The 65,187-nt window shown below is 39.0% G+C and overlaps 1 protein-coding gene across 1 annotated transcript; it reads right to left on the bottom strand.

Moving 5' to 3' along the window:
* Positions 1 to 5,564: 5,564 nt before the first annotated feature.
* RAB27B (RAB27B, member RAS oncogene family) lies at positions 5,565 to 50,004 on the bottom strand. The gene is made up of 6 exons (XM_040984738.1): positions 49,891 to 50,004; positions 16,327 to 16,498; positions 14,635 to 14,720; positions 9,461 to 9,564; positions 7,121 to 7,244; positions 5,565 to 6,026 (listed from the first exon to the last, which is right to left on the bottom strand). The coding sequence occupies exons 2-6, from the start codon at positions 16,477 to 16,479 to the stop codon at positions 5,837 to 5,839; spliced, it is 657 nt and encodes a 218-aa protein (XP_040840672.1). The 5' UTR covers positions 16,480 to 16,498; positions 49,891 to 50,004; the 3' UTR covers positions 5,565 to 5,836.
* Positions 50,005 to 65,187: the final 15,183 nt, after the last annotated feature.

Genomic DNA, 65,187 nt, shown 5'->3' with positions numbered 1-65,187 from the left:
GAGCAGGATGATGTATTTTTCTTAAATAATTTCAGGTGTAATCAATGTGTTTCATAAGCTGTGGACACAAGGCCCTATTTGCACAAGGAGGGTCTTACCACAATGTAATATGCTGTGCAGAATGAAATGGCTTTCATTGAAAAAATACAAGTCGAAGTAGAAGTCATACTTTTTTTCAACAAGATATATTAAATATTTTATGTCAAATACAATGACATCAAGGTGATTGCTGAACTGTAGTTTCCAACACTTCTACTAAAGCAAGTGTTTTGTCCCTGTGGCGTTTTTATTCATTCTCAACTGTGACAATAGCCTTTATAAAATGGAGCACAATTTACAAATCTCTTACTCATATTTTCCTTTGAGTTGGACATGAACCCAATGAACACACAGCATTTATAAATTCCATGACAATGCACTAGTAGATATAATTTCATACGTATGGGTCCCATGGATCCTGAATTGTAGTCTTTCTACAATGGCAGGCTTTCTTTCAAAGCACATTTGAGAATAAAAGATCACCTAGAAACAGAGTAAGGATAGGTACACTTCTAAGTCAGATACTATTTTGACATGCCAACAGACATTGGAACAGCAAGAGATCCATTAGATTAAGGTGAGATGTGCCAGCTTCTATAGAATTTGTTAGGAATCATTAAAAACTGGATCAGCTCAGGAATGTTAGCCACATTTCCATGACATCTTGGGAAGGAAAGGAATCAGCAAGCCAAATTTAAACCACTAAATCCAAAGATGATCCTTTAGTGTATCTTTCCCTCAAAATGACTCCCCTAAATATTGACTCACTACTTTGATGCTAAGAGTTTTGCTTACTTTTAGTTAGTTCTCCTCTCTCCCTAAATAGAGTTGGAAAATATCTCAACCATAGATGGTTGATAGAAAGGACATTACAGAAAGGCATCTTTGTCCTTATTGAAAAATTAATCAAAATGAACTTTATGAGAGAATTGGACTAACTGTAATTAATGTTTCCAAGTTTCCCAGATTTTTATACTCACAATGAAATACTTAATGTTTAAGTACTTTTATTAGCTTAGTTCTAAGGGCATAAGCCTCTATGAATAAAAATAATGAATAAACATTTGTGACAGATCTAGTTACATAATTGTTTCTGCTACCAACCTTTACAAAAATCTACCTGAAAATCAACCTTTTAGGTATGGCCTTCTAAATATCTCTCTGGATTTAAGAGCAAAACTTATACAATTTTTAACTATAATGTGTATTTCTTGGCCAACATCATTGTGATTTGAACCTGTAACCAGGAATGCTGAGGCAATGAGTTATATAAAATTGCTTATTTATCCAAAAAATTTTTTATCCATTCTACTTTAAGAAGCTTCATGATTTTAGAAAGCATTGAGATAATACTCAGATAATATTCTATACTTATTATCATGTTCAAGGACTCTCACTGTACCCAGAGGGGGAAAACAAAGGTTGTTTGATCTTGGTCAAAGATCAAGAAAAAGTATATACATTATGGTAAGTTTTTCAAATATAGACAGAATTTTGTATCATTAAAAATGATAAAAGTTTTCTCTACAATATTCAGCTACATTCATTTTATTTTAATGTCATCATGTTTGGTAATTAGAGTGGCAAAGACAGCTCTGCTGTAACTTTGGCTAGCATCACCTCTCAGATTTTTCTTTCAAGGAGCTATTTCACATCCTACGAGACCAGAGATTTGTAACATCATTTCTTTATTCATTGAATGTCTACTAAACTTCCAAACTCTTTCATAGAGGAGGATTTTTCCTTAAACTTATGGCATGATATGTAACTGGCAAATTATGTGTGTCATTTAAACATTCTTATTTGAGAGGCCAATAAATATATATGTATGTATTCCCATCTGCTGGTTCCCACCCCAGGTGCCTGCAACAGCTAGGGAGCTGGGTCAAGAGCAGAGACAGGTATAGAACGCAGTTATTCCAAAGTGGGAAACAGGCATCTTAACTACCAAGCTAAACACCTGTCCCATGAATCCTAAGTGATGGAGAGCTTATTTCATAGTCACACGTTTCCAGTGACACAAAGTGCCTAGTTTTTCTCTAACTGCTCTCCTTACTCCATTGGTGAGAAGAATGATGGGCTTCCTCTAATTTATTCATCTCCTGTGGATGCAATGTATAGCTGAAAGAACATTGTATTGTGATGGCTGTTAAATTAATTTTTAATGTACTCATGTCTTTCTGATCAAGCTTCCCTCTCTTATAGATAGAGCAAGGGAGGCTTGGTTAAAACTGTTTCCCAGTTCAACCTGCTTGCACAGATTGGCAAAGGACAATTTACAGCAGAAGCAAAATAAAGACATCCATTGATAAGTAGACTGGTCCATCTGGTTAAAAAATATCCAGTAAAATATTTACTCTAGAAAGTGCTGGTTTTGAGTTTTTAGCAATGATAAAATGGCAATGAGAGCAAATTGGCTAGAGTGTAACTTACTCACGTTTTTAAATTCTTATGGACAGACAAGCTCAACTCCTTAGCATCCAGCATTTTCTCTAATTCATGCCTTGTTGCCATCATCAAAGACAAACATTTTCTTTGGACTACTTTAGACACATTTTAAAAGGGTCCTTCATTGACCTGAGCGCTAGTCACATGTAAGAGTCTGGAGTAAAGCCAGCTCCATCAGTTAGGGGAACAAGGAAAAACATGACGAGAATCTCCAGATTGCAATGAAGTCCTTGCATCCTTTTCTGAAGATTCTATAAGACCTTTAGCCGTGTTAATGTCTCTGTGAATCTTGGGAGGATTCCTATAATCATACAATCATCTTTCTGTAGCACACAATTAGGGGAGATGAGATATGGGGTTAGAGACAGATTTGGTCACAGGGATTTCTGAGGCACCGAGTTAGAGAAATGTAAACATCAAACCTACAGAAACACTACAGAAACAGTTCACATAACGGAAAGGAGTTTCGCATCTCTTAAAGAGAATTTACTAAAATATTCAGGAGATATTCAGTAACAGGGCACATCTTGGCTAAAGATCCATGCAGTTTAGAGACAAGGAATATGGAACTTAACGCAGCCAGTATACTCATGGCAACAGATCCATTTGAATTGTAAAATGAATTACATAGAACTAGAAAACCTGGAATACAATCAAAGAAGGAAATTCTAGTAATTCTAGTAATGGTTTTATGTAGTTTGGGGTCAGATGTCAGATTTTATAGGAAAATATTTTTAGATCAAGTATTTATAATAGTATTTTAATATCTGCTTTCAGTTTAAATTCCATTCTTGATATTGTTACTTATTATTTTACAGGAAAAATTTCATAATTATGTGCATCACCACCCTCTGTTTCACACTGCAGTCATCAACAGTCTTAAAATAAATCCTGAAAAAATATTCATTAAATAACTGACAGTGACAGAATCCTGGCATTGGTAAATCAGTCCCATAGTTCGGAACTAAATGCAAGCAAAGACATGTCAAAACAGAATACCTCTAGGGCTTTACAAAGCCTCAGCATTCACTATTATGGAAATTCTGAGGATATCACAATTTGAGTCTGAAGAAGAGCTTGATAGAATGTCCACCTAAGTTTACCAAAGTTCACCCCAGAAATGGACATATTTGTTTTCACTTTCCTTTAAGAATCATCATCATACATATTAGTCAATAATATTGTGTCTTCATGGCACAGGCATTGAGGTCAAAGGGGGCAACCCAAAGAAAACACGCCTGGGTGGTATGGCTGGAACACCTGCTACCACCGACTGGAGGAGCTGGACGGTGAACACTGATCAATTCACCGGGGGCTAATTTTATCAAAACTTCCAAACTGCTTTGACGCTTGGCACATTTCTGAATTTACTCCATGCTAAGAACTGTAAACAGATATTCCTTAGGATCTCTCTGTGTTTCTGAAATTGATTCAACAGTAAAAGAAGATTGTATGGGAAGGTTGAAGAGGAGATTGGGATTTTAGAGTTTCTCATGTTTACAACATAAAATGTATGCAGAGAACAGAATATTAACTTGGGAAAGGTTTATGAGAAAAGCAGACATTGTATCAAAAACAATATATTTATTGAAAAAAGAAACTAAAATGCATGTGTTATTGATAAAACTGACTGATGCATTTAAACATTTTGATAGGAATGACTTGTATGTATCAGAAACTAAGATTTTAAAAATGCCATACTAGTTTAAACACAACAGTAAGATAAGGTCAATGGAAAATATATGTGTGATAATGTTTAGAAGAAAAGGTAGCTTTGTGTGAAAAATCAAGTCATTGGCCAAAATTTTGGTGAGATATTTTGTCTTCCCATTTAACTTCCAAATACAATTTAACTGTAAGTATTTGCTTGCAGTTGGCCTTGGAAAGAAAGCAAATGGAACCAGCAAGTTATAAACAAGCAATGTCAAATGACTGCTCTTACTCCTGACTGCTAATCTGACTGTTCATCTTCAGCTTGGTGGCTTACTACTTACATTAGCCTCCTCTTACTTACTACTTACACTCACTCCTCTTGGGCCCGGCTTCCTCATCTGTAAGATGTCTGATAGTACTTATGAACCCCTGTATCAATACTGATTCTTGCCCTTTTCACCTTGGGGAAATGCCCTTCAGGTAGGCATATTACAGTATAGAATGAGGTATTATCAATTTTGTATTATTGATGATATCAAAATCCAAAACGAGGGTGGAACTGATAAATTGTTTTTGTGAAGTTGTTCATCTACAAAATGAAACACACTGATTCAAAGCTAGATGTGAGTGTAGGTTGGAGAAAAGAAATGTGTTAGGGTTTCTAAGTACTTTTGTAAACAAAAATAAAACTCTTAATAGTTTGTTTCATATCAACTGCATTTTCAGCTTAAAACTCATTGTGCTAAATAATTTTTCTTGACTGTATTTTCAAAAGAGTTCTTCTTGTGACTGCTTCTCAAAATTTGGTTTAAAAAAAAAAATGAAATGCAAAGCTGGACAGCACCCAAGCCGATTCCTTAAATTTTGTTTGAAATGTAAACCCCTGGAGAGTCTCTTAATCTCAACTGATAATGTCAATTTCTAATTGGTTGGGATGAAATTCGGCTCACCAACTCTTCTAGACATATGTAATAGAGATATCTAGTTTCAGCTGTCCAAATGCCATGTTCCTATTCTTTCAATTTTTTCTCCTCTAGAGCATTTGTCTTGTATTTTGTCATTCACAGCCCTGTTCTTGTCTAAATGCCATGTATTAAGAGTATAAAAATGGCATTAATACACAATTTGATACATTTTGGCAGAAGTGACATTCACCCACTCATAACAAATCAGCAATCCAGTCATTCCAGTGCAGTTATTGGGTGCATCCACGTACGCTATTCTTAACAACCCTCACGAAACTCTTCATTTATTCTTTTCCAAATCTGCTAACGTGTTTTTGCTCAATGCAAATCTAAAACATAATAATCCGATTCTAGAAAAGAAATAAAGCCTATCTCAAAAAAAAATTATATTCTCCCTTCTCCAATGTGACAAGGTCACTTTTGTTCTAATTTAAGCAAAACTCATTGATATTTCTCTCTTATATGCTTATCTTCTTTATAAGAAAAACAGATGGCGTTTCCATGATGGTGAGGTCACCTTAGCAAATGTTTTGTTTTGAGGGGCCTCAAGGATAACTAGTCAATTCTTCTGAGCACTGCTGACTATTCTGACCTCTTAAAATAGATTTTGTAGCAGAGAAAGAAAGAAATGGCGTTGTTGATGATCTACTCAACAACGATTTTGTGGTCTGCTGTTGTATTTGGAAGTGATATTTGGGTAGGGCTCATGACCATCAGTTCCTCCTCAGAGTCTAGCAGGCACATTTCTTCTCTGTCGGCTTTTCCCGATCAAGCTTTCCAGAATTTCCGCCATTAACAGTGTCAGAAATTTGTGTCTTCTCCACACACTGCTCCATTCGCTTCATGATCAAGTCCAGAAGGGTTTCTACAGCTTTCTCCACATTCTGTCCAGTTGCTGCACTTGTTTCAAAATATGGTATGCTAGCATAGAAAAAAAAAAAAACAGACAATACTGATGAGAGGAAGAAACCAGAGACGATCCAACAAGATGTACAAAGGAATCACACGTGCTGACTGAAGAGACTGTGAAATACTCTTGCTTTTGCTGCCTCAGTGGAAACATAGCCTCTCTTTTTCTCAGCAAGTAGAAAATGGTGAGCTGCCCTTTAGTGGATTTACAAGCACTTCTCCCCATAAAATACTGTGGGAAACAGGAAGTAGAAATTTGGACAACATAAAACTGTTACTTGAAATTTGAACTATACATATATGTTTTAAAAAGTTAAAAATGCCTAGAAGTAATTCTGCAAATAAAATACTACTTTCCTTAGAATCATCTAGAAATCTCATTCAGCATTGAGAGAGTGCATGAAATGGGATATTCACATGAATGGTTTACACCTATTTTAGAATTAAAAGTTCTAGGGAGAGATGTGAAACCCAAAGCTTTCAAGCAGGATGAGTCAGTGAAACACTGGCAGATATAAAACTGCTCTAACCTAAAAAAAATAATGACAGATTGTTCTGTGGAAACCAAATCGTAATTACATGGGCTTTTGTGGCTTGGTGTGGGTTTCCTTCAGCTGTTGCTGAAGCTCAGCTGGATAAGGATTGCATTATTACATCCATGTGAGGAACTATTTCTCAGAGTTTTGAATTGAGTATAGTGTTTAATGGCCTGGGTGCTGATCTTAGATTGAATTGAATTGAATTGGATTGAATTTAAGTTCTGCTGTTCACACATTGAGGCCTTCCATCACTTACTTAATGTCTTTGTAAATCAATTCTTCATATATAAAATCCTTCATGGTTGCTTCCTCCCACCCCAGACAGTTATAAGAGGTTAAATGAGCTCAATTCTACGAACAGTTGGTAACATACAAGTGTTCTGTAAATGTTAGGTAAAAACAAAAAAGTGTTTTCTGAAAGCACCATATATATTCCTATTTAAGATCTTGTTAATTCATACGCAGTTCTTGGTTCAAGGGGATTCCTCCTGAAATCAGTCTGTGTTTGGCTCTATTGCTTGAGTATCATTGCCCAAAGTCACATGGTTCTCAGTGCAGTTGACTTACCCGTATTTCTCAGCCAAGTCCCGGGCTTGCCGTTCATTAACTTCCCTCTGGTCTGGCAGGTCTGCCTTGTTGCCAATTAATACTATATCTGGGTTCTCACAGTAAGCATTTGCTTGCAGTTGGCCTTGGAAGGAAAGCAGATGGAGCCAGCAAGTTAGTTATAAACAAGCAATGTCAAATGACTGCTCATCTTCAGCCTGGTGACTTACTAGTTACATTAGCCAATTCACTTACTCTTCTTGGGCCCAGCTTCCTCATCTGTAAGATGACTGATAGTACTTACGAACTCCTGTATCAATACCTCATGCCAATTCTTCCTCAAATGTGAGTGAAAGCAGTAAGTTTGAAGTTTGTCAATTTGCTTTTTCCTTGAAGAAGCTGCTGCATTTTCCTGCTCTGATGTCTAAAGGCTACATCATTGGAGAACAACTGCAAATTCACATCAAAATTCAAGACTGAGAATCTGTTTTTACTCTTTTCTCAGGATGGAGGTAGAAGAAAGCAGGGTAAAGTAAGGTAGATTAGGTAAGACAGAGTAAAGTAAGGGGAGTGCAGAGGTGGGGAGGGTAGCAGAGAAGAGAGGAGGATGGGGAGGCAGGACAGAAAGACAGACGTCCCATCTGAAGCCAGGCTGTGCACTGCCTTGCTAGACTACAGAAAACAGCAAAGGCTTATCCAACTGCTTGGGTGCCGGAAATCAAAGTGTTACTAGTCACAACAATTAATTATTTTTAATCTCTATAATGTCCTTCAGGAGACTTATTTAAAAGCACTGGGTAGAGTCTCTCTAATCTGCCTCGAAAAAGGATAAACAAGCAAATTATCAAAAGAATCTGACAATCTTATTATCTCCATGTTTTCTCAGAATCTATTAATACCATCAACATTTGGATAAGGATACACAATATAAAAAGAAATAAAGACAAATCCAAGGATAAACATTGACTAGGAGAAGCAAGTTTCAAACACCCAGAATTTGTGATATTTTCCCCATTGGTTGCTACTGTGTTATTGAACTGACATTGAAAGCAGTCTTATAAATTACTTGCTTACTAGTCATATATAATTGCTAATAAGAAATTTATACAAAAACCATTTTAAAAGTGAATGTGTACATTTTGACAAAACTATGCATGGATGACAAGATTTTTTTGTACCAAATAAACTTACCTTTTAATTTAATTTTTCATGGACTTTTTGATGTAACCTTCCCCTATATTTTAGGAAGTGATTCAGTGTTAGGTATCTAGTTTATCAGAATGGGACAAAATATAACCAGAACTTTCAAAGAGCCAACATTCTGGTGGTGGAATAAAAACACACACACACACACAAGTAAATATGTATCTATACACCTAATGTGTCAGGTGGTGGCAGTGACAGAAGGGAAGAATTATTTTAATATGATCAATCAGGGAAGACCTTTTCCAGGAGATCAATGAGGCACGGGGGAACTTTAAAGTCCTAAAGAATCTAGCAAATGGCACTAAATGGGAGAACAATCAGGGAACAGAAATGGAGGACCAATGTCTGGAGCAGAGATGTTGGTTTTCATCAGGGAAACAGCATGAGAGCCAGCTTGGTTGGAGGCAGTGAGCTGGAGGCCTCAAGGGAAGGAATTGAACAAGAAGCCAAGTATGTGTCCGGTAGCCTTGGAGAAAGTTGAGAGGTTGTATTCCAGATGAGATGGGAAGTCTCAGAACAAGTTTGAGCAGAAACATAACATGATGCAATTTTGAGAAAAATTAGTTATCATTCTAACACTTCCATTGACATATACCAATCTGACTTCAGTAATTGATGAGACAATGTTTAAATCCCATGTTATAGCTAAAATGTCATGGAAGCTACAGCTTTTTATATGTAAGCTTCCTCACATCTGAACTTTTTAAAGTAAAGTACCCATGTGAGCTGACAGGTGCCTGCTTTATCCTCACCTAACATGCCCACTCTGGAGTACTTTATTGTCTAGTGAATACATTAGTCCTTGTGCCAATCTTAAGTGCACTTACATCTTACATCTTAAGTGCCAATGTTCCATCTCCAAAATCACTCGTGATTTTCACTGTGCCCCCTCCAGGTTTGAGGTAACAGATATGGGATTCAGTTTTAAGTCCTTTAAGATGAACTAACACGGGAGATGAATGGCCTTTGAAGAATAACAGTAACGACCTTAACAACAGGAGATGATAAAGTCATACCAACTGCCTCTGAGAAGAGTGTCAAAGAAATATACCTCCCAGCCACTGACACAAAGGCAATCGTGAACAGAAAACCTCATTTTCTAAAGGTAATCTGGTTTCCAATGTTACATTTGCCATATTACTCAATCTCACTTACTCATCCAGTTCCTGACGTTCAAGAAGCTCTGCTGACTGGTGAGGTCAAACATCAACAAGAAGCCCATGGCATCTCTAAAAAATGCAGTGGTGAGGCTCCGGAACCTGCCAGGAAAGCACAGCGGGAGGTTCTGAAGGTTAGTTCTGACACTTATGGCTAGGCAGACAGCACTGCTTCCTTTCCAAGACGAAGGCTGCATGGCAGGTCCTAACCAATTATCATGCAGGAATGGAGGATTGATCATGAAAATAATTAAAGCATCAGGGAAGATTCAGATATGAATTGGTGTGTTACTCAGCTTTTCATCATGGTAGAGGCTTCCTGTAAAGATGAGTTTTTTTGTTTGTTTGTTTTTAGCTCATTATATTGGCAGCTAAAGGGCATGGACCAGCATCAGCTCACCATCTCTGGGAGGTTCACACCAGCTGTGTCATTTCACAGCTTAGGACTTGGGGGAACACAGTGGGTTGTTCATTTCTGTTGAGGAATCTGGAGGATCTGTTCCATCATGCACAATGTACATAAAGATGTTCTGTGCCCTTTCCTATTTATGTCCACTAACATCATTTATGAAACATGCGCTGAGATCCACTTTAACATCAGCATTGGGCAAAAACAGACTACGTACAGGATCAAAGGTGGAATGTGGTCATGGATTCTTAGAAATGCATTTAGCTAAAATAAGCCAATCCCCAAAAGACAAATATCCTAAGTTCTCTCTGATATAAGGCAACATTCATGCAAAACAAATAGATACAAAACAACATTCATACAAAACAAATAGATACACTACTGTCAGATGAACTGTGTAACAGAGACTAGCATACCGGGAAGTGATGATATGTGGCAGGCATCTCTACTCCTGAATAAAAGGAGGACTCTGCATGAAACAGCTAGCTCTGCCTTGACAATATGATCCTACATTTTCTATACCTACAATTATGTAATGTGCTTAAATAGCAGAATGTTAAACTTGTAACTGTTACTCAAGGACTACTGGAATACGTGAGGGAAACTGGCAGAAAGGCAAAAGTCGGAGCAAAAAGGGGAAAACTAAGGGGGAATTCCTACACTTACAAAAACGTATCATGGAAAATAATAAAAATAATTTTAAAATGAAAAAGAAAGGCACTAGTTTTGAAAAAGGGCAGATGATTATTTCCTCTCTTAGCTGTGCTTCTAAATTCTCAGTCTCCTGTTTTAGCTTGTTTGTAGAAACTTTGTGTTGCTTTCCTCAAGGTTCTGTTCTTGGCCCTTCTCACTTTACACATATCGCTGGTTGCTCTCACCCACTGTCCTGGCTCAACTCTATCGCCCATGCGATACTGAGGAATATGGTATGTGTAGATCTGTCCTGTTTACACACTGTATGTCTAAATACTTGTTGGGTATTTTTGCTTGCAGAAAACTTGGGCACCTTCAACTCTTCATACAATAAAGACCGAATTTGTTCCCTCTTCTTGGTTTCTTTTTCTGATAATCACATACCTTTCCTCCTCGTTGCCACATTCTTTTTTCCTTCATCTGCTGTACCCATGCAACACTGAGCTCTGGACCTTATTTCTGCCCATTTACTCTTGCCTCCACTCTGACATTAAGCTCATCATCTCTGCTAAATAATGTCAACACACTTGTCATTAGGCTTCCGGTCTAATTTTTGGGAACTCTAGACAACCATTGATTAGTTATTAATCCTCTATTAAAACATTTTAATTTTACATTATCCTTAAGATGAAACTTGCACTCTTTAGTAAGTAGTCAAGGGCTCTGCAGGAACTGACCCTTGCTGATTTATCCAGCTTCACATCGTGACTACCCATAAGCATACTGATCTTTCAGTTCCTGGAAATTTTACTTCGCTACCCTGGGATTTGACACCTGCTGTTCTTTCTGTGTGTAAACTTACCTTAATTCTTCTCTACTTTTCTTTAGTCTTGATAATGCTTACTCCTACATTGTATATGAGTTATAAGGAATCCTCCCAATAGACACATGTGGGACACAGGCCCTTCCTATTGAACCTATCTGTAACTTTTTGTCTTCTGTTTAGTGCTCCGAGACTGTCTTGCAATTATTTGTCCAAACTGCATCTTCAACTATGAGTGATAAGGGGATAAGAGTTGTGTTTCTAATATATTATTGTTATGTCTCAGAACTTTGTGTTTGCTTACTAAATATTTGTGAGATGAAGGTTCTTGATTTTCATTTCTTCAGCTACACGTTAGTCATTTAATAGCATGTTATTTAACTTCTTGGCGTTGTTAATTTCTTTTTTCTCCCTGTTGCTGACTTTGTTTTGTCGCTTTACATTTAAGGGGATGTATAGTAGCTGTGTAATGGAGACTGTTATATTTAGTAACATGTCATTTAACTTTACGGCATTGTAAATTTCTATTTTTCTTTCTATTGTTGATTTTGTATTGTGGCTTTTCATTTGGGGGGATGTACAGAAGTTGTGAAATGGAGACTAACATCCAGATGTGAGGATACAATGTAGTATGCATCTCTACTTCCAAAGATGGACTTTCAATGAAACAGTTTACTATATCTTGACAATAGGATTCTGGACTCCCTGCCATTGTCCATGCGCGTAATGATGGACATATGACTGTGTATGAAGAAGTGTGCATTAGTGATGATATAGAGGAACTGGGTAGTAAAAAATACAAAATAGCTAAAAACATAAAATGACTTCAACAAAGAATTATTTGAATATCAAAGAGGGAGAAGAAATACTAACTACTATTTATATTGAAGTAGAATTTCGACTGCAGGGCACTATAATAATCTAAAAATATACAGTGAGAAATAAGAAAAATGACTCATCTGTGGTTTCTTGTGGATTGGTTTCTATCTTGGAAACTCAGAGAGATCATAGCACTTATATTGAATGGCTCAATTTGGAGATGATCTGTGCCCACAAAATTGTCTCCTACTCAACCACAATGTGCCATAACTCAGAAAACTGCTTTGGACTCTCTGGGGTGTGTGTGTGTGTGTGTGTGTGTGTGTGTGTGTGTGTGTGTGTGTGTATCTTGAGGGTCAAATAGGTGTTATCTCCCCTCCTGTTGCCACAGCACATGGCAGACCTGCAAAAATGTTTCTTTGCAGGGATCTATTGGGATAGATTTTCCATTCACAGCAGTAGATAGGGTCCTCCTGCTGCATAGTAGGCTACACATTGTACCATTCTTCCCACCATCCTTGTTATCATCTTATGCTCTTTTGGGGGAGGGAAGGAAATCATGAACTTCCAGGTCCATCTCCCTATGTCATTCTGACACACAGGTGCATAGGGTAGGGAAAAGCTGGGACCATTCTAAGAAACAGATCCCAGAGTCACCTAATCAGTCTGTCTCCCTCACCAAGAGCTAAGGCAGTGTTCTGTATTCTGTAGGTCCTTCCTAGGATGTGGTTTTCATCTGTAACCATGACTTTATATGGATCCTTCTGTCAGATGTCCTCAGGCCAAGGACTGAGGTGTGAGGTGCTGTTTCTCTTGTTGCCTAGCTACATCTTAACACACAGAATGCACAATTCTCAAGGGGTGAATAATCTAAGTCTGACGAAGACTGTCCCTAGGATTTCCCATTTCCCTCATGGCACAGCTGTCGTAAGAGGACAGATGAGAGAAGCCTGCCATCACACTAGGTTGACATATCATGTGTGAGCACATATGGGGCTCACATTTTCTCAGATTACTTCTTCAAAAATAGATTAAATTGGTCTGTAAAACATACATCTTTGTGACAACAAAACTGACATATGAACAGAGATTCTTGCGAGGAATGAGTGCAGTGGGACCGGCAGTTTTGAAGGGTGTGTGTAAATGGATTCACAGACAGTAAAGCTAACAGAGAGGGCCCAGCACCTCTCCTGGCACTTACACTTAGTCAAAGTGAGAACATTTTGGATGCATTTCAAAAAGGCAAGTGTTTACAAGCATAAGCATCCTAAGACATACGATGCAGAACTTCGAGGTGCTTCCAAATAGCTGCTCTGCCAATCCATTGCCATATTTAATGTCATCTACTACTGAAAAGCTTTATTTTATGGAGCCTTTAGCAGGGTGCAACCTTGTGGCCTGAGAAAACCTATTTTCATTGAATAATGGCTTGGTACCTCCAGCTCTAAGTCATTAACATTACTGTCTACTGTACAGTTGTCATCTTGGACATTGTAGGAAAAAGAATGGCTAAAAAAAATCAGGCTGTCTGCTCATACAAAGCTGAAATGAGAAGGACAGGTAAGTCCTAACTAGTAGTTAGAAAACAGAACATTCTCTTACTATTAGGTAATATGTAATCTATTCATTTAAATTTTTTCACTTTAATAGATTTGATAGAATTAAGATATAGTTTTAAGAATTATTATATTTCCTTTCTCCCTCTTCTTGCTTCCATTTAACCTTTATTCCTTCTCCCATTCATTTTTTGAGATAATACGCATTTATTTTGCACAGTTAAGGGCTTAATGCTCCAGTAAATAGAGTTTAATGGGCAAAACGCAAAAATACTCCAGCTCAGCAAAAATGTAGCCTAGGGTTATAAATAACATTAAAATGGAAAGCGATGATTTCAATGTAGCAATCTAAGGAGGATAAGAGTTGTCACAGGAATTCAGAAGAAAATGTAAGTTTGCTTTACTTAGGGTAAATCTTCCTAGACAGGGTGGAATTCGAAGTAAAGTTTGTGGAATGAGAGGGTCAGGGCCGGTGTGTCGGAGGGAAGTACGAGTCTAGCTGGAAGACAATAATGTGCTCGAACCCTGAGAGGACAAAGCCGGTCACATGACAATGGTCAAGTGGCTATGCAGAACTGAAGCAAGGAAAGATTTCAGTGCCATCCCTTTGACTCTCTCTTTCAGTAGTACATCACCAGTGCTCATTTCCTGTATTCAATTGGTTGTACTCTGGAGAATTTCCTTATTCCTGAAAACTACAGACAAGGCATAACAAGAGTCTTCACAGACAGCTTTGAAAATCTGATTTTTTAAATCTGTACCAAATACATAGTGTTAGTAATGGTTAGGCATCTATGGATGATTTAATTTAAATGTGTATCTTGAAATCAAAGAGTTCCATCTCATGTCCTTTTAAGTCTGCATCTGTTATTCACTTTACCATAGGTTGTTCTAAACTCAATGGGGTTAGAAACTCAGCGATTGATTCTTACCGTTCTTGTCCTGCAGTGTCCCAAAGCTGAAGATGTACCTTGAATGCCTTCCCTGAAGATCCATTTGGTCCTTGTGTATTATAAACCTGAAAGACACCATTTCTATCTGTTAATGTTGCTTTGGATTTTGTCCACATTCAAATTTTTTAGGTTCCTTCAACATGTTTTTCTTGATTACTATAATCAAAGTTTATAGTACAGAATAAATATTTGCTCTATTTCTTTCAGGAAGTATCACATACACTCTCACTTCTAAATGTCAAGTACAAGTATGATTTTCAACAAAATTTAAGCTTGCCCAAACTTGGATTAGACACCTCACCTCCTGTCATTTTCTCACAGAGGAGCCAACATCACCATTAGGACCCAAATTCTGAGTTTAAATACAACTTTTCATTTATATTCTTTGAATCTTACTTTTAAACCTACACATTGAGATCCATAGAATCTTCCTATTTTATGGAGTATTATATACTTCAAACTCAAAAGCAATAACAGATGGGAGAGAATTTTTAAAACAGCAAGCTGCTCTACAAATAACTGAATGGCTTTTACTGTAAAATGGACGTTTGAAATGACTTAGTCATGAATTATGCACAGAATTTCTGAAAAAGTTGACACAGGACATTTCAAGATTTCCTTTACTAGCTATTTCTTTAAAGTTTCTTTTTTAGATGAGTGTACTTTTTCTTTTAGAAAAAAGTACCATTTTTTTTACATTTTGAGCAAAATATGAGAATTTAAATATTCAATTAGCTGCCCAAGTATGGCTAAGTAAAAATATTTTACAGGGAAAATTTTGCAGGTACGTATATCCAGATCCATATGGACACTGTGGGGGAAAGAGGAGCAACTTGAGACAGACCAAGTCTGCTAAGACTATACTGCCACGTATCTGCTTTCACGTAGGCACGGGCTATTATGGAAGCCACGACTCAACTTCTTATGTAGCGTTTTTCCAACAAGCCTTTCCTTTGTTTCCAGCTCTCAAGCAATGAGTAGATTCATGACATCCACTGGAAGCCAGAGCCAAGCTGGCAGTCAAGTGTACTGTGGGTGGCAATCGACCTGGCTGAGCCTGTGCGCCCGTGTCTATGTTACATGTCTTGCATGTCACAATACCCTTGTCACTGTCATTAGCGTCTAGCGCAGAAGGAAGTGGCTGCGATTCTCACTTAAACGCCATTATCTTGGAAAATAGCTTGGCTGGTCTCACATTCTGTTCATAATAAGCCAGTGATTGACAGCTGAATCTACACAAAAATAAAAACGCAGTAAGAGCTGATAAAGCTCATGTTCCAGCTATTTGTCAATCATATGTTTAACCTTTTTGTTAAGAGGAAGCAAAGGAATACTTGGTGTTCTTGAAGAATTTAACTCAGGTCAGAAAGTTAATCCTTAAATCCTGAAAAATGAAAACTTTGAAATGTTCCTTAAGACTCATGGAACACACGCTACCCAAATCTCACAATTATTGATCTTAGTTGTTGAGTATGCGTTTGGAGGCAAGAGCTGGTGTCACTCAATATTTTTCTGGAGATATGCTATTTATCATTGAAAATAGTAAATAATACTCCAAGGAAAATTAAAATGACAAATGATATATTTCATGTGATATTAGCCTCTTTGCAAAACAAGAAACATACCATTTCATTCTTGTTTTATAGAGGATAGTAAATGAGGTTAACTCACCACACGTTTTTCCCGAAAGTCTATTCCTACTGTAGTGATGAATTTGGGATTGAATTTATTATCTGTGTATCTATAGAGAAACGTTGTCTTTCCGACCCCCGAATCTCCAAGGGCTAGGAGTTTGATCAGATAATCATAGTCCCCATCGGTCATAGTGATGGTCTTGCTGGGCCTGTGCAAGAAAATGAGTATGTTGTATTTTAATAGAAAAAATGATGGAAAAATCATAACAAAAATGTACTTCTCAAGGTTAAAATACCAAAAGCCTTGATTCTGTAGTTCTGATAACTGGAACAAAGCAGCTTCAGGAATGAGGGTGCCTCTATTATTTCACTCACTGCAAATCTTTTCACACCAGGTCCCTTAAAATGAAGCATGATGGTCATTGCCACAGCAGCAGAACTTGAAGAGCATTAGGCTCTAGACTTGATAAGCAGAATATAAAGAGCCTGTTGGGATTAGAAGGGTAATGCTGGCAGGGGATAGAAAACCCCCAAGTAGGTATACTGGAAAGAGGCTGCAACTGCAAGTAGCTGATGCAAGGAAAAAGCCTAGGAATGTATTATGAGTCTAATGCTGAGTGTGCTTCCTATCATGTGCATGCAAAATATACCTGCTTGTTCCAAAACATTTAACTATTGACATGACACCCTTCAAAAACCTTTGCTTTAGAATCATCACTTCACAAGCACTGTTCACAGTGGCACTGTTGTGGAACACCAAGACTTCTGCTGCCCCGTGGCAGCTCTGCTGTGCTTGTCTGCACAGTACAATATATTTTTTTCCCACATCTTCAACAGGAATCATAATTTGGAGGTCAAGCTGGTGGTATTCTGCTAATATTTTTCCTGACTAAAGAAGTGCTGTCACTTGCTGTTTCTTCCAGTTCCCTGACCCCTCCTGCCTTGATATTTCTCTTCTATGTTACAGTGTCCACAGGTCAAGATGAGCCAAAAGTGAACATCAAGTTAGTGCACCTGCACAGGCAGCACCAAGAACACAAGCACACTCATGCAAACGCCACCACTGCCTCCTGGATGTTGGATGTTGTTAAACTCATTCCTGAGTTTAACAAAATGATTCACTGCCTGGGACAACTTTCTCATCACTGGCCTTACTGCAGCATCTCTAAAGGAAGTCTTGTGAGGATTTTCCTACAACGAAAAAGAATTTCTCCCATTATTGTGTGAGAAAGAATATTTTCCCAACGTGAAGATTCCGCAATATATCGTGATTCAAGAGCTCTGCAAGGATGAAAAGCAAATTCTAGCAACAGTCAATTCCACAGACATATCCTATCTAAAAGTAACTAGATCATTCCAACTTGCTACAGTAGGAGAGTAGGAAAATTAAGTATATGCATGTAAGCTTAGATAAAACTTTCTTTGCCACTTTCGTTGGTAGTCAAAATCGAAATATTTTAGGTCTGCATAAATAATTAAATGAATAACAAGGTAACAAGATACTCACCAGATAATTCAAAACTACTATGTTTGGAAAATGCACATTTTTTAAAGTTTATTTTTTATTTATTTGAAAAGCAGGGTTACAGAAACATACAGAAAGAGAGAGAGAGAAAATCTTCTATTTTCTGGTTCACTCCCCAAATTGCCACAAAGCTGAGGCTGTGCCTGGCCAAAGCCAGAAGCCTAGAGCTTCTTCCAGGTCTCCTGCATAGGCACAGGAGCCCATCCATTGATTCACTCTTCAAATGGTTGCAATAACCAGAGCTGGATGGATCTGAACCTGGGAGCCAAGAGCTTCTCCTGGGTCTCCCACATGGGTCATTGTCTACTGTTTTCCTAGGCTGTGAGCAGGGAACTGGATGTGACGGAGCAGCCAGGACTAGAATCTGCACCCTATGAGACGCCAGCCCCACAGGCACAGGATTAGCTTGCTATGCCTCTCTGTAGAGTCCTCACTGTTTCTTCCTGCCCTACTACTTTCCTCTGCTGTAATAAACTTCACCGAGTAGAATTCTCAAAGTGATTTTTTGTGGTGAAAATTCCCTTTGTTCTTTTTGAAGTAGCTAGACAGTGCCCAGTTGCTGCTCTAGAAAAACATCCACCTCCATAACTGACAGATGCCTGAACTATTGACAGGAAATACTTCTCGGGAGATGTGTGAACTGGCAGATGGCCTGAGAGCGACTGGTTCTCGGCTTGGCTGGTTTTAAATATCTTTCCAGGTTTTTTTTAGCCAAAAATGCTGCAACTGCTGGACTTTGGCTACCCAGGCCCATTAAAGACTCCATTAAGACCCTCGTTAGTGTGACAAAATTTAGCACTTCACTAACAAAAGGAATGGCTAATTCTCTCAGGAAAAGAAAGACTTTAAATTTATTCTAACTAGGGTGGAACTAAATCCAAATTCTTCAGGCACAAACCTTAATGATAGGGGATGAAATTGAAGCCACAAGTTGACTAAATAGGAGACAAAGTTAGAGAACACTGTGGTACCCTGGAAAACCGAAAATAGAGTCCCCAGGATACATCATGATACTTAAAATTTTGCCGAAACACAGCTCTTTATTATTTATTTATTTTGGTAACAGCCTTAAGAAAGGCAGTCTTGAACAATTTCAGAAAATAACTTAGTGCCAGTAATCCCGAAGATGAAGATCAACACAGGTACATCTAGCTTCTGACAAGGCGCGGACACACTTAGCAGATGCACATGTTACTCATGTCTCCATGTTTAGGGCAGCTACATTTACAGCAGCTAAAATACAGAATCGACTCAGATGTTCATCAGTTAATGACTGAATAAAGAAAATATGGTGTCTAAATACATGATGGAGTGAATGAAATCCTCTCTTTGGCAACAAAGTGAATGCAAGTAGAAAGTGTTATGCTCAGTGAAATAAACCAGCAACAAAAAGGCAGATGTAACATGTCTTCCGTGCTATGTAGTAGCCAATGCAATGTATATATATGAAGTATATATATGAAGAAAAAAAGTATGTCAGGGCAGAAGTTAAAGAAAATTTAAAACGGAAGGAAGGAAGAAGAGCAAGTAAAGGAATGTGGGAAGGGTAAGAAGTGTTAGTGGTCTTAATATCTGAAAATTTTCTCTTTATGAAATTAGAAAATTAAGTAAAAAAGAGATGTAACGATGAGTGCAACACATGCTAAACAGTTGACAGGAGTGGTGTCTGCCTGACCTCGGCTCCTGGCGTCTCCTTCCTTAGCTGTGAGGGTTTAGAATAAAGGACCACAATTTTGCTGTGCAGCTATGGCTAGCTAACTTTACTTTTTTTCTATTTTAATTTGCACAAGAGTAAAACAATCTCAGTACTGAATGCTTTCATCTTTACAAGAAGAGTTTTAAATAACCCACAAAAAGACAATGTGAGATTTGCGCTGGCAGAGAGCACATCGAGAGATTTTGTTCGAACAGTTCCAGGGTTCAGGGAACACAGCCCTTCTGTGGAAGCATCCACTTGTCCAAGTAACACTGTGTCTTTGATTTGCATGGTAGTTTCGGGATTCTGAGGATACCCTGATTGCTATAGTGGGAGCTTAACAAATGCTACAGTTATGTCATGACCAGCTATGATGCTGGTGGATATTTTAACCCTGAACTTTAATGCTCTTTTGCTAAGTTAAAAAGTAACAGTCTCAAAAATGCCATGCCAAGCATGAAGCTCATGACTTTAACTTATTCAATTAATAAAATCCAAGTTAATATTAAGATGTTAAAGAAAGCTTCAAGTAATTGTCAAGTAAAGAGAAAGAAATTAGGGATATTTTTGGCAAATGGGATATGTTGCTTCAGATAATAAACCTGTCCAGGCCAAGAAGGACAGAAGTTGAAGATGGTCTCATTGATCTTTGTTGGAGAGTTGTGTGTCGGTTTCCAGTGGGCATTCTTTGAGGTCTGAGGCCCGAGAACAAGCATTTTACTGTCTGAACGAGAACCTGAGGGTAGTTGCCACTAACTGACCTTGAAATATGTTTTCCCTTAACCACATTTATGTCCTGAAGTCTAGTCTTAAATTATGGATGGCTAAGTTACTTTGGGGAACCCATGGTCAATGTGTCAAAACAGAAGGCATGTTCCTGGGTGAGGGAGAGATTTTAAAGAAATATATTTATGGCAGTGTATTCTATGGTAGCCTTTCATGTTATAAAGATTAAATGCAGCTTATTTTTTATTTTACTTCTTCCAAAAGACTACTGAGAATTAATTGTTGAGAACACAGAAAGAGGGTTCAAGTAAAATTGTAAATATGAATTAATGCCAACTCAACTGCATGATTTTCACTTAAGCTTACAGCAGTCATTATGGCTGTTGGGGAAATCGAATCTATCTGATAAAACCAAAAAGCTGTCTAATCTTGTTTCATCCTGTCATCAAGGGATTCAACATAATAGAGACAAATTGGGAATTTATTGAGTGTCGAAGCTCACTCTACTCATTCTGGAAAGAAAGAGTAAAATTTTTTAATACAGCTCAGGTTTCAACTGATTTACCTCAATTGAAATGGTATCACTAATCTCACATATTAAACTCACCTGGGAGCCAAAGCATGTTTTTGTTCTTGAATGATTTAATGTTTAGAGTAATACATTTTTTAGTTTTTAAAAATGATTTATTTTACTTTATTTGAAAGGCAGAGTGCCCAAGAGAGAGACTTAGAGCAAGAGAGATCTGCGACCTCTTAGTGTATTCCACAGATCAATGATAATGGGCCAAACAGATGCCAGGATCCAGGACTCAACCCAGGGCTTCACAAAGCTGGTGGGGATCTGGAGACTGCAGCCTCCACTTGCTGCGCCCCAGGGTAGACTGCAACAGGGAGCTGGAGAGAATGTGAAGCCAGGAATTGGACCTAGGCATTGCAAGTGGAGTCTCAATTGCTGTGCCAAATTTACATTTAAACATTTTATTTCTTTCATTTCTTGGAGTTCGGCTGTCATCTTGTGCTTGCTACTATTGTTGATATATAGCTTAGCTTTTGTGAATTAGTTCTATGACCTCTGGTTTCTATAGATTCCCAAAGAAATTGTGCTATGAGGTCAAGTTCTAGCAGTGTTAGAATTCTGGACGCGAAGTTGCTAAAACCTAAATCTACTCAAGGGGCACTCCTCCCGTCATAATCAGGGCACGGAACAAGGATGTTGCTTGATCTAAAACATTTCACCTGAACTGAGCAGGCTTTTTAATCACTCTGTTTACTAACATTGATGCATTAAGACATTCTTTCCAGTATTTTCCCATCCCTGTATCATTACAACTCAGCAGGAGCTCACAAAACACAAAACTATTCTGTCCTTAGTCATAACGCAATATTGATGGGTGCTCTAAATACAATCTTTCTGAGAATGACCTGAGAGCAAAGGTCTAGCATTACCCCTGAAGCTCATATGTACCCATGGATCAAAAACAAACCCCCTACTTTGGCTTCAAAGCATGGCTTAGGGGTGAGTGCTGCAGTTCATCAGGTCAAGCTGCCACCTGAGTTAGTTGAATCACAGATTTGAGTGCCTGGGGCAGAGTCTTGGTTATTTTGTGGTTGAGCCCTCTGCTAATGTGCATTATAGACAGTAGCAGATGGTGGCTCAAGCACTTACATCCCTGCAGAATATATAGTCTACCTCATACGCACAAGGATAGCAATGATAAAAATACATAACAAATCTTCACAAGATGAGGATGTAAAGTGGATCAGCCTTTTGGAAAAAAACAGTTTAGCAATTCTTCAAAAAATTAAATGTATTCCTCACATATAACCTAATAATTTGACTTCTAGGAGAGTAATGAAAACATATCCCTATAAAAACTTGCACATAAGTGTTCATAGCAGCAATATGCGTAATAATTCAAAACATAAAACAAGCCCAATATCCATGTACTGACTATGGCATAGTTCTGTCCCAAAAGCCTATTTAGTCAGAAAATGGGGTGGGTGGTAATTTACATACTAAAACCTAGGTGAGTCCTGAAGACTCAGGTCAATGAAACAGCAGAAAAGCAAAAGGCTACATTGTTTATGGTCACTTTATAAACAGAATGTCAACAATAAGCAAATCAATAGCGACAGAGAATGCAAATCTGCTTGCCAGGGGTAGGCTAGAAGCTTGAGAAGAACCTGACAATGTATGAGTATTTTGGGGGGAGGGGGTGATAATGAAAGATCTGGATTTGGCAGTGATGATGGCACAAGCTTCAAAACATACTTTAAAAACTCACTGATTTTTACATTTAAAAATATTAATTTATGGTGCAGTAATAATTAAAAATATTAATTATGGTGCAGTAAAAAGTCAATAAAGGCTTTTTTAAAAACTAAAACCTAGCATGGGCCTGATGTGACGACCTAGTGGCTAAATCCTTGCCTTGCATACACTAGGATCCCATTGAGTACCGGTTCATGTCTCAGCTGCTTCATTTCCCATCCAGCTCCCTGCTAGTGACCTGGGAAAGCAGCAAGGATGACCCAAAGCCTTGGGACCCTGTACTTGTGTGGGAGATTCAGAAGAGTCCATTGTGGCCACTGGGGGAATAAGCCAGTAGACAGAGGATTTTTCTGTCTCCCCACCTGTAGATATGACTTTCCAATGCTTAGACCATACTTCAAACCAAGAAAATCAGAATCCTGGCAATAAGACACCAACATTTGTGCTTTGTAACATCTCTTGATGTCAACTGCCTCCCAGCACAGGGACTCCTCACTACCACGATGGGATGAAGAGTTAGAGGTAACCATCATCTCAATGAATAGTTGCTAGGTGAGAAGAATGGTCCATACTAGTAAATATGCATCTTACTGAAAGGGTACCTTTCTGGGAAGATGCTTGCTTGCCTATCATTGATGCTTACTTTAACTGGGTCATCAGCACCAATCAGAGGCTATCGCCTTCTCATCATGGCAAGTTTCCACCATGCTCCACGACCTAAGCAATGCACCCCTGTCTCTGTGGAGTTCTGTGATACAGAAAAAGAGGCTATGTTCATGTCTGTAAAATGATGCTGCTACTTATAGGTACTCTCTTGATTTAGAAAATAGAGCATTTCAAATTAAAGACATGCTTGTAGGTTTTAAAAATTATTTTTAATGTTTCAACTAATAAATTCTTAGGCTTCTCTGCATAGAACAGGTACTTTCGAGCTGCTGCAGTCATTTAGAGTGTGAGTCAGTGGATAGAAGATCGATTGATTCTCTGTGTAATTGCAGCTCAAATAAATAGTGTGTTTAAAAATGCATGCATTGAAGAAAGCTTGCATAAGCTAATTGACAAGTGGCCACTTAGGGAGTAAGCCAGCATGCAGAGGATTTTTCTCTTTCTTCCTATAGATCTCCTCCAATGCTTAGACAGTACTCCAAACCAATACTAGAATCCTGAAAGTGAGACACTAACATTTATGCTTTGTGACGCCTCTTGAGTCAACTGCCTCATACACTTATATTTGATAGTGAGAAAACTTAACACAAAATCTGTTCTCAGCAATTCTCAACAATGCAAAACATTGGTAACCACGGTCACCCTGTGGTACAATAGTTCTCTTGAATTTATTACTTTTAGCTAAGTGAAATTGGCATTTTTAAAAATATTTATTTTTATTATTTTTTTATTGGAAAGGCAGATATACAGAGAGGAGAGACAGAGAGGAAGATCCTCCGTCCGATGATTCACTCCCCAAGTGAGCCGCAATGGCCGATGCTATGCCGATCCAAAGCCAGGAGACTCTTCCAGGTCTCCCACGCGGGTGCAGGTTCCCAAAGCTTTGGGCCGTCCTCGACTGCTTTCCCAGGCCACAGACAGGGAGCTGGAAGGGAAGCGGGGCTGGTGGGATAGAACCGGCGCCCATATGGGATCCCGGGCGTGCAAGGTGAGGACCTTAACCACTTGCGCCACCGCGCCGGGCCCTGAAATTTGGCATTTTTGACCAACCGACATCCCCCTCATTCCTCCCACAGCTCACATGTTTGCTTAATAAGAAGCTTTACTAAGTTTTCAGACACTGATCTACTGAACTTACAAACTGGTTCCCTTTAATGGCTGGCTGCTGCTTTGAGGAAGTCACGCTAAAGCTCTACTGCTTTGCTTCATTATCTTGAAAAGGGCAGACTAATCAAAATATCTTCCCATAGACTCTGCCTCCCTAAGATGTGAGGAAGCTAAATTAGATAGCATCTACAGATTCACAGGCAGATAATTCTGAAAATAAGATGAATGTCATATTTCTCTAATTTTGCCACTTAAACAGAATTCTAGGCAACTTGTTAAGCCATGTACTCTCAAGAACCAGAAAGATAAAATGTCTAAGACCTCTGCATGGGTGTTTTACCAAATGGTTAAGCACCCACATACATACTCATATTAATGTCAGTTTCTGAAGTGGAACTTTATTTTGGATATATGTATAATATGAGGATGAATTGAGAAAAAAATAGACTGTTACATAGGATTCTTGATTCAACCTCAGAAAATCTAGGGTTATATATCTGTGCAGAGGAAAGAGAAAAACTCATAAATGGGTCTGCCTTTAGGGACAGAAATGATCATAAGGGAAGAGATAAGGCAAGAGCTTAAGTTCATAGGGAAGGTGGAGAGATTGAGAATGGAAGGAGTAAGGCATTGTTGCGAAGGCAGGATGTGCAGCCAGTGACATTGGCATTGGAGACTTGGCTTAGATTAAAGCATTTGAAAAGGCATTTGGAGATGTTTGCTCACAACACTAGCATTTCATCATAGTAAGAGACAAGCACTGAAGGCCACAACTTTAGCTATATAGATCTACTTTTAGCCATTTAACCAACGTTGAGGCAAATTACTTAATTCTGAATTCAAGGACCTTTAACATGCCCTTGTAAATTTATAAATTCTGTGGTTCAATGTATCCAGGCACCATGAATTCCTCTCCACTTTTGACCAGCCACTTAAAAAAAAAAATCTCCTTTAGCCAAGAACTCAATAAAACAAAACAAAAAACAATTAATCAGTCAACCTTGGATACTTTATAGCCCGGAATTAAGTCAACACATTTCTCAGAACAAAGATAGCATAGAAGTCCTGAAGAAAAGGCATGGTTAAAGTTCAGAACACTGTGGCTTTACTTCCACTCAACAAAGCACTGGATTATTTCAGCCACTTTATATCCTGTTGGAGCTCTGATTAAAAATACATTATGTCAACAATGAGTAATTACAGCTTTAATGACTCTATTGTTTACTGCTTCCCAGTAACCTAAGCAATCTACCAGGGCTTAAACTCACCTAGCATTTTCAAGTATAAAACATTCATAATTTTGTTTTTTCGTCAAGGTTCACCCCCAGCTGTTACTAGTGAGAAAAGCCATTAGCACAGAGATACAGACAGCTCTGACAACCTTTCCTGCTGCTGGGTGCATTTTAAAGTTTAATCAGAACAGAACAGGAGGCAGCTTTCTGCTGCTTCATTCAGAGCCTGCTAAGCTTCCGACTGACAACTAGGCAGAGCACCAGAGAGGAATGTGTTCTCAGGCCTATGGGCTTCTTTGGACCTGCTGGACCCTTCTTACTTAATAACTGTTTTGACTTGCAAAAGTTATGCAGTAGGTGCTGTGTGGTAGCCAGTGGCTAACGTTCTCACCTTGCACACACCGGAATCCCATATGGGAGCCAGTTTGTGTCCTGGTTTACCTGCTTCTCATCCAGCTCCCTGCCTGTCTCCTGGGAAAGCAGTAGAGGATGGCCCAAAGTCTTGGAACCCTGCACCCGTGTGGGAGACCTGGAAGAGTCTCCTGGCTTCGGATCGGCATAGCATAGCTCTGGCCATTGTGGGCACTTGAAGAATGAATCATCAGATGGAAGATCTTCCTCTCTGTCTCTTCTTTTCTCTGTATTTCTGACTTTCCAATAAAAAAAAAAAAAACCTTAAACTTCTCAGTTTTATCAAACCTTTCCTTGATTTAAAGGGGAATTTCATCTGGATCTTCAAAAAGTTCATAGAAAAGGAACATCATGAAAACTAGGCATAGAATGCTGAGTCTTTTTAATTAAATTTTTCCACCAATGTTTTGAAGTCCCTGCCTACTCTCTTGATGATTGCCCTGGAAAAGAATTACAAATTCAGCATAAAAATAAACTGCAAGAGATAGATTTCTTAGAAACTAAAATGTACTGCAGGGCAATTATGAAAGTAGCCTTGCCCGTACTTTTAGAAGTTCATCTAGAAGAAGAAGAAAGTTTGTGGCTGGTGGAGAAAATGGACTGCTGATGTAACACTGAGTCTTTCTGCAGTTACCTCCTAGAAACCTGCTAATGACCAAGCAGATACAACTGACCTCAACTTCCATAAAAATCTTTACCTGTTAACTTCTCGTGTTACTGAGCAAGTAAGGACAAAGTTAACTTAGGTGAAATATCAAAAAGTGAATGTTAACATCTTACTGAAATGGAATCACAAGTAGCCACAAAGAGAATATTTGCAGGATCTGATGTATTCCAGGTCACTGAAGTTCCTAGGCATCAAAGAAACTTGGGGGAGTCAGTTTATTCTCCCAAGGTCAAAGCCTGTGCTTCCTACTTCATTGCTATCAATTTTAAGAAACCAAATCTAAATCTTTCACTGTCTGTTTGCCTAAGCTTCTAGGAAAATTAATTGCAAAGTTTTCTTGCAGGAACCTGAGCCCACACTGATAGATACTGCTATTTCAACAAGAGGAATAATTATGAAAGTGAAGTGTTTATGTAACAGTCTTCAAAAGGTGTAAATTCTAATTACATAGAATATCAAAATAAAAGTGCTTTGAATTTGTTCCATCTATGTATTTCTAGTGAAGGCATCAAGTTGAATTAGACCACTGCATATGACTTTGAGATGGATTGAAAGAGTACTGCCCTTTATTCTGTTAGTCTACAGTTACTGCTCTGGTGTGCATGAATATAAACACCACTGATAATAAACCCGTTAGGTTTATATTGCATGTGCATCTGCTAATGCCGATTTTCCCTAGGATCTAAAATACAACCTAATTTTATAAATCCAACTAAAGCTCATCCATCGAATATTCACCAATGACATCGGATGAAACACTTCATCTCATGTTAGGTACATTTACATTTTCTTGAGCATTATAAATCAATAGAATAAACAGGAGGAATGAGTATAAAGATGGAGATTTAACCAGGTTTTGCTTGAGCCAAACACCACGGCTGGGTTGCGTCAGTTACTGATAACAGATGAGAAGAGCCTTAATGATTAAATGTACCCACTCAGGTGCATGGATTTACATGACTGCACACACTTGTTCACGTGCATGTGCTGATAGCATGAACCCACACATGCACACATGCAAACACAGGCACCTCAAATACCTTTAAGTGATAACTACCTGAAGAATTAAGTTCTGTTTAACATGAAGCTGTGTCTGCTTTAAATGAACGTGGAGTAGACCAGATACATGTGCAATTTACGATTAAAACGTTATAAAACATACACATTTTCATTTCTTCTGTGTTTATAATTTAAAGCAGAAAAGCAATTCTTTTTGGTTTTCTTTAAAGAATTTGACCCCAAGTTATCCAACAGGCATAGGTACTCTATTGTAAAGGATGGGTTGCGGGCACCATAAAATCGATTCTTAGGTCTTAATCTTGGAGCAAGGAGATACAGGCTTAGCATCCCTAATTCGAAAAACTAAAAACTACATGCCTAAAGTTCTTCAGATTTGGAGGCATTTCATATTTTCCAGGAAAGAACGCTTAACCAGTAAACTGCATATATTCCTAAATCTGAAAACATCTGAAATCTGAAATACTTTCTTGCCCTAACCATTTCAGGGGATGAATTCTACTGTTATACCATTGTTGTTTTCTGAGCTATAGAGGACAGAGGTTAGGATGCATTTTAAAAGGAGCATATCACGCATGATTAGCCTGGTTCAAACAGCAGAAGCTTTCTGAAATTGCAACTTAGGGGTGGTACAGGCTGACAAGGCAAACAAAATCAACCCTTTGCCTGGGGATTCCATGCTGTCAGGGTCTCGCTGATTCATGCCTTTGATTAAATAAATAAATAATAAATAAATCAATAAAAGCTAGCACAGATAATACATTCAAGAGACCTCTGTATGTAGAACACTAAATCTAAAGTAGAGGAGGAAACAGAAATTAGAAAAATAAGATAGCTCAAAACCATTGAAAAAAAGCAAAAACAATGGGCTGTTAGCTAAGCGAACGAAGACAGAATATGGGTTTTGTCATTGGAATTAGTCTTCACAATGTACTTGTAGCACAGTCCCATTGATAAAGCAAAAATACTAATCTTCCCCCAGATTCACTCAACTACTTATTCATTTACTCAACAAACACTTGGTATCTACTACGCATTCAGCTCACAGAGTTTAATGTGAGGTTTAAATGAAATGGCATAGATGCTACACAACAATTGAAATAGCTCACCAGCTGCTTGATTTAGGGTGCGTCCAGTTTATGCTTCCTGTTGCGTTCCAGGCACCTGCTTTAACCTTCAGAACGTCCTGATTTGGATGAACCGTGTGGTTCTGGAAGCATGCAAGAGACTTCTAACTTCACTTCGTGCCTGCAGTTTTTCCCTTTACGCACCCATTCTTCACCTAATAAGGAGAATCATCTGTTGGAAATGTAAGTCAGGTGACACACTGTTCTTCTGATCATTTCCAGTGATCGGCAATTAAACTGAAAATGGAAGCTAACAGCCCTCATCTGGTTTACGAGTGTGGCATGACCCAGTTCTGCCTGGTCCCCTACTAACACTTTATGCCTGCGTTTTTCTATTCCTCTGAGTAGCTAAGTTACATGCTGATTCAGGGTTTGTAGTCACTGTTCCCTTTGCACAGAACTTTTCTCTTCCCCATTTTCACAGAATTTCTCTTGTTAGCCCTTTGGGTTTCAGACAATTCTCTTCCTTACAGGAGACTATGCAGAATCATTTATTGATAGCAGGCTTTCATTCGCTTTCCATGGATCATTCGATATTAATTATTCTTGTGGTTCTCTCCAGCTCTAATCTGTCTTGTTTATTAACATTCTCTTCACTATAACTCAAACTGTGGGAAAGCAGAATTCTCACACGTTGTGCCAAGCGTTGTAGCATAGCGTGTTAAGGTACTGCCTTTGACAGCAGCATCCCACATAGGTGCTTGTTCAGGTCCTCCACTGCTCTAATTCCAAACCAAATCCCTGCTAATGTGCCTGGGAAATTAGCAAAAGATGGCCTTAGGGCTTGTCTCCCTTTGGGAGATCTGGATGAAGCCCCTGGTTCCTGGCCTTGCCTGGCTCTTGCAGCCTTCTGTGGAAGGAATCAGCAGGTGGAAGATCTATTTCTCCTTCTCTCTCTGTAACTTTACCTTTCAATTAAAATAAATAAGATCACATAGTTTTTCTCTTCTTGGCTTTAGTTCAAAAGAGGTGATTGTCATATGTTAGCTAAACATACCATGTTAAACCTAATTTATAGTGGTTGTTCAATAAAGTCTTGGGAACTTAAGGTTGTACACACGAGAAAATGAAATACTTCTTATAATAGCAGGTATTTTTAGCATCAAAGTTATTTTTATATGTTGAATCCAAAGAAGTGACTCTAAAATACACAAGTATCAAGTTATAGAGTTAAAAGATTCTAATTAGAGTACACAGTTTACAACTCTATAAATATCTGTTTTTCACTCAGTAAGGGACTCAATTTCTACCTATGCTTCCCTGTTTTTCAGAACTGTTCTAGCAGTTGCAGTAAGCACGTCAGGGTAACAGTATCAAATAAGGAATTCCATTCAACAGAATTATTGATTCAAACCCTGGCTTCTACTACACTGCTAGTGGGTCACCACAATTACCTTGAACATGAACTTGGACACACAGTAAAAATACTCTGCACTTCAAATTAAAAAATCATGTTAAACAGACATAAAATGACTAGCATTTCAAGAAAATGCAAGAATACAATATAAGATGCAAAAATTCACATGAAAAATAGATGAAATATTGAAGTTTGTGCTCTTCTTACTCTTTTTTTACTTGAAAGACAACAAACGGATTGCCCCGTTCGGGACTGGGCTCTGAATGTGGGTTTCTCTGTAGATGAAATTTAGCAATATCAAATCCTTGGGACCTGTATTGTAGAAATCTTAGAGTGGATGAGGAACTTTTGTGTTTAGTTCACCTGCTTTATTTTTCAGTTTTCATTTCTCTTTAAAATAAAGGTTACGCTTGATTTCTTTGTGTGATCCACAAACGGAGAGAGAGAACCTCTTGTGTTTTTCTCTATCTTCTCCACTGTTGCTCTCCAAAAGGGCCATTGAGGCAGAGTGAGCAGCTCCCTGGCCTCCATCACCTTTTCGGGTACAATGTCCCTAACAGACCCAGTTACAAGGAGCAGTGCTAACGGCATTAGGGCAGGTCACCCAGGATTAATGAGTGGCCATCAATGTCGATGAAGTAAACTCATTACCTCCCCAATCACCAACTTTCAAAGCAAGTTTCGGTTGAGCCCCTGGTAAGAAGAGGCACAGCCTGTTTGCAAAAGGAAGAGGGACGATGACAAAGAGACAAAGCATGGGTAGGATCAGAGAATTTTTCTGCCATTAAAATTCCTGACTGAGAAAATAGAGTAGAAACTTAGTGGAATGAAAAGATACATAAGAATAACACAAGTGTGAGGCCCCGACATCTCCTCCCTTGTAATTTTTTCCTAGCTGGCCCCAAACCTGTGATTGCATATTGTAAATATTCATACAGTAACTAGGCTTAGCCAATATTTTTTGAACTCTTAGGATTATAAAAGCTGTCGTAAATAATTAACCTGGAAAAACCAGTCTGCTCTTTACCAGTGCCATGTAATTGAATGTACACTGCTATGTCTTTTTGCAGACACAATAAATCTGAAGCTGTGGTTGAAAGAATACGCAATAAAATAGCAAGGGATTAGGGGAGAATATCAAGTTGGTCAGTTAAAATTTATAAGAATGCATTCCACGTAGATATATGATTGTACATGTGATAAAAGATCCAGGCAAAAAATTACAAAAATTCACAAGAAAGCAGGCTGGAAGGGATAAAATGGTGTGAACATTGGCAGTAATAAATGAAAGATCTGAACTGAATAAAAGCAGGACTTTATACATCCCTGACAAGAACTATACACCCTGCCAATTTTATAAGGGCAAGTCCTTTAAATAAAAGTAGATTCACTAACTAAAAAATGTATAAAGAGAACACACAGGATGGCAAAGGGTACGATGGTGAACATTCTTAAAAACAAGAAACTGCAAATCAACGACTGTAACTAACAAAACACAAAAGCGTTAATCTAGTTTCCAGTTTTCTGCTTCTACCGCCCCTAAACTAAATTATGCAATACTTAAAATTTCCCTGTTGCTGTCACAGCATTAGCCTGTGGATTCTGGCCCAAGACCTAATTCCAAACTACTGGAATCACTCAAGTTGCTGGTTTCACGGATTTAGTTTTTTTGTTTATTCATTTATTTTTAAAAGCAGATCTATAAGTTGCCATAAACTATCAGATATCTGGCTCTTCCTCTGAAACTTGTGGGACCTTAAAGAGCTCTTTTTTTTTTTAAGCTTTCGTTGTGTTGAACTGAAAATTACTAGTTTGGCTGCTCTAAGTATGTTGGATAATAAACATTTCAGAACCTATTGTAGCTGTAAGGCCTCTGTTCTCATTACTGCAACCACACATTTTCACATTGCCAACTGCCCAGAATACAATGCAGCTTCAGTGTTCAAAGAAAATGTCAAGCCAATTCGGTAAACATTTGCTGAACATTAACTACATGCAAAAGACTACCAAAGTTGCTTTAAGGTGGACATAGAAGCTGGAAACAGAATTTTTTGTCTCCTTCCTTGAGTTTACTGGGAGAAACCACGATCAGGAAAAGACCTTGAAACAGATGCTCACCTTGTGCACTTGGATGTTGAAGCTAGAGTGGCTTTGTGGTCTGCCATGTGTCACCAGAGGAATATCCGTAAAGGAAGACAAAGCAAATACCTGGCGTTTGCAGGCATGAGATAGCCACACTCGCGTTTTTATCTACTGCCTTGACTTCAGGCACACATCAAGTCATCCAAATGAGACAGAACTTCAGCTGCATGAGGAGACTCACTGGCAAAAGAAACTCTTCCTTTCCCCATAAATCAATGCTTGAATTCTTCATGTCAATGTAAAAACCTTCTATCTCCAGGTGACTCAAGTCAGGAGAACCGTCAAGCACCAAATCCCATCCTACTTTATGAAGACTTTAAGAGCTCAAAGGAATACAGGCCTGAAGGATTTGGGGCCTTAAGGATTTTACCTGTGAGCTCACTCTGGGCTGGTTCCTTGTAGAAGGAAATTTAGCTGAAATATTCATTCAACAAGAAAGAGAAACAGCTATTCAAAATCACTTTTCAAACTAACAGAAAGATTTTCTGAGTAGTGTTAGGAACATGGGACCCCAAACTAGGGCAGATTGGGGTACAACCTTAGACTCTGGAGCATGCGCTTTAAACCCTAGCTCCTCTAATTACTAGACATATGTCTTCAAAATTTTCTTTCCTCTGCCCCAGATTGCTCCTGGGCCAATGGTCCATGCAAAAAACGCAGTATATGTGAAGCAACCTGGAATAGCACTAAGCCAATGGAGAGTGCGTCAACAGTTGGAGATGAGCTTTGGGTATCAAGAACTGCTAGTAACCATTTCTTTGTACTTTTCATTTTTAGGTAATGAGTGTTGCAATTGCAAACATTCAAAGTTGAAAAATAGCATAAAATAAATATAATGCTTATTCTAAACATTCAGCAATTCAAGTTCTAATTTTGAGTTATCATCAAAATAAATTGTGCAATAAAATTAAGTGTGTATCTATATATATATACACATATATATACACATGTATATGTCAAAACTCATTGAACTTTATACTTAAAGTCACTGTATTTCTTGTGAAATTCAAGACAATTATTGAAAAAAAAATGCTGTTCTTCAGAGTACTTCGTTGCTCTGGATATTGGTCTGGAGAGACCGGTTTCAGCAGGGGAAATTTTAAAACTATCCCTGGCAAATCTGATTGGTGAGGGAGATGAGGAACAAGATAAAACGCACCCAAGCAAGATGTAAGACAATGTAAATAGTAACACTGGGATGTTCGACTTAGCAATAGATCTCAGGACACACAGCTACATTTGAATGCAAAATATTAACTTTTTGTCTGTGTTCAAAAGAAGACACTTTCTGCTATGTACTTTGTGCCTTTTTAATTTTTAGTTACATACATGTATTGTTTATTTCAAATAAATGGTAAAGCTTAAAAATATTTTCTATTGGAAACTAAAAATCAATTGGGGGTAGTGCAAGACGAATACTTGTGATACATTAGAAAACCAAATAGAAAATTTTCCAAATATTGTATAAAACACTGAATTTTCCGTGCACTTAAATGTCAGTAGAATTGGCATTAATGATCACTTGTTGAGTTGCCAAACTGCAATTCACATTAATATCAATGGCCTCCTGTTGATTTATTATGTTAAATATTATATCAATTAGTTAATACATAATAGTCCTGGTGTTTTGCAAATGAATAGGTTAAAACAACAATGTAAGAATATGCCCAAGACCACACAGTTGAATGATTAAAAGCCTGGGATTTCAATTCAGATCTGTCAGAATTTATAGCTTAACATAACACAACACAACACAACATGCTTGCTGTCTTCTAAAATATGCATTCCTAAAAACTCCATCCTAGAAGGCAATGACTCAAGTAGTTGAGTTGCCTGCCACCTACACGGGATCCCACACAGAGATCCTGGCTCCTGGATTGAGCCTAGCCCAGCCCTTGGAATTTTGGTCATTTTATCAATGAACCAGTGCACCCAATCTCTCTCTCTCTCAGTCTCTCTCTCTCCTCCTCCCTCAGAGAAAGGGTGAGAAGATGGAAGAAAAAGAGAAGTTACACATATTTTGTTTCATTGTTTTAAAGTAAATGTAGAGGTATCGTTCGTGCAAACTTATGTTCCAGCAAAGATGTCTATAAATAACACTTTCATGGATATAAGTATATTGAGAATAAAATTGGGAGTGGGCATGGAGACGGATTCTTTGTTAAATGCCTTTTGAAAAGGAAGAATATTTTTGTGATTAGCAAAATCCAAGCCACTTGATCTAGACAGTATCTGAAGTAAGATCCATTACAAGTTTGTTATCATCCTTCAGAAACAGGGGTCTGAAAATTAAATATCATTGGAGGTTTCTGTGGGAAGTAGACATTTTCCTAAATTATAAAGAACTTGCTTAGTTACATTGTTTCCAAGTTGAACCTACCTCTAGATAATTGTTGTTTTAAAAGAATGAGTAAATATTTGCTAAGGAGAAATAGAATGTCCCTTCACTTATCAAGCTGGTACTATTTTCATAGCTTATCAGAGACAGGAATATGTTATAGGGTTATTTAATTTTCTATTTTTATTCTGTATTCTATTTTTCCAAAACCTACTTTTAGCCTACACATTCCCCAGCTATCAACCGTCTTCTTTAGAATGCGAGTGTCTATGGGGAATGGGCAGAAATTGTTGTTGTTTGTTTTAATGTGACATCGGGATCTAGGACTGAAATATCTCTGAAACTAATTTTTAAAACAGTTAACCAAAAGTTATTATTGTATTGATAGGGGATCTGCAGTCTCCTCTGTGAATAATCAGAATTCTGAACACGGGTGGGAGGGGAGTGGTCTTTGGACAGAAAACCAGCCCTTTTGCAGTTTTTCAGATGCCATGAATTCAGCATGTGGAGTCAAATGCAAATTTTAATTACTTATTCTCAAACTTTATGCTTTCTCCTGCTATACTTCAATGCTGCCAGCAGGAAGTAGTATAATGTCAAGTTTTGCCTTTTTTTTTTTAAATCAAACCAAGAAAGAACACTTAGAAGAATGACACACGCCATGTACCCCCCCACCCCACATGCCACCACCCTCACAGATGCTGCTGGCCAGTCAATGGCCGCTCTGGGCAGTGCTGCCACCAGCCTTGCATGGGCATATCTGTGCCGTTATCTAGACATTCTGTCCATTTTACTCATTATTTCCTATCAAAGTGAGCATTTTCTTTGAATGAGCAAAGTTAAAGCATACCTATAATGTGCTGGGTGTCATGTGACTGTGTGAAAATTGGCAAGTACACAAGGATTAGCTCCCTTCACAGTCCCCAACGCGAATGTTCAAATATTTTCACAAATGTGATCAGCCTGGTAAAGGACAGCCTGCAGCTAATCTGCATAAAGCTCATACATTATTTCCAATAAATCAAATTGTATCTCCATTTAAATATATTTAATATTTCTAATTAAATTAATTTTTTTTACTCTTGTTAAACAAAATAAGGAAATCAATTTTTTAATTTTATGAACTTGATGGTTTACATTTTTTTTTTTTCATTTTGGTGAAGCTCTAACCTTTATTTCCTGGGGTCGGTGGCCTGTTTTCACTTACGTGTTTCTGCAGATTCTGGGGAAACATAAGCTCATCTTTTTCTGCATAGATTCCATACAATTTGCCCTTTAATATTTTAATGGTAGAAAGGATCAAGACATAAAAACTGCACAGAATTGCTGAGTTATAAGACAGCATCAACACAAGCTTAATCTTATAAATTTTGGCAATATTTGGGTTAATAACTATTTTTGAAAAATCAAGACAATTTAAGCTCAAGAGTTCTAACATCAACAATCATGACTGTTTTTCCCAAGTAATTTTTTAAAAAAAATTTCATTTTATGACACAGCTTCATAGGCTCTGGGATTCCCCCAACCCCTCACCATTCCCTCGCCCCGTGTTGGATTCCTCCACATTGCTGCAGTAGTACAGTTCAAATCCAGTCATGATTCCTTCATTGCGAGCATGTACCATGCATAGAGTCCAGCCTCTTATTGTCCAGAGAAATTCAACAGTTTCATTGGGAGACCATCCCTGGTCTGAAAGCAGAGCTGGCGGAATATCATCCCCTCCAATGAAAAGCCCCAACATAACATCAACAACAATTTACAACATTATGGGGTTAATTGGCATGGTATTCCATATTCCCCCATGTGGGTGCAGGGAACTAAGTACTAGGATTCTCCTCTATTTCCTTCTCAGGTGTATCAGAATTGGAACAGAACAGCCAGGACTCAACTTGGTTCCCATAGGTGGGCTTTGCAGGTAGTGACCCAACCTGCCACATCATAACAGGAGCCCTACAAAAGATCATTTTCTGTCATGGATTTGTGAGGTTGACATTTAGTTCTTAATTGTGGACCTTACAGATAATCTGTATCTACTGATAAGTTCATCTTTATTCTTGTTCTAATTGGTTGAGCTTGGTTTATAGCGAAAAAAAGTCATCATTTGTAATGGAAAATGGTCAGGCTGATCCACCAGTTCCTGTGAGGAGTGCTTGAGTCTGTGGAATGAGCACAGCATTTGCCATTTACCAACTGAATATATTTGCATGAATCTTTAGTGAGAATAGAACTTACTGTCACAGACACTGGGTTAAGTATTTTGAAGAGTATGGGTGGACAAGCTCCAAGCGTGCTTGTTAGGACAAATCCACTTCCTGAGGATGACAACAGAGATGGCACAAGGAGACCAGAGAGGGCACACTCACCGATTTTCCAAACCTAGACACCTGTTTAGTGGTGGAGTCGTTGTAATGGAAGCTGCTGCAGAAATTTGAGGCCATACTGTCAGTTTCCACAAAGGCCTCGTTAGCTTTTGCTAATGAAGCTTTTTTGTTGTTTTTGTTCCAAATTATTTTTCTGAAATTCTATTTTTAAGCCTGGGATTTCTAGAATTATCCATGCCTTCAGATATTCATGACGTGTATACACAAAGCACCGAACAATATAGGAACATTTCAAATGACAGAAAAGATTGAAAGTTTCAAGAGAGAGCGATTTTATCCATGATTCATGCTAAAAAGAAAGTTCTTTCAGAGTGAGATAACTGAAAAAGACAATCTTCCATAAAACCAATATGGAATTAATTGTTCAGATATGAATTTAGGCACCTTACAAAATAATTGGTTTTAAAAAATGCTGTATTACTGGGGACTGTATTATGGCAGAGGAAGTTACTCTGCCACCTGTAACAGCAGCACTCTACACCAGAGCTCTGGTTTGAGTCACAGCTAATCAACTTCTGATCGAGTGCTGAGCTAACGTGCCTGGGTGGGTGGCCTCAGATGGCCCAAGTGTTTGATCACTGTCTTTGACAGGGCAGACCTAGATGGATTCCTGGCTCCTGGGTTTCTCATGGCCTAGACATGGCTGCAGTAGCCAACTGGGGAGTAAAACAGCATATGAAAGATTTCTCTCTATATATATCTTCTTTTTCTGCCTTTCGAATAAGTAAGTAAAACTTTAAAACTAAAAAAAAAAAAGTCATTATTTCCTATTAGGTAGGAAAGACTAAGAAGGATATATAATTTCTCCAAAAAGTATCCCTAAAACATTTTTGTTGATCCATGAAGTTTCATAATACAAGCAACTATGCTTAAGAATGTTATAGATTTATTTATAAATAATACCTTTAAAGTTCTAGAAAGTCATCACTGGAAAGGGTATCATAAAAATATTCATTTCTGGGTCTGGCGCAATGGCTCCATGGCTAAATCCTTACATTGCAAGCTCTGGGATCCCATATGGGACGCTGGTTCATGTCCTGCTGCTCTGCTTCCCTTCCAGCTCCCTGCCTGTGGCCTGGGAAGGCAGTTGAGGATGGCCCAAAGCCTTGGGATCCTGTACCTGCGTGGGATACCCAGAAGAAGCTACTGGCTCCTGGGTTCAGATCAGCTCAGCTCCAGCCTTTGCGCCACCTGGGGAGTGAACCAACGGATGGAAGATCTTTCTCTCTGTATCTTCATCTCTCCATACATGGATGTGACTTTTCATTTAAAATAAATAAATGTTTAAAAAATATTCATTTTCATCTTTAATTCATTTCAGATCCAGGTAATTTTAGAGTAAAAGAAAGGAAGCTTTCTTTGCTACCTGAAAACCAACATGGTATTGAATAGACAATCTGCTGCTGAGCCTTTGCTTTGACAGCGCTGGACCTGAGGGTTGTTGTTAAAGTTTGGGGATGCTAGATAACACATTACACAAAGAAAAATGCCCTTAATAAATAAAACCTTCATTTTTGTGTTTGCCTTTCATTTTTCTTGGGACCTGTTTTTTGCAGAAAACCTGTCATGTGAATAATTTGATTTAATTTTGTTTTTAAGTCAACCCACCACCAGTTTCTAACTGAAATTGGACTCAGAAAGAGTATTGCAAGGAAGGGAAGGACCATTTCTTTAATTTTCTTTAATATTATTCATACTTTGCATATTATTGTGTGAATGCCCTGAAATATCTTTTAATTGTATATGAAAGATAATTTTAAACCAAATAAGAAAAATATATAATTGCAAACTGCTTATAAAAACCCAAGTGATAACATTTTTGTTGTTCTTATATAAAATCCTACACTTAATGAGTATATGCTTATTGAATGAACTTTCAAAGCTAGATATGATGGAGTTGACGGCTTTTAGTCGAAGGTTCAATGTCAACGTAATTTTTCATCTGTGGTAACCATGTGAAACAGTCTTCATTTAAAGAAATTCATAAATGTTCATGTCAGTTGTAGGATTCACAGTTGGGTGGCAGCTTAATGAATAATAAAAGTAACTAAATTTTTAGGGGAAAAAAAGGACTAAAACCAACATAGTCCTAATAGACATTTTTGACTGGGATAATTGTATGAAATATGTGTCTAACTTGCACATGAGTCATTTGAAAAAATTTTGGTGGTGGGGGGAGATTTGCTTTTACATGTATAATAAGAAGAACTCAAATAATTAGACTATTGGCACATTGCAAAGAGCTTTTATGAAAAGTACATTTGTTCAGAATTAGATGTCTCAAATGACAAACCCACAACAAAGAAAACTTCGCACATTTGAAATCCAGAAGGAACACAGAGAAATATCTCAATTGAACATGCAAACATGCAGAGTGTTCTCACCGTAATTCCTTAATAATCAGAAGTACTTTACAACCGAGGCAGAGAAGTACCCAGTTGTATAAAGAATTATTGTAAATAGAATGGAATATTCTTCAAAGATTTTCAAACAGTGAACTAGCAAAAGCATTAGTGTGAAGGTGGAGTAGCAAAGAGGAAGTAGAAATACAACTCCCCCTAATTGTTCACTCACTCTACACATTTTTACAAGTCAATCACTTGACAATATATTATATAGCACTGATACTAAAATAATCATCAGGGAATTGTTGTTTAAATCTTTTAAAACATCAAAATACAGTTTGTTATGCCACAATAAGCAAGTATTGGGTTAAAATGTATTAAATTCAAACATCAGACCCAGAGCAGCTGCCTAGTGCCTAAAGTCCTCACCTTGCACGTACCAGGATCCCAAATGGGCACTAATTATACTCCTGGTGCTCCCACTTCCCATTCAGCTTCCTGTCGGTGGCCTGAGGAAGCAGTCAAGGATGGACCAAAGATCTGGAACACTGAGCCCATGTGGGAGACCCGAAAGAAGCTCCTGGCTCCTGGCTTTGGATTGGCTCAGCTCCAGCTGTCATGGCCACTAAGGGAGTGAATCATCAGATGGAAGATCTTACTCTCCATCTTGTCTCCTCTCAGTATATCTGATTTTGCAATAAAAATAAATAAACCTTTTAACAAATGTTATAAATTCAGTCACAGAGCTGAAACAATTGTGTAAAATGAAGACAGTGGGAATTAATTTGCTCTTAAATTAAAATTAGCTGGGTGTCAATTGTTAGAGCATAAGGATGAGCCCAAATCAATGGATCCAATTACTTTAAAATCTGTTAGGCGGCCGGTTTTAAAATACTAGACAGTATTTCCGATGGAAATATGACTTGTAATTTTTCATACGTTGGGCTGTGCTGGAATATATGTGAGTGAGTATAGAGAAAGCAAACATTACCTAAAGTAGCTCCTCCAGAGAAAGAGACAAATGATGTCATACTCAGAGATTAGGAGCTATAGGCATATTTAATAATGTCCCTCAAGTTTAAGAACGTAAGTTATAAATACATGTAATTGTATAAGTAATGTCGTATTTTCTCCAAGTCCTTCCAAAACTTCAGTGTCATTGACAGTAAAAGCAGAGAAGGGTTTATAGAAAATGTAGGAAGTCATCAAAAATATCTATGGCTCCTCCTTCCTTTCAAGGTCTCATGGAGAGAAGACATTTGATCTCGTGGATTTTAGTAATTCCCTTGCATGCTGGAATTTCCCAGTTACTCTTCCAGACTGGCATCTTCTGAGAGGTTGAAATTTCAAAAGATAGTTTAAGGCCTTGCAGGATGGTCTAGTGGCTAAATCCTCGCCTTGCAAGTGCCAGGATCCATTATGGGCACCGGTTCATATTCCTCACTGCTCCAGTTTTTATCCAGCTCCCTGCTTGTGGCCTAGGAAAGTGGTAGAGGATGACCCAAAGCCTTGGGAGCTTGCACCTACGTGACCTAGAGGAAGCTCCTGGCTCCTGAATTCAGATCAATCAACTCTGGCCATTGCATTCACTTGGGGAGTGAACCAATGGATGAAAGACATTTGTCTCTCTTTCTCTGTAACTCTGTCTTTCCAACAAAAATTAATGAATCTTAAAAAGAAGAAGCACCAGCCAGTGTATCAGGGCATCCAAGCGAATGGTCACAGGGACCTCCAACTCCGTACATTTTATTTCCTCAACCTAGTCGTCCTTTTCTACACCCAGTTTCAATGATGGAGACCATTATTTCCCCTTCTGATTGCCTTCAAAACCAGTAATTTAGACTTCAAAACAATTTCTCCTTTCCCCACATGTCTGATTATATCCACTATTGTTAATTATTTCCCTAATCTGACTTCTCTCTTCCAACTTTCACAGACACTGAGGAAATGTCAGACTCTCAAAAGTCCCACTTCTACCTCATGACTAGAGTTTTAACTCCTTTAAATTTACCTTCCTCTGCACATCCCATAATCCGCATTCAAATCACGAAGTGAAATCTTAAAAAGTTATACTAAAATTATAAGCTCAGGTATCTGTTCATTTTTCTCAAATTTACCCTAAAGTAGGAGACATGAAGCGTTCTCAGAAATTTTGTAAAACATATATTGGGAAAATGTTACATATCTATGTCTATTTTTTTGCAACAAAATAAGCCTATCTATTAATTCAATTTTTTATTAATTATTTTAATTTCTTATGTCACACTGATCATTACAACCAAAGTACCAAAAGTGTCTAAACATAAATGAAAACATAAAATAAAAGAATTTCTTAAGATAAACGCTTTAAGTAGACAGAAATTATACCAGAGATGAAATGCCTAGTATCTAATTCAACATGGTAAGTAGGTCTTTTGTTGTAATAATTCTATTGTCAAATTTATCCAATTTGACGTTTTTCCTGAAGTTTCTACTGTAGCAGTCAACATTTGTACTCCTCAAAAAATATCAATAATTCTTTGTCTTTTTAATTTTATTCTTCTCAATAAGCTTTTGTATTTTAACATACTTACAAAACTTACATATTTATGTAATCCTATGTGCTGTTTTGGTAGGTGGATACATACATAAACATATGTATCTCTTCAAGTATAAGTTTGGATATAGTGACTAGCATAATATTTGTTTACTGCAGAAAAAAACAATTAGAAAGAAATTTTGACCCACTTTTTAATCTTTCTATTTGAATTTTTTCACAGTTTCTGAAAACATGACTCCTGGGAATATAAGACAAATAAAAGGTAACTACTGGTCATTACATACTGTAGTGCAAATAGAATAGATTTCCTTAAATATACAATTAACATCGATGAATTTGAACTATTCCTTTTTGTTGTTGTTGTGAATTAGCTCTCTGGTCTCAGAGTGCCAAGCCAATTCTCTTCCGTGTTGGAATATTTACTGTATGGTTTGAAGAGTCCACTTGACCGCCATGCCTCCATCTTTTGTCTTGTTGAAGTCACTGCCTCCGCATCTTCCTGGAGCTGGTTCCTTGATCTGATATAAGAGTTAACTTTAGGAGTCAAAGTGAACTTGGAAAGAGTGAACACTGAACCCAAACCATGAAGGACATAGCTGAGTCAAAAAAAAAAAAAAATCAATAAAATAAAAACTTCTGGGAATCAGAAAAGAGATCCTAATGCAAGGGAAATTCAACTCTGTTATTATCCTGCAGTCATGTATACAAGAAATACACAACAGTATTCACAGTTAGTGAAGTTTAGAGCTGGCACAGGAAACAGGCACACACTCAGCCCTCACGGAGGGGACCAGCCTCTGTGGCGTGACTACCACGCAGAGCGGCTCCAGCACTGTCCTCCTGTGCTGCTTTCCATCTCGCCTGCGTCAGTAAGTACAAACCGCTGGGTAGTTTCTGTTGGAATGAACTTTCATTATATGTAAATTTTGCAGCAGGGAGAGGGCCGTTAAAATTGAGGGTGTCCAGAAATAGTGATAATGAGGTCCACATTCTCCTTTTATTCGCTTGATTTTCCTGGTAGCTAGGTGAAAAGTTAATACCTAAGAGAGGAGATGTGAGGAAATTATTGGCCAGTTTCAAAAGAAGTCATACCAGTGGGATCTCCAGGAGGAAAGCCAGGCCCACAATGCTCATTCTGTTTTGCTGGTACTGTGTAGTCCTTATCAACCAACATTCCTTTTTAAATTAAAGATTCCATAGACCTTTCCTATATGAGGACCTATTGAGCTTGTGTCGTTATGTCTTCAGTTGTAAATATGAGAATATTTTCATTACAGTTAGTTTTTCCCCTAAGAGATAGTTAGTAGCCTTGGTTTCTCTGTCGTTTCTATAATAGAATCCTTTGCCTCTGAACCCTGACAGGTGCAGCTTGAGAACTGATACTACTCAGGGCTACCAGGAGCAAAGATTACCTGGGAGGCGGCTCACATATGGCCAGGGAGTAACACTTTTGCTGTGCTTATCTGCACTGTCAATACTCATCATTAAGGAATTAAGAAACTGACAACTGATCATGTCACTTCTGTATTTCGAGCATCCTCTTCAGAAAAAAAGGAGATTTAATAACCCAAGGAGGCTCCTGAGTCACGATGGGGCAACTCTGGACACTGGAAAATGTTTCTAATGTTCTCAGCACCAAGAGATGCCTAGCTTTATTTTCCACTCTGATAAATCTAATTAAAGTTTGTATGTGTAATGCTTAGACATGACCAGAAACCTTTACCAATAGTCCATCTTGTTTATGAAAATAACAAATTTTGAACAATAGACATCAGAACCAAATAAATCTTTTAATAAATCTCTGAGGCTCTCATGACCTTGCCTAAATTAGATTGAACAGAGTCAAAGAATCAATTTTGATTTTTCTCTTTGTTCTTATTCTATATCCCTTAGGTCAGATTTAACACAGTGCATTATATTTCTGAATAAGCTAGGAAAAAACAAGAAGGAAACAGATTATGTTGACCTTGAGTTCAGTATAATTGAGAATAAATCTATGTGCCACAGAAAAGAAAACTAAAACAAAGTCATTCATTTTTCCTAAACTTTTTAAACAAATTTTTCTTTATTTCTATCTGTCCACCCACTCACTCTCTACTTTAAGCCATTTATCTACATATCTACTTATCTGCCCATTCTTTTATTTATACAAATGGAAGAGGGGAAACAGGAGGCAAGAACCGTAGGTTACGCAAGCATAGAGCAACACAGCAAAGGTAAGCACAAGATTTGGAGATTACCCAAATCTTTAGGGAACTAAATGCCATCTCCATAGCTATATTATAATTAACACTGGCAGCAATTCATTAATATCGGGTTTCTTCATCTTTCTAACAGTTAGGTGTCTGGTTTATTTTATTTGTTTTATTTATGATGCAGAAAGAGAAAGAGATGGGTCACTCTCCAAGTGCTTATACGGCCAAGGTTGGGCCAGGAGCTGGGAACTACTCAGTCTTCTGTGATGTCAGGGAACCAGTGAGTTGAGGCATCCCTGCTGCCTTTCAGGGTCTACACTGGTAGGAAACTAGAGCCAGAAAGCAGAGCCAGGAACAGAATCCAGGTTCTCTAATATGGAATATGGATTTTAATCACAGGGCTAAACAGCTGTTCCTTTAACTGCCTGATTTAAGTCCCACCAGTTTATGACATGTTTGTCTTCTACGAAACTATTTCCCAAATTAAAAAGTTATTTTTTAGCACAGCTTACCTACCTGAAAATGTTCCTGAATTTTTGTGTATTAAAGTCACATTTTATTTGGTAGCTAGAACTTAATATAATTTGATGACTATATTTCTTATAACTAAATTTTACCATCAAGTTTTAATTTTGATCTGGGACATCTATAAAACATGAAACAGGCTGTGCTCTTCCATTTGTAGAATTGCAATTTGGGAAGACAGTGTGAAGATCACATAGTTCAACTTCTTTGTACCAGCAGTTTCGTAAACATCTCTGACAAGCACGTCTAGGGTCAGTGCATTTCTTGGTCTTGCTTGTCTATCCATTCCCTGAAGTGAGTTGTCAAGCAGTGTCTGCTCCCCTTTCTAGTGCCCCACTGTGCCAGTTGCTTTTCGTTCTCTACATTATTTTTTTAATTCTTGAATTCAACAAGCTTTCCAGGTTGGAAACTGGGGAGACGTTTTGCTTTTCTGGTTTATTCTTTCCTAGTTCTCCATCTGACTGGCATCTAGAAACCCATTAGGCCTCAACTGAAACGTCATTTCCCCATGGGGATTTTCTTGAGCACTTCTATCATTACTCTTAGTTTTCTAAAAAGATTTATTGATTTTTATTTGAAAGACAGGGTTACAGAGCAAGATGCAGAGATACACATTACTCCCCTGGTGATCAAAACTCCAGAGCTGAGCTGAGCTGAAGATAGGACCCTGGAGCCTTTTTCAAGTCTTCCACATAGGTACAGGGACCCAAAGACTTGAGTCATCTTCTGTTGCTTTCCCAGGAAATAGGCAAAGAGCTGGATAGGATGTGAAAGAGTTGGGACACAAACCAGTGCCCATATGGGATCCTAGCGCCGAGGAAGGAGGATTAGCTCACTGTGCCAGGGTACCAGCCTCTATTCTTTTTCAATTTATAGAAGCTATTCAAAGTCACAATGACTTCTCAACTTTCTCTGACAATAGCTTTGAGTGTTATCCAATAATTCAATTTTTGAGCTTAACTCCTTTCATGCAGGAAGAAGAGTGAAGCAAAGTAGAAATCGAGTTACTTCACTTCCTCTTACATCCACTATGACAACGGGAGAGGATCCCCTTATTCATTGCTTTGTTCCTTTCCCTCAACACTTTTCCCCAGCCTCATCCCACCCTTGGATTTACTGTTCTTAAACTACACTGACAGCTTGTGTGGTGCCCTCTTAATCATCACTAGTCACGTGTTGGTTCTTCATCAGTCCTATAAGCCATCGATTTGTAAATGCTGAATTTTATTAGAGTTTCTTATAGTTTCATGGGTTTTTCTAGGTCTCTATATTCAGCTTCCTTTCAGGGGTAGGTAAAGTGCTATTTTCCGAATCTGTGAAAGTTATTTCTTCTGTACCTATCATTTTAAGAACCCCACCTCCTATCCAACTTGCCGGTGACTCCATGTTGCCACATGCCGACATTACTTCCCTCATCCTTCATCTGTCAGATGTCACCATGGACCATTTCTTTTTACTTAAACAACTTCCTGGTTTTGCTCGCCATGACATTCTCTTCTGGTTTCCTTCCAAATAGACTTTCTTTTCACTGAGTGCACTATTAGAGAAGTCCAGAGCCCAGTCTTTGGACATGTATTTTTCCATCTCTTTGGTATCTCTGTGGAGATGCACACATCAAAGATGGCTTTAAACAGCATCCATAGGCACTGGATTCCCAATGTTCTCATTCAGCTGTGACTTCTGCTAAGTGCTCCAGATTCCAAATTACAAAAGTCCAGTTAGGAAACATAAAAATACCTCAAAGGGCTGGAAACGCATGTCTCATTTCCTTTACTGGTCTACTTCTCCCCTCACTTAGCCATCCTGTGAATTAACATAACCATCAGCCAAGCATCTTCCATGCGGATGCTGGTTATCCCTCTGGTCCTTCTCCTGCTTCCCCACTCTCACCTGTCGTTAGTAAGTTCTATCAGCTCTGCCCTCACTTTCTGAATCTATTTCTCTCTACAGCCACACATCCCATTTCAATCTAATGTCTTGTCTTCTGGAACAGTTTCCTTACTGGTCTTTTACTCTGGACATGCTACAACCATCCTCTTCCAGGAAGATAATTTTATTTCCTTAGCTTTGATCATGCTTACCACAAAGGAACAATGCAAATCTGAGATGATTAATATGCTAAACATTCTCATTTGATCATTACACAATGTGCAGGCTAATTGTGGAACCTCTCTGGGCACCAAAAATGCAGATACATGCTTCAAATCATCCACACATTACTTCCCGTACCTGGTGCAATGTAACAGTTGCTGTACTACATTACCTAAACGATAGTGACAATGGTAAGATGTTCATATACCTTCAGGGCAGATACAACCTTTTTTCTTTACAGATGTTTGAAATCTGAGGTTGGCTGAATATAAAGAACCAGCATTTGCAGACACAGGAGACTGACTATATACATGCACTGAACAATCACACAAAAATTCATTGAGTTCTTATGTGTTAACTTAAAATAAAACTTAGGAAAATTACCTCCCCTTACACTTTTCCTTCTCACTACATTATAGGTTTCTCTAAATCACTTCATATTTCAACCTGTGAACATGCTTTTTTTGCAACACTGAAACTTGCAGCACTTCTCATTAGTTAGTGTATGTGCGTCCTCTGACCAGAATGGAATTGCTGCAACAGCTGAGCTCTCACATGTTGCACTGACTGCTCTTATCCGCAGTACTTAGAGGAGCATTACAGTTTGAGCATACTCAATAACATTCCCACGGAAGAACATATCAATAGGACATATCAAAATCACAGTTCAGGATGAAAACCAAAGCCTTCGAAAGCGTCTTCTCTCAATTCACATCCTTGTGGCCTCTCCTGATCCCCATTTCCTGCTCCTCTCCCTCACTCATGCCATTGCAGGTGCACAGGCTTCTGGAAGATGCCAGGAAAGCCTCTGCTTGTTCTCCTTTCATTCTGGAATGTTCTTCCTCCTTGTGTTTACATAGCTTACTCCCTTGCTTCAGATTCATATTGAAATAATATCTCAATGAGACTTCTCCTACATTTCCATCGCTCATTTCACTGACAGCTTTGGCAGGCCTCTTTCACTTTGCATTCTCTCCTTAACATTGCTGTGCCCAGTTTTATTGCTACTGTCCCATCAATGTAACTTGCTCCCCTTACCTTTTCTTGTCCTCCCAAGTAAAAGGCAAGCTCAATGGGAGCAGAGCTTTTTGTCTGTTTTGTATATTTCTGGCTCACAGAGCCCAGAATAGTGCCTTGACACTCTTAATACATATTTACTGATTAAGTGAACATGTGCCACAATGGATCTTATTTTTCTTCATAAACTGTTGATTAGTTAAAACACTGAATCCATTTAAAACTTTTTGGGGTCATTTGTTAAGTGGAATGTTGTTGTTGATAATAGAGACAAGTTTAAGTCATTTAAATAAGGCCAATGGGAGGAGACTGGAAAGCATATTTAGTGACATAAATAATGATTGGCAAGGGTGTGAAACAAATTAAGTAACGCTTTCACAATAGGAGATTTGCAATGGGTTTGCTATTATACTTAGAGATATAGCTGTTTCCTACAATTATAATATAAACGTAAGTCATAACAGCTGTCTTTGCAAAATGACATGCTCTCATGGCAAACTCTTGGCTTGTACCAATTGTCACAACCATTGGTTTCCTGCATCTCAACATTACCACCAGTTGCTTAAGAGCTGAACTAGTAATGTGCCTTGATGAATCAGCTCAAGAAACTGGATTACTTGTGAGTTTATGTAAATAATTTGTCTATACTTCATGTTGCACTGTTTGGTGGAACACCTGATCAAAGGTGTCTGTGCATTAGAGTGGGCAAACAGTGGTTTTTACTCGGAACTGCCAAGGACCTTGGATACTTCCTTCTTGCAGAAGAAGAGTTTAATAAATGAACAGCAATGCCAAAACCAGGAGACAACTTTCCTATCATCTGAACACGAGTCAGATCAATTCTATTCTATAAGAGCAAGTCTGCCTATGTGCTCAAACATGTTTATTCTAGAAATGGCCTCTGAGCAGGGAGAGTTGTGGTTCGCTGACTGATTCTTCCATCTTGGCAGTCATAAGAACAGGCTCATCCAGTTTCATCTGAAATGTTTTGTTTTCCTTTGGAAAGCAATGATGATAACATTGGGAGTTCACAGTCAGTTCTTTAAAAGGGATGCCTAATTAATATCAAACTACCTGTGCCAATATCTGTCAAAACAGTTTAAGCCCACTCACTTTGAGAACATCTTCAAGAACAGCTGACACTAGGAAACTGTGGAAAAGAAATTCTGCTGGGAGGTGAGAGGCAGGGTTGGAAGGGTATGGCTCTCACTTTATTTGGACTTTATAATAACCGGAAAAAAAAACCCAATAAATACCTGACATCAAGATAATGCTGAAGTCCATTTTTTTCCATCAATTTCTTTCAAAATGTGTAGCTATAAACAAATCTAAATATGTTCATGTATCATACTAAATACATGAATATAATAGAAACTATAGGCATTTTTCTTTTAAGCAAAACTAAATCAGTAATATTCATAGCTGTTTTCTATTAAATAATTTTTTTTCAGTGAAAAATCTGTGCTGTGTCATTTCAACTATGAGAATCTTACAACCTGAGTTTCAGATCTTGACAGAAAGACTGGTAAAAACAGGTTACAGGTATGGTAGCTTTATGCAAACACATTTTTTTTTTTTCTAGGAACCCAGTCTCTGTTCCCACCCCACCTGCTACAGTAGTTCTCAAAGGCTTCATTAGGTCAAATTCCACTGGGAGGGAATCCTCAGAAGCTAATTTATTGTTACCACTTGACTAAACATCCATACATACTTGCACCTGCACACAGCCTAAACTGGAACACAGGGATTACTCTTGATTTCCAAGTGGCTGTTTCACCCCTGGATGTACAAAAAAATGTCCTGTCACCTGCTTTTCTGGTCTCACGAAGTCACCTCTCCTTGAATGAAACTCCAATCACAGCATCATCGCTCTTATTCTTAGTCATCAGAATTGTGGTTGTTTTTTAGAGAAGCACCGGGAAGGAAATCCCCATGGCTGTGCCCAATTTTGCTTTGCTTTGTGTCCTGGCCAGCTGTTAGATAAACAAACACCAAAACAAAGAGGGCCAGCTCCAGATCGCCAGTGCCAGCCACGCATCGCACACAGCCCCGGTCTCCCTCCCCGGATTTTCTGCAGGAAAACTCAATCCATGCGCGCACGCCCACAAACCTGAGCGCCCAAGGCACCGACTCTGGCCCACAGGGCACAGGCGGTGCTGGGGCGCCTGGAGTGGTTGGCAGCGCATTCCAGCAGCTGCTGCTGCCGCCCGCCCCTTCCGACTCACCAGACTTGCGAAGTTTCCGTGGAGAGGGCTGGGGGCAGATTGCAGAGCCGTAACTGCCCGTCCTAGCCCCCGACTCCTTGGGCTAAACCCAGCAGCAACAACCCAGACTTCTACTTCATGGGGACACCTCCGTCTTTTTCCAACCTGTGGCTCCTGATCGGCCCAATGCCGGCTGGTCCCCAGCCCCTTCCAGTCCGGACTTCAAGTGACACGTCTGGTAGCACCACCCCTTTGAGTATGCAGAGGCGACTGGGCTCCCGGAGGTTTGTGTGAGAAGAAGGCGTGTCCCTGAGTCCTAACGCGGATGTGCCGAGCTCACCTCTGCTAATCTTGCTGGTGACTCAGCCGCTGCAATAAAGACATACAATGTGGGATTTCTAGCCCTAGCATCGAGCTCGTTTTTATTCATCGGTTTCAAGTTGTTTTCTTTGACATCCTTTATTCGGGAAGCTCCAAGCACTTGTAGCGCCGGCATTTTTGCCTCTTGTCAGAGGGGGTGTCTCATCTACCCAGAGAAGAAAAAACTGAATTGCAAGGAGTTGGGGGAAAGACCTCCAGAAAATAAAAAAGGGAACTGGTAAGAAACCCAGAATTTAAAAGTTAGGATGTGTTTCTGAAGTTACTTCAAAGATCAATAGGTCACAATTAAACAAAATAATGAGCACAGTCACTGAGCAGGTATATATTAACTGCCTGCCAGGCAGCCCTGTACTGAACATTTTAGATTCACCCACAAAGCAAAGACTTTGGCTACCTCTCGTGGGGTTGCATTTTACATAAATTTAGCCATCATTATTTTACAGTTTTACAGGAAAGTAAGAAAGCTAGATCGAATTCAGACCACTATGGTAGCAATGAGAAAAAAAATTTACAAGTTCTAAAGCTGTGCTTGCATTCATGTTGGTGAAAAGTGATATAACTTTAAATGTCAACAGATTGGGTCTAGCACAGTGACTCAATTGGCTAATCCTCCCCCTGCAAGTGCCAGAATCCCATATGGGCACCAGTTTGCGTCCCAGCTACTCCACTTCCCATCCAGCTCCCTGCTTATTCCCTGAGAAGGCAGTGGAGGATGGCCCAAGGTCTTGGACCCTGCACCCATGTGGGAGACCTGGAGGAAGCACCTGGTTCTTGGCTTCAGATTGGATTGGCTCCGCCCAGGCTGTTTTAGCCATTGGGGACTGAATCAGTGGATGGAAGATCTTTGTCTCTCTATAAATCTGTCTTTTCAATAAAAATGAATAAATCTTTAAAAAGTCAATGGTTTAACTCCGTTCTGATCTGGTGCCTTAGCAATTCAGCAAGGGAGGTAGCGACCAAAGGGTTTCTTCTGAAAGGGGCAAGGGACCAGCCTCGAGCCAAAGTCCCACAAAACTGTAAACAGAAGGACCAGAGAAGCAGGGGAGAAGCTCCCACAGACATCTGTCTGCTCTATTAGACAACTGTGGAGAAGTTCTATTTTCTGTGCCTCCAATGATTGAGTTCACTTCAGTAAAGATTCACACATTTGGCTTCTATAGGTAGTTTTATAGGGCTGCCCTTGTATATTGGCAGCTCTCAGTCTACTCCCTTCTGCCAAAGTGAATTCCAATTCTTAAAATTTGTCTTGTGTCTATTAGGTGAAAATATATTAAGTCCAGGTTGTTGATTTTCAAAAGGAGACTCTGTATTGATGGTGGCTTACCCCACAGGCTGGATCCATGTATCTTACAAATGTGTGTCTCTGGACCTTGGGAGAAATAAATAAAAGAACCTTACAACCATGTCTAGATTCCTCTGTTGACACATTGACTTAAAATGATCCTCTCAACTATACAATGATAATCATATTTAACTAGTTAATATGACCACTGATTCTAGCATACACTAGAATGTGTTGGTCCTGTGTGCGATTGCGTTTGGAAAGCCCTTGCTCAGATATCACCTCATATGACTTTCATAATATTGCTTTGAAATAGCAAGGCATCCATACATTTAATGTTCCCATTTTGATGCTGAGGAAACTGGTTTGAGAAAGTCTGGCCAACTCAGCTAGAATCATGAAAGTCGGAGGGCTTAAAATGCACTGCTCCTAAGCACTGAACTCATGCCAGCCACTACATCATGCTGCCTCCCTCCCGCTTAGTATCTGCTTGTCACTCTTCTTCAGGACAGTGTGTCGTCTACCTGGTGGCTGTCCTCTCCAAAGGACAGCTCTCACGGAATACTTGCCAAATCCAGTCCTGTCTTTCAGGTTGTGAGTCTTCCAGCCAAGAATGTAATGGAATGCCACCACTCAGGAATGCTGGAACATGACCCTCCCTGTGGGAAGGGTCCCAGGCAAGGAAAGCAGGTGGAAGCCTATGAGAAGATTTGGCATGGCCATTTCGCAAAGGCTGCCTTGACCAGCAGAGAGCACAATAGATTACCCCAGAGATCCAGAGAAAACAGGGGACAATATTATGTGGTAATAGTAGTATCTTCCTGTTAACATAGATAAATTAAATAGATATAATTTCTAATCCAATTGATATAACACTACGATAATCAACAGATATATAAATGGACATATGGTTTAACCTCTGGTTAAAAATGTCACATGGAGGGCATGCATTTCCTTTCCTTTGTCCAAACTCCTTAGGATAGCAATAAATGAATATCTACAAATTACATAATCCATAAAGAAAGCGAGGGAACAGCAACAAAGAAATTGTAATGGATGTTTAGAAAAGTGTACTTTATGCGGGGGTGGAGGGGTGGTCTGTGGTAGTTAATTTGGAAGAGCAGACATTACAAACTGTATGACTTGCAGGAGGGGTTATGAATGAAAAGCAGCCAATTCCCCTGGCAAAACCTGGGCAGAGATATCATCATAGAAGGAGAGCAGGTGGCAGGGTAAACACAGGGGTTTGGTTAGACGTTGGAGCACAGAAAGTTCCTTACACACTGCCATTCAATCAACCAACCATAAGTTCCTCCATATGCTAAATGTAGGTTCCAAAAAACTAGAAGTTTATTTCCTTGAGAAAGTCAACTAGAGCAATGTGTGGTTCAACAAGATGAACTGAACACATGCCCTTTCACCTGGTTCCTAGAGAAAATAAAAACAGAAACATACCCAAGACATGTGGGAAAAAACTCTTGAAATCAAAAGCATATTTTTAACAGAATATAAATTTGAAAAAATCTTTAGGAAAGTAGACCAAGAAGTTATCTAAATTAAAACAAAAAAAAAAACATAGTGGTGGATTATTTTTTCTGGTTGGATGTACTATAATGTTCCAGGGAAGATTTCTGTAAGGATGGAAAAATTAAATAAAAATAAAGCACCAAGTATAATATCAGAAATAAATAGCATGAATTTTGAAGATCAAAAGCACACTAAAATTCCAAGAGAATATTTCAAATGAGTAAGTTCATTAGGGAAGTACACAGAGATACTCCCTTCTGAGCTAACAGAAGTCTGAGAACCAGGAGAGGAAGCTCAACCACCTTTCAGAAACAAACATGTTAGACCAAGGAAGAGAGTGGCATGAGATTTCTCAAGTGCCATCATGGAGCCAGAAGTCTCGGTGAGTGACTTTCCATATCTCAAATGAAATCAATTTAAACTTTGGAATCGTTATATCCATACAAACTGTCAGCTGAGTGTGTTTAGTGTCAGATATGCAAGTTCTCGAAACATATACTTTCAGTGTGCCACTTATAAGAATAAGGACTTCAAACAAGATGATGAATCAATCAACAATTAGACATGACAGCCCCCCCCCCCAAAAAAAAAAACCACATGGGTGTAACACAGGAGAGAGGAAGAGATTTCTCCAGAACAGTGACTAGGAGGCAGTCCTAAAGAGAAACAGAAGAATAATTTAGAACACAGTTCTTCAAAGTTCAGGGGGATGGGTGGGTTGAAAGGGCAGGAGGGAGGAAGACAGGCTATTTGAAACAAGGGTGTGTTAGAAAATTGCTAAGTGTTTAAATAGTGCAGAGCGACAGGGCTTCTCTTGTTCATGAGCACCCTGAATTCCAGTGAGTGGAGCATGAGTGATTTGAATGTGCCCACAGAATGATTTATGCCTGAACTTTTATTTATTTGGTAGTTGCGCACATACACAATCACATACACACACTGTGGGAGGGGAGGAGCAGAGAAGAGAGATCAACACAAAGAGATCCATAGGCTGGCTCATTCCTCAAGTGTCAGCAATCATGGAACTCACGTGGGTGGCAGCGTTCCAGCATCCTGAGCTGTCATGGCTGCCTCTCAGGGTACACCTTAGTAAGAATGTCCAAGTTGGAAGCAGAACCAATGTTTGAATCAAGACATTCGATATGAAATGAAGACATCTGGACCACGGAGCCTGGTGCTGGCCCTAGCCTCTGTTATGTGAGTTCTTGTTAACATCCAAGCACAGAGCATCAGTTGTGAGCCAGGAGGCCTTAGGAAGCCTGGAATGATTCTGTGACACAGAAACCTCTGTAGTCACGTTGGACTGAGACCTGAGCAAGAAAGGAACTTGGGTGAAGTCCCCAAGGCTGTGCCTTTCCTTTGTTATGGCAGTCGGGCCATTCTGATTGTTCTACTTGAAAAGACCAGTTGGAGGCACTTGAGAATAACTTACAGGAGGTACAATATGTGCTAAGTAAATTTTAAAAGGATATGGCCAATTCTGGGGCAGGGGGAGGGGGAAGATGTGAGAGAAGTAAAGCAGAATGAAAAGCATACCACTTTGTTCAGCAGTGGGTATAACCAGAACAGCAAAACATTGACAATGGGACTCACCTCCAATGCAGTAAAACTGGACACAGAGGGCAAAGATAGGGAGAAATGGACCCTTTGCGTATGTGTGGAAGACAGCTAGATGCTCAACAATTATCACTTAAAGTCCACAACCTAATGCATAAAATTGCTAAATGGAGAAATAGCATGAGAAGCAAAAACATCTAGGAATGTCCAAGTGCAACACAAACCATGAGTCAATGTTTGAGCAATACATGGGTTAAGAGTGGACTTCTGGCTACATTACACTATTTTGTTTTAGGCTATGAGTTGTGTTACCTTCATAAAAATAGAGTTAATCTTAAAAAAACAACTTTAAAATATTTATTGGAAACAATCAAGCATGCTTGCTCAACAGAGCCTTTTACATTATATCCAAGCATTTGCATACATCAATATAACGGCCTATGAATAAGGGAGAAAGTGAATTTAGGATGCAGAATGAAGATAGATTTGAGTGGTTTGCACGATGATTTACTCATTCCACAGAGATTTATTAAGCAATTTCTGCCTAATAAGACTCTGCAAGGTACAGTTGAAAACACTGTACTGAACAGAGAAAAGTAGAGGTGCCCTCAGTGGAAACGATATGTCCAGCCAAGCTTTACACAACAAATACACTAGAGATGTCTTCTCTTGTTCTTTTTGGCATAAATCACTGACACTGACATCCAGCTCATGATGCTGCCTTTCACACTTCAAAACCCTCTTCAAAATAGTTCTTGTCTTGACCGCCACACTGATGAGCTCAGAGGTTTCCTAATCGACTCTCCTCCTGTGGTTGCAGAATGCTTTGTCAGGCAGTCATGCCAGTGAGTGTGTCTTCACCACCTGCTGACTCTTACTTCGAGTGCCGCCTATCTAATGGCCAATAAAAATCAGCCACTCCCCATCTGAAGAAACCAGGAAGCATGACTAACACAGCATGGGACTGGACAGCCGGGTCCTGCTAGTTTAACTACTTTTAAAGATATAACTTCATCAAGTATGTATACTTAGAAGACTGTCAACTGAAATATTGTTTTCAGTGTGTGCCACATAAAGGTCTACTTTAGATGTCTGTGAATTAAGCTAGACATATTTTTGCAGCCTATCTGGAGCATGTATTCAACTGCAAGGCCTTAACTTTTCCAATTTATAACCTCATTTTGCATGTTCCTTGGGATGTGAAATGATGACAGACTGCCACCTGATAATATTATTATAACTTAGTCTCATGGTTTACATCTCTGTTGAAGGACAGAAGTCTAAATGATTTCATGAATATGTTCACAAATAGCTTTCACACAAACCCAGACCTGCCAAGAAGCCATGGAAGTATGGTTATGCTACGGTTTGTCCCTGAATGACATTTAACTCCTTTGTAAAGACAGAAATGTTTGGGCCAGAGCAGTGGCTCAGCAAGATAATCCCCCATCTGCAATTGTTCATGTCCCAGTTGCTCCACTTCCCATCTATCTCGTAGCTTCTGATCTGGAAAAGCAGAGGAGGATGGTCTAAGTCCTCAGGATCCTGCCACCACATGGGAGACCCAGAACAAGCTGCTGTCTCCTGATTTCAGATTGGCTCAGCACCAGCCATTGAAGCCATTTGGAGAGTGAGCCGGGACATGGAAGACCTCTCTGTTTCTCCTTCTCTCTCTTATTGTGCCTTTCAAATAAAAAAATAAAATCTTAAAACTTTATAAAAATGCTCTAAGTATAGACACAATCATAACGTTATTTAATAAATCTCTCTGATTGCTCACAACATCATTGGGTCCAATACATTAAACTTCTCTCCTTAGCACTGCTATTCCAGTGGGCACTGGTTTGAGTCCTGGCTGCTCCACTTTTGATTCCACTTCCTTCTAATGTGCCTGGGAAAACAGAGCAAGATGACCCAAGTGCTTGGACTCCTGTACCCACCTGGAAGATCCAGATGAAGCTCGTGTGGCCTTGACAGCCATTGGGGAATGAATACAAACACAATTATATAACATGCACATGATAAAATGTATGAATATATTTGCTTTGTTGCTAGTTCACAATGAGCCAGCTGCCAAATGAAATGTAATATAGACCTAGATATAAATATTAATGAATATATGATGATTATTTGTTTTCCCAAGTTTTTTTCCTGAACATTAGGGTTCATTTGTGCTAACTTTTTAACTATGATCATTTCGAATTATGATTGAGTATACTCAGGAATAATTAGTAATTCTTTCCTAAATCTTATTGCCTGCCATCCAATCAAGCATAAGATGATCTTCCCAACCATCCAAACTGAAACTGACTGATAAAATTCCAGGCTCATGTCTTGAGCATACTTCAAAAGTTCACAGAAAAATGAAATTAGAAGACAGTTTATTTTGGTACATAAAATTTTAAGACTCATAAGAAAGAGGAGTCTTCAAAAGGCAGTGGAAACTGCCTTATTTTGGAAAACAGTGCAGGAATTTCAAAATTGCACCAAAACAAGCTTTATAAGGTACTCATGTATGATGATAAAGTGTAAAGATAACAACTAATAGATGAAAACTTGAACATAGCCAAGATCAGCACGCCCTATGATTATGTTTAAAAACTTTTTTTTCAGGAAACAACAAGAGCATGTTAATAATTAGCCTTACGGTATCATTTTGTGCAATGTTTTCTAGTCTGTTTATGTCAATATGTTAAAAGTTAATAAGCCTATAATTAATTTGTACTGCCTTTCCAACAAGTGTGCTTCAATATTCTACTTCCAAAATGGTATGAAAATTCTAAATACTTTAGCCAAATAATATCTCCCAGTTGCCTGTGGCTGCTGTGAGGATCTGTTACGGTTCGGGAGTACAAATAATTCATCCCAAACCTGACAATGCTACTACCCAACAGTGTGCCAGACCAGCAACAACTTTACCAGCGCCTCTTCCAGGATGCACCAGCTGACAGAGTCCTACATTGTAAAAAACCAGTTGTGATCAACTCCTGCCAGTGGGGAGTTCTGCACATTCATGCCCACTTTGTCCCAGATTGTGTGGCACTCTGAAGGTCTGCACAAACCCCTCCCAATAAACAGATTTAACGGGACCTTGGCCCTCTGCATGAGAATCACTTCAATGTCCAATGTCCCCCAACCATGCTGACCTTTCTGAAATAAAGACCCGAACATCTGGTATTGAAATCCAGGAATGTGAAATAAGACAACAGGTCTGGGGGAAATCTCTTCCCCTCCATGACTCTTTCAACACACCCCGCCAGTTACCAGAGCACCTTGCATTGTTTCCATCTCATCTCATCTGGAAAATCCAAGTGCTAGGTCAAGGTCTTTCTTCCCAGCAGGTGAACTGTCCCCTTCCAGCCCAACTTCTCTCTATTTCCTCATTTTGGAGTGGACTGCGAGATACGGGAGTGCTTGACTATTTCTTTCCCCTGCAAGCTTGTTGAAAACTCTGGGATTCACCCCTACTCCCCTTCCCATGTGGGGAACTTACCCTCACAACTGCCTAGAGATTCAGCACTTAGGAGTCTCCTCCATCACCTTAAGAGCTTAAATCTGGGAGGAAAAATTCACGGGGACTCATCTCATCCTGTAATTCAGTTTGGCCTTCACAGCCCCCAATTCTCGGAGACTTGGACAGCCTCCTCACTTGTGGCAAAGCGGGTCTGAGGCTCTCATTGTATGAACATTCTTCTATCACTGCCATTGCCCTTTACCCCATCAATCTTCTATCATCTGTCAGATTCTCCTTTTCAGGCACGAGATTAAATCCCCAACCTGAACCTCTGGGAGAAAACAGACCTCTAAACCCTGAACGTGCCTTCAATCCCAATGATCATTTCCTTCCACCCTTTCCTCTTTATGGCTGGCTCCCCACCTCCTTGCATCCTCAGAGAAAACTTCCTCACCTTCTTCACTTTCACCTTGGACCCATCCTTGCTACCTCACCTGTTTGTGCTCCCCAAATCCATTCCTTCAGACTGACTTCTCAATCCACTTCTCTTCACCCCTGTCCTTCTCTCTCCCTACGATTCATTTGCCCTGAAATGGCTCCCTCCAGCTGTTCAACCCCCACCACCTTCCACTTGCTTTCCCCTTCATGAGGTAGCCAACGAGAAGTGTATCATTGCTGTCCATGCCTAGTTCTTTCTGATATGCCTCTATCTGAAGAGGGCTTAGGCTTCTATACCACTGATCTCACTCAAAACAGCCAGGAATTCTCTACCTGTAGTCTGGGAAAGCAGTGGAGAATGGCCCAAGTACTTGGGACCCTGCACCCACATGGAAGGCCCAGAAGAAACCCCAGGCTCCTGGCTTAGGGTCAGCTCAGCTCCAGCCATTTTGGTCATTTGAAGAGTAAACCAGTGGATGGAAAATCTTTCTCTGTCTCTCCTTCTCTCTGTAAATCTTCCTTTCCAATAAAAATGAATTCATCTTTAAAAAAATATTCAGCTTGCTATGGTACTCTTTCCTCTAGGGTGAATTTGTTAATTATAGTCCCAAGCGTCTTTGTCTGGATGAGTTGTTGCACTTATTCTTGAGTCTAATACCTGTAGACGATTCTCCTATTGCTTTTCCTGATCACTTTTTGTCACCCTGTTCAGTATCGCCCCACCCCAGGAATTTCTTGCAGCACATCACTGGGTGTGTATGTTCAGTCTGAGTTACGTAACACGAATGCACATCTCAAGAAGGACTGCTGGCTATGCCTCTCCATATTCTCTCTTACTTGTACTGCGGTCTGCCCACAGCCGACCTGGGCAGAACATACTGCTCTGCTAAAGTGGAAAAGGAGCAGCATTTTCAGACGTAGCAAAAACTCTCCTCAAAAATCATCCCACAGCCTGAGTAGCATGGACTACTAGGCATTTTCAGGACTATTTGGCAAGCGTCCCTGTGTCCCATTGTATTAAAATGCTGACCCATAGCCTGGTTACCCTCATACACCACTCCGAGATGAATCTCTTCTTTGCATTACAAGGCCACCTCCCGCTCTTCCCAGAGCAGCGTTTCTCCTGAGCTTTCTCATGTCATGACCACATAGTAAAGTACATTGTGTGAATCTGTGGCAAATTCACACAACCAGCCCTATTTTCAGGCTCCCCACTGTTTCCATGCCCAGTTCTAACACTCACCGTCAGTTCTGTGCAAGCCATCTCTCTGTACTGCATAGCTTCCTTCCTTGGCAACCCACCTAGGGGATTCACTTGACAGAGTGCCTTCTTCCAAACCCATATAAAAGCTCTGCTAATTGTTGCCACAGAGATACCTACAAACATTTAATTCTTTGTGAAAAAATAAAGCTACTCAAGTTAACCCTAAAAGTCCCAAACAATCTTTCAGAGGCACCACATTGGCAGATGCTCTTCACATCTGAAGAGCAAACCAGGAGCAGCACGAAGCACTTACATATTTCAATACTCGCTTTTTAAAAATATGTATTTATTTTTATTGCAAAGTCAGATACATAGAGAGATGAGGAAAGATAGAGAGGAATATTTTCCCTCCAAGGATTCACTCCCCAAGTAGCCTCAATGGCCAGAGCTGTGCCGATCCAAAGCCAGGAGCCTGCAGCCTTTTCCAGGTCTCCTATGCTGGTGCAGAGTCCCAAAGCTTTGGGCCATCCTCAACTGCTTTCCCAGGCCACAAGCAGGGAGCTGGATGGCAAGCGGGGGTGCCTGGATCAGAGTCGGTACCCATATTCGATCCTGGCAGATTCAAGGCAAAGACTTTAGCTGCTAGGCTACTGCTTTGAGCCCTCAACATTTGTTTTCCACGATCTGACTTGAGCCCCAGCCCTGCAGGATGTCTGAGTATGTCCCCTTCCAGCAGGAAGCAACCATTGAGACCATGTTCAACTTTGTGTCCTGCTTACCCTTCCCCCCAAATCTTTTTAATACAATACTAAAATGTTGTCTGCACACACGCACACACACACAAATACACAAACACACACATATTCACATACACAAGCTGAAATTGTTAGTTTGTATTAGAACATTGGAACAGAAAGAGTTAATCTCAACCCTGATAATTTTACTGTCTGATTTGAACCAATGTTTCCCAGCACCTGCCCTGTGACACATAAAACCGGCAGAGTCATACACTGCAAATGATTGACTTTGATCAACAAGAGCTGACAAGGGCTTTGGGCACGTCACTGCCCATGTTATCATGGGCAGTGTGGGATTCTGCACATCTGCCTGACACCCTCATGACAAGTAAAATCGTTACAGGATAACAGATTATAGATGCTGAGTTACGACCAACAGCGATACAACCAAAAAGTCATTGCGATGCAACGATTCGAGTAAGGATTCATGGCTCATTCAAATGTCCTCCTCAGTGGGCCTCTGGGTCTCAGATTCACCCCTCTTACCACATTTCCCTTTAAATTACCCCAATTTAATGTATTTTCTTCATTCAATATATACTTGAGGCTTCTAAAAATTGAATTGTTTGAGTGCATATTTATTGCGATGATCATGTTTTGTAAGAAAGAAATATTTTGTGAATTTGTATTAAAATTATGATTAAATTTCACTTTTGGAAATGTTGTGAAATGTAACCATATTGCTTTCCTCCAGAGTCCTCAGTGTGATCTTTAACCATTCCTACATGTTTTCTCTGAAAATAGGATGCATTCTATTATATTAAACAGTTTTGCTTCATTATCCATTAGCTTATGGTAAGCTATTTCAGCTCTTTTATAGCTAGAGTTTCTAGTTCTAGATTAATTTGACTATTGCCAGAATTTAGGACAACTCATATCTTCTGAGAAATATAAGTAGCAAACAATACTAGCAAGCATAAATGACATTTAAATAAGTTATCAAGTTCAGAAAAGTAGCTGCTGTTAATTAAAAATTTATTACATGATTTTTTAATAGTAATTCACACGGCACACTGGATGTAAGAATGGTGTTGCAGGAGCTGTCTCTCAGATAAGCCAGCCCAGGTTAGCTCACTCGGAGGAAGCAAGCAGCCAAGGCTGTGCTCCCACAACTCTTCATTGAGAACTGACGTTAGAATTGACCCAGTATGGGTGTGATGGCACTTCTGCGTAAAATGTTGTTCTTCAACGTTTTGTTCTTTCAATTTCAGTTTACTGATATTCATAGTAAAACCTTATGTCCAAGAGGCTTTGGCTTAGAGTTCGTTTGGGTTTTTCATGAAGTAAAATGCATTTTCCTTTTTGTTTGTTCATGGATGGTTAATAGAATTGCAAATGATTTTCTAAAAGATATATGTATTTATTTATTTATGTATTTGAAAGACAAAGCAAGAAGCAGAGACAAGAAATGTAAAGAGAGGAACCTTGTTCACTCCTCACACTGGTGTAAAAACATACTCTGGGCTGAACCAAAATAAAACCCAGCAACATCACCAGAGCCACCAAGTACTCGAGTACTTTGAGCCCTACCATCCACAGCTTTCCCAGCACGCTGGCAGGAAACTGGATTCAAACAGGGGAACTGAGACTTAAACAAGCACTCCAGTGTAGCTTATGGGCATCTCAAACAGCACTACCTCAATCCTTACCACATGACATTAATTTATTTAAAATTTTTTTAAGATTTATTTCCATTGTAAAGTCAGATCTACAAAGGGAAGACGCAGAAAGCTCCTCCATCTGCGGATCCACTCCCCAAGTGGCCACGATGACAGGAGCTAAGCTGATTTGAAGCCAGGAGCCAGGAGCCTCCTGTGTGTCTTCCACATGGGCACAGGGCTCCAATGCCCTGGGCCATCCTCCACTACCTTCACAGGCCACAAACAAGGAGCTGGAAGGGAAGTGGCACAGCCAACACATTAACTGGCACCCATATGGGATTCTGGCACACTCAAAGTGAGGTCTCCAGCCATCAAACTATTGCACTGGGACCATTATACTTACCTTTATGAAGATGTATTTCAGAAAGACATAAAAATTTTTTCTCTAATGTAACATAATCAAAGAAATGAAATTAAACCTATTACAATGTAAAAATAGACAGTAAAAATAAGAAAATGCTCATTTTGTAAGCATGAAAAGGTGTTCACTCTTATCCTCAGAGAAACAAAAATTCAACCGCAATGAAATATAACCTATGCACATACTGTGATGGTTACAGCGAAGAAGAGAAAACCTGACAAACTGATATTACTGATGATTGGCCAGGACATGGAGCAATAAACATACTTATTCACTTCCAGAGGTAGTGTAAATTTTGCCTATTTTGAGCAACAGAGATCAGGCAGAGATGTATTAAATACTTGGTGGGTAGAATTTTGGAATACACTCCCTAGAGATATTTGTATTCACTGCATACTGGAAGCAATAGGTATGTCCATTAATAACAAAATTAGTATTAAATTAACATACTTTCAGAAGAAATAGACAATAATGAAGAGACACTTCCTTGCTGTAAGACCATTAGTACATAACATAGGGTATTATGGAATGATGAAATATAGACAAAATTCATACACAAATAATTGTCAGGCTTTATAGATATTTTAAATTTACTTATATGATTATGTGTGTGTGTGTGTGTTCGTGAATCAAAGCTAGTCCATGGCATTAGATCTTGAGACAGTAGTTCTCTCGCCCTGTTCAGATGGTAGCGACCCAGGAGAGACACGGAGGGTTTCTGGAGATGTTATAGTTTTTAGGTTCTGGGTGCACAGGTGTATGTTTGAAGAAGTCATGGCCTTACACTTAGGATTGACTATAGATCTGAGGAGTTTTTTTGTTTGTTTGTTTGTTTTCAGCATAATTATTTTAACTATCTGAAGTATAATTTAACAGAAAAATAAACTCAAAATTCAATTAAGGTAAAAAAGGATGTGAAGGACAGGATGAATTGGGAACAGCACAAGAAAAAATGTCTTTGAAAACTTTAGTTACATCTGTTGAGATGAGGCAATGAAGTAGGTATGAGTCACTCTCCATAATAAGAAAACCAAATGCGATGTTCAAGCAAAACCTATGCATTCACAGGATCCAGGTCAAAGAGCCATGACTCCAATATTCAGGAGAGGAACTTGAACTTTGTAATGAGCTGTGACTTTAAGAACATCATTGCAGTAAGTGCCATCATGAATTGCTCCGAGTCATTTCTTAAAAATGGCAACCAGTGCGGAAGGATGACATTAAGAGTAAATCGTAATTGGAAAAAAGTAGGCAAGCAGTTCTACGGGGAAGTAAGGATTGGGCAAAATGATGCCCTTTTAAAATTTCAATTAAACAATGTATTAATTTTTTAACAAAATGTTTGTTTATTTATTTGAAAGATTTACAAAATTATTTATCTTGAGGAAGATAGAGGGAGAAAAAGAATCTTCCCTTGGCTGGTTCACTCCCTAGCTGGCTGCAATGGCCAGGTCTAGGCCAGGCCAAATCCGAGAGCCACAGCTTGATCCAGGACTCCATCTGGGTGGCAGGAGCCCAAATACTTGGGTCATCTTTAGCAACTTTTTACAGGCCATAACCAGTGAAATGAATTGGAAGTGAAACTGCCACACATTGCAGACAGAATCTTTACCCACTACACCACAACACAAAGATTTTGTTAGATATAGAAGCAAGGAAATTTCCCATGAGTGCATAGCAAACAGCCATTATGTGATTCAGGTGAAATGCGAATCTATGTTCCTTTAGCCAATGGAGGCGATATGACAGCTTGCCATGACAACTGAGACGTGTGACATCAATTATGTGTCTATATGGAAGAGCTCCCTCATCCTGATCAAAGTTAAGTAACAGGAGGATTTTCTGCAAAAAGTTTGGGGTCTTCAGAGTGATCCCACTGGTGAAGTTCCATGTCATGGAACATTGGTCCAATCTAAGGAAATACGTGAGGTGAGAACAATTCATGGAGGATGAAAAATGTCTAACTCCTTTATGTATAAAACACAGATATACACGCAGTACAAAAACATACAGTGTATCTGTGGGATAAAGTTTTGGAAAAAAAAGTCTAAAGTGGGTCTTAATGGAAGCACGAGAAGGTGGTGGTGAACTGAAGGTTGAGAAAAACTAATGCAACCAGATAAGTTCCATCACAAAATAAGAACATAGACTCCGCTATTTTCTGCTCTGAGAAACTTTCACAGACATATAAATATTTAAACTTGCCTAACATAACCTCATCTAATATCCTCTAATATAGACGATTTGAAGAATATATTCTCAGAAAAGAGGATTGGCTAGTCCAACTAAATGTTAATATGTGTATTTTAAAGATGAATTTGATGTTAGAATATTGATATTTTGGCTTGGCGGTGTTCAGTTGATGCTGGGAGGATGATTTGCATCTGATGCTTATCAATCATTGTCTTTATTGTTTGCAGCAGAAGGGAATGAATACAGCTCACCAGAGAAGCATATCCTGTTAAAATTTAAAAATACATATAGTTGTTAAAATTAATATATATACATACATGTATATATATCCAGCCATGATTATTTCCTTTGAATTACTGAGCTGTTCCGATGAAGTAAGGTTATTGTTCAGAATAGCCTTGAAAGAAGTTTCCTTACTGTAACTGGTGAAACAAAGCAGAAACACATGAAGGATAACAAGTGT

This window comes from Ochotona curzoniae, unplaced genomic scaffold, assembly GCF_017591425.1.
Source record: "Ochotona curzoniae isolate NIBS_2020 unplaced genomic scaffold, NIBS_Ocur_1.0 contig_43, whole genome shotgun sequence".
Taxonomy (NCBI): domain Eukaryota; kingdom Metazoa; phylum Chordata; class Mammalia; order Lagomorpha; family Ochotonidae; genus Ochotona; species Ochotona curzoniae.
The sequence above is the reverse complement of the archived record's forward strand: the minus strand, read 5'-3'. Positions and strand labels throughout refer to the sequence as shown.

Bases quoted from the DNA above. Each gene is read 5' to 3' on its own strand.
- RAB27B (XM_040984738.1), bottom strand. From the start codon at position 16,479: ATGACCGATGGGGACTATGATTATCTGATCAAACTCCTAGCCCTTGGA. The intron at 9,565-14,634 runs GTAAGAATCAAT...CTTTCCTGGCAG, and splicing joins GACACTGCAGGACAAGAACG to GTTCCGGAGCCTCACCACTG. The intron at 6,027-7,120 runs GTAAGTCAACTG...TTTCTATGCTAG, and splicing joins GACTTGGCTGAGAAATACGG to CATACCATATTTTGAAACAA.